This window comes from Triticum aestivum, chromosome 7B (genome assembly GCF_018294505.1).
Source record: "Triticum aestivum cultivar Chinese Spring chromosome 7B, IWGSC CS RefSeq v2.1, whole genome shotgun sequence".
NCBI lineage: Eukaryota > Viridiplantae > Streptophyta > Magnoliopsida > Poales > Poaceae > Triticum > Triticum aestivum.
In genome coordinates, this window is record NC_057813.1 from 700,648,678 (window position 1) to 700,720,766 (window position 72,089).

General features: G+C 46.0%; 2 protein-coding genes across 3 annotated transcripts; one reads left to right on the top strand and one right to left on the bottom strand.

Annotated features, from left to right (window-relative positions):
- The first annotated feature begins 34,138 nt into the window (after nucleotides 1-34,138).
- LOC123155693 (homeobox protein knotted-1-like 11) lies at nucleotides 34,139-37,986 on the top strand. Of its 2 annotated transcripts, none has more exons than XM_044573845.1 (6): nucleotides 34,139-34,615; nucleotides 35,259-35,379; nucleotides 36,730-36,914; nucleotides 37,004-37,135; nucleotides 37,244-37,380; nucleotides 37,485-37,986. In XM_044573845.1, exons 1-6 carry the CDS (start codon nucleotides 34,316-34,318, stop codon nucleotides 37,486-37,488), a joined length of 879 nt encoding a protein of 292 aa, XP_044429780.1. In that variant the 5' UTR covers nucleotides 34,139-34,315; the 3' UTR covers nucleotides 37,489-37,986. The 2 variants fall into 2 exon arrangements, with proteins under 2 accessions (XP_044429780.1, XP_044429779.1); XM_044573844.1 differs by having other exon boundaries at nucleotides 34,142-34,615; nucleotides 37,474-37,986.
- A 985-nt stretch (nucleotides 37,987-38,971) lies between these two features.
- On the bottom strand, nucleotides 38,972-44,437 carry LOC123155691 (probable LIM domain-containing serine/threonine-protein kinase DDB_G0286997). Its single transcript, XM_044573843.1, has 9 exons — nucleotides 41,928-44,437; nucleotides 41,694-41,827; nucleotides 41,541-41,609; nucleotides 41,313-41,465; nucleotides 41,072-41,235; nucleotides 40,730-40,877; nucleotides 39,962-40,084; nucleotides 39,775-39,862; nucleotides 38,972-39,685 (listed from the first exon to the last, which is right to left on the bottom strand). Exons 1-9 carry the CDS (start codon nucleotides 44,194-44,196, stop codon nucleotides 39,516-39,518), a joined length of 3,318 nt encoding a protein of 1,105 aa, XP_044429778.1. The 5' UTR covers nucleotides 44,197-44,437; the 3' UTR covers nucleotides 38,972-39,515.
- Nucleotides 44,438-72,089: the final 27,652 nt, after the last annotated feature.

The following is a 72,089-nucleotide window of genomic DNA, read 5'->3' on the forward strand; positions in this document are numbered from 1 at the left end:
GTGACTTGTGTGTTGTCTCCTACTGGATTGATACCTTGGTTCTCAAAACTGAGATAAATACTTACGCTACTTTGCTGCATCACCCTTTCCTCTTCAAGGGAAAACCAACGCAAGCTCAAGAGGTAGCAACAACCCACCTGAGAGCGCCAGGGAGCCCAGGCGCCCCCTGGTGGGTTGTGCACTCCTCGACCCACCTCCGGTGCCCATCTTCTAGTATATAAGTCATTTTGACCTAGAAAAAATCAATAGAGGACTTTCGGGATGAAGCGCCGCCGTCTCGAGACGGAACTTGGGCAGGAGCACTTTTGCCTCCGGCGGAGCAATTCCGTCGAGGGAACTTCCCTCCCGGAGGGGGAAACCCTCGTCATCATCATCACCAACAACTCTCTCATCTTCAGGAGGGCAATCTTTATCAACATATTCAACAACACCATCTCCTCTCAAACCCTAGTTCATCTCTTGTGTTCAATCTTTGTACCAAAACTATAGATTGGTGCTTGTGGGTGACTAGTAGTGTTGATTACATCTTGTAGTTGATTGCTATATGGTTTATTTGGTGCAAGATTATATGTTCAGATCCATTATGCTATTTAATACCCCTCTAATCATGAGCATGATTATCATTTGTGAGTAGTTACTTTTGTTCTTGAGGTCATGGGAGAAATCTTGTTGCAAGTAATCATCCATGTGAACTTGATATGTGTTCGATACTTTGATGGTATGTATGTTGTGATTCCCTTAGTGGTGTCATGTGAACGTCAACTACATGACACTTCACCATACTTGTGTTGGAAATATGCCCTAGAGGCAATAATAAATTAGTTATTTTTATTATATTTCCTTGTTCATGATAATCGTTTATTATCCATGCTATAATTGTATTGATAGGACACTCAGATACATGTGTGGGTGCATAGACAACACCATGTCCCTAGTAATCCTCTAGTTGACTAGCTCGTTGATCAATAGATGGTTACGGTTTCCTGACCATGGACATTGGATGTCATTGATAACGGGATCACATCATTAGGAGAATGATGTGATGGACAAGACCCAATCCTAAGCCTAGCACAAAGATTGTGTAGTTCGTATGCTAAAGCTTTTCTAATGTCAAGTATCATTTCCTTAGACCATGAGATTGTGCAACTCCCGGATACCGTAGGAATGCTTTGGGTGCACCAAACGTCACAACATAACTGGGTGGCTATAAAGGTGCACTATGGGTATCTCCGAAAGTGTCTGTTGGGTTGGCACGAATCGAGACTGGGATTTGTCACTCCGTGTAACGGAGAGGTATCTCTGGGCCCACTCGGTAGGACATCATCATAATGTGCACAATGTGACCAAGGGGTTGATCACGGGATGATGTGTTACGGAACGAGTAAAGAGACTTGCCGGTAACGAGATTGAATAAGGTATCAGGATACCGACGATCGAATCTCGGGCAAGTACAATACCACTAGACAAAGGGAATTGAATACGGGATTGATTGAATCCTCGACATCGTGGTTCATCCGATGAGATCATCATGGAACATGTGGGAGCCAACATGGGTATCTAGATCCCGCTCTTGGTTATTGGCCGAAGAATTGTCTCGCTCATGTCTGCATGGTTCCCGAACCCATAGGATTTACACACTTAAGGTTCGGTGACGCTAGGGTTATAGGGAATAGATATACGTGGTTACCTAATTTTGTTCGGAGTTCCGGATGAGATCTCGGACGTCACGAGGAGTTCCGGAATGGTCCGGAGGTAAAGATTTATATATGGGAAGTCCTGTTTTGGTCACCGGAAAAGTTTCGGGTGTTATCAGTAATGTACCAGGACCACCGGGAGGGTCCCGGGGGTGCACCAAGTGGGGCCACCGGCACCAGAGGGCTGCATGGGCCAAGTGTGGGAGGGGACCAGCCCCAGGTGGGCTGGTGTGCCCCTCCACCAGGGCCCAAGGCGCCTAGGGTTTGGGGAGGGGGCGCCTCCACCTTACTTGGGGGGCAAGTTTCCCCCTCTCCCCCCTTGGCCGCCACCCTAGATGGGTTTTGGGGCTGCCGCACCCCTTGGGGTGGGAACCCTAGAGGGGGCTCAGCCCCCTCCCTCTCCCCTATATATTGTTGAGGTCTTTGGGTCTGCAAACATAAGAGTTTCCACCTCTCCCTGGCGCAGCCCTACCTCTCTCCCTCCTCGTCTCTCGCGGTGCTTGGCGAAGCCCTGCTGGAATACCACGCTCCTCCATCACCACCACGCTGTTGTGCTGCTGCTGGACAGAGTCTTCCCCAACCTCTCCCTCTCTCCTTGCTGGATCAAGGCATGGGAGACGTCACTGGGCTGCATGTGTGTTGAACGCGGAGGTGTCGTCCGTTCGGCACTAGGATCTCCGGTGATTTGGATCACGACGAGTACGACTCCTTCAACCCCGTTCTCTTGAACGCTTCCGCTTAGCGATCTACAAGGGTATGTAGATGCACTCCCCTCTCTCTCGTTGCTAGTCTCTCCATAGATAGATCTTGGTGACTCGTAGGAAAATTTTGAATTTCTGCTACGTTCCCCAACAGTGGCATCATGAGCTAGGTCTATTGCGTAGGTTCTATGCACGAGTAGAACACAAGTTGTTGTGGGCGTTGATTTTGTTCAATATGCTTACCGTTACTAGTCCTATCTTGTTTCGACGGTATTGTGGGATGAAGCGGCCCGGACCGACCTTACACGTACACTTACGTGAGACAGGTTCCACCGACTGACATGCACTTGTTGCATAAGGTGGCTAGCGGGTACCAGTCTCTCCCACTTTAGTCGGATCGGATTCGATGAAAAGGGTCCTTATGAAGGGTAAATAGCAATTGGCATATCACGTTGTGGCTTTTGCGTAGGTAAGAAAATGTTCTTGCTACAAACCCATAGCAGCCACGTAAAACATGCAAACAACAATTAGAGGATGTCTAACTTGTTTTTGCAGGGTATGCTATGTGATGTGATATGGCCAAGAAGGATGTGATGAATGAAATATATGTGATGTATGAGATTGATCATATTCTTGTAATAGGAATCATGACTTGCATGTCAATGAGTATGACAACCGACAGGAGCCATAGGAGTTGTCTTTATTTATTGTATGACATGCATGTCACTGAATAACGCCATGTAATTACTTCACTTTATAGCTAAACCGTTAGCCATAGTAGTAGAAGTAATAGTTGGCGAGACAACTTCATGGAGACACGATGATGGAGATCATGGTGTCATGCCGGTGACAATGATGATCATGGAGCCCCGAAGATGGAGATCAAAAGGAGCAAAATGATATTGGCCATATCATGTATCTTTTTGATTGCATGTGATGTTTATCATGTTTATGCATCCTATTTTCTTAGAATGACGGTAGTAAATAAGATGATCCCTCATTAAAATTTCAAGAAAGTGTTCCCCTAATTGTGCACCATTGCGAAAGTTCGTTGTTTCGAAGCACCACGTGATGATCGGGTGTGATAGATTCTAACGTTCACATACAACGGGTGTAAGCCAGATTTACACACGCGAAACACTTAGGTTGACTTGATGAGCCTAGCATGTACAGACATGGCCTCGGAACACAAGAGACCGAAAGGTCGAGCATGAGTCGTATAGTAGATACGATCAACATGAAGATGTTCACCGATGATGACTAGTCCGTCTCATGTGATGATCGGACACGGCCTAGTTGACTCGGATCATGTAATAACTTAGATGACTAGAGGGATGTCTATCTGAGTGGGAGTTCATTAGATGAACCTAATTATCCTGAACATAGTCAAAAGCCCTTTGCAAATTATGTCGTAGCTCGCGCTTTAGTTCTACTGTTTTAGATATGTTCCTAGAGAAAAAAAATTGAAAGTTGATAGTAGCAATTATGCGGACTGGGTCCGTAAACTGAGGATTGTCCTCATTGCTGCGTAGAAAGCTTGTGTCCTTAATGCACCGCTCAGTGTGCTGAACCCCGAACGTCGTCTGTGGACGTTGCGAACATCGGACATACACGTTTTGACAACTACGTGATAGTTCAGTTAAACGGTTTAGAGTTGAGGCACCAAAGACGTTTTTGAAACGTCGCGGAACATATGAGATGTTTCAAGGGCTAAAATTGGGATTTCAGGCTCGTGCCCACGTCAAGAGGTATAAGACCTCCGGCGAGTTTCAAACTAAGGGAGAAAAGCTCAATCGTTGAGCTTGTGCTCAGATTGTCTGAGTACAAAAATTACTTGAATCGAGTGGGAGTTGATCTTCCAGATGAGATAGTGATGTTTCTCCAAAGTCATTGCCACCAAGCTGCTAGAGCTTCGTGATGAACTATAACATATCAGGGATAGATATGATGATCCTTGAAATATTCGCAGTGTTTGACACCGCGAAAGTAGAAATCAAGAAGGAGCATCAATTGTTGATGGTTAGTAAAACCACTAGTTTAAAGAAGGGCAAGGGCAAGAAGGGATACTTCATGAAACAGCAAAACAGTTGCTTCTCTAGTGAAAACCCAAGGTTGAACCCAAACCCGAGACTAAGTGCTTCTGTAATGAGAGGAACGGACACTGAAGCAGAACCACCCTAGATACTTGGTAGATAAGAAGGCAGGCAAGGTCGATAGAAGTATATTGGATATACATTATGTTAATGTGTACTTTACTAGTACTCCTAGTAGCACCAGGGTATTAGATACTGGTTCGGTTGCTAAGTGTTAGTAACTCGAAATAAAAGCTACGGAATAAACGGAGACTAGCTAAAGGTGAGCTGACGATATGTGTTGGAAGTGTTTCCAAGGTTGATGTGATCAAGCATCGCACGCTCCCTCTACCATCGAGATTTGGTGTTTGCGTTGAGCATAGACATGATTGGATTATGTCTATCGCAATACAGTTATTCATTTAAGGAGAATAATGGTTACTCTGTTTATTTGAATAATACCTTCAATGGTCTTGCACCTAAAATGAATGGTTTATTGAATCTCGATCATAGTGATACACATGTTCATGCCAAAAGATATAAGATAGTACTACCTACTTGTGGCACTGCCATGTAAGTCATATTGGTATAAAACGCATGAAGAAGCTCCATGTTGATGGATCTTTGGACTCACTCGTTTTTGAAAAGTTTGGGACATGCGAACCATGTCTATTGGTATATACGCATGGAGAAACTCCATGCAGATGGATCGTTTGGACTCACTTGATTTTGAATCACTTGAGACATGCAAATCATACCACATGGGCAAGATGACTGAAAATCCTCGTTTCCAGTAAGATGGAACATGAAAGCAACTTGTTGGAAGTAATACATTTTGATGTGTGCAGTCCAATGAATGCTGAGGCACGCAGTGGATATCATTATGTTCTTACTTCACAGATGATTTGAGTAGATGTTGAGTATATTTACTTGATGAGACACAAGTCTGAATTATTGAAAGGTTCAAGTAATTTCAGAGTGAAGTTGAAGATCTTCGTGACAAGAGGATAAAATGTCTATGATATGATCATAGAGATGAATATCTGAGTTGCGAGTTTGGTACACAATTGAGACATTCTGGAAACTGTTCCACAACTAACACCGCCTGGAACACCATAGTGTGATGGTGTGTCCGAACATCATAGATGCACCCTATTGGATATGGGGCATACCATGATGTCTCTTATCGAATTACCATATCGTTCATGGGTTAGGCATTAGAGACAACCGCATTCACTTTAAATAGGGCACCACGTATTTCCGTTGAGATGACACCGTATGAACTATGGTTTAGAGAAACCTAAGCTGTCGTTTCTTGAAAGTTTGGGGCTGCGACGCTTATGTGAAAAAATTTCATCGTGATAAGCTCGAACCCAAAATGGATAAATACATCTTCATAGGATACCCAAAATGGTTGGGTATACCTCCTATCTCAGATCCGGAAGCAAGAGTAATTGTTTCTAGAAACGGGTCCTTTCTCGAGGAAAAGTTTCTCTCGAAAGAATTGAGTGGGAGGATGGTGGAAACTTGATGAGGTTACTGAACCATCACTTCAACTAGTGTGTAGCAGGGCATAGGAAGTTGTTCCTGTGGCACCTACACCAATTGAAGTGGAAGCTGATGATAGTGATCATGAAACTTCGGATCAAGTCACTACCGAACCTCATAGGACGACAAGGACGCGTACTGTTTCAGAGTGGTACGGTAATCCTGTCTTGGAGGTCATGTTGCTAGACAACAATGAACCTACGAGCTATGGAGAAGCGATGGTGGGCCCGGATTCCAACAAATGGCTCGAGGCCATAAAAATCCGAGAGAGGATCCATGTATGAGAACAAAGTGTGGACTTTGGAAGAACTACTTGATGGTCGTAAGGTTGTTGGGTACAGATGGATTTTAAAAGGAAGACAGACAATGATGGTAAGTATCACCATTAAGAAAGCTCGACTTGTCGTTAAGATGTTTTCCGACAAGTTCAAGGAGTTGACTACGATGAGACTTTCTCACTCGTAGCGATGCTAAGAGTCTGTTGGAATTGGATTAGCAGTTACTGCATTATTTATGAAATCTTGCAGATAGGATGTCAAAACATTATTTCCTCGACTATTTTCTTGAGGAAAGGTTGTATGTGATACAACCAGAAGGTTTTGACAATCCTGAAAGACGCTAACAAGTATGCAAAGCTCCAGCAATCCTTCTAAGGACTAGAGTAAGCATCTCGGAGTTGGAATGTACGCTTTGATGAGATGATCAAAGATTTTGGGTTTATACAAAGTTTATGAGAAACTTGTATTTCCAAAGAAGTGAGTGGGAGCACTATAGAATTTCTGATGAGTATATGTTGTTGACATATTGTTGATCAGAAATGATGTAGAATTTCTAGAAAGCATATAGGGTTATTTGAAAAGTGTTTTTCAATAGAAAACCTGGATTAAGCTGCTTGAACATTGAGCATCAAGATCTATGAGGATAGATCAAAAACGCTAAATGGTACTTTCAAATGAGCACATACCTTGACATGATCTTGAAGGTGTTCAAGATGGATCAGTCAAAGGAGTTCTTGCCTGAGTTGTAAGGTATGAAGTTAAGACTTAAAGCTCTACCACGGCAGAAGAAAGAGGAAGGATGAAGGTCGTCCCCTATGCTTTTGACATAGGCTCTATACGGTATGCCATGCTGAGTACCGCACCTGATGTGTGCCTTGCCACATGTCTGGCAAGAGGGTACAAAGGTGATCCAGGAGTGGATCACTAGATAGCGGTCAAAATTATCCTTAGAGGAATAAGGAAATGTTTCTCGATTATGGAGGTGATAAAGAGTTCGGCGTAAAGGGTTACGTCGATGCAAGCTTTAACACCTATCCGAATGACTCTGAGTAGCAAACCGGATACGTATAGTGGAGCGACCATTTGGAATAGCTCCAAGTGGAGCGTGGAAGCAGCATTTACAATATGACCTATAGATTTGCGAAATACATACGGATCTGAATGTTGCAGACCCGTTGACTAAAACCTCTCTCACAAGCAAAACATGATCAAACCCCAGAACTCATTGAGTCTTAATCACATGATGATGTGAACTAGTTTAGTGACACTAGTAAACTCTTTGGATGTTGGTCACATGGCGATGTGACATGTCAGTGTTAATCACATGGCGATGTGAACTATATTATTGACTCTAGTACAAGTGGGGGACTGTTGGAAATTATGCCCTAGAGGCAATAATAAATTAGTTATTATTATTATATTTCCTTGTTCATGATAATCGTTTATTATCCATGCTATAATTGTATTGATAGGAAACTCAGATACATGTGTGGGTACATAGACAACACCATGTCCCTAGTAAGCCTCTAGTTGACTAGCTCGTTAATCAATAGATGGTTACCGTTTCCTGACCATGGACTTTGGATGTCGTTGATAACGGGATCACATCATTAGGAGAATGATGTGATGGACAAGACCCAATCCTAAGCCTAGCACAAAGATCGTGTAGTTCGTATGCTAAAGCTTTTCTAATGTCAAGTATCATTTCCTTAGACCATGAGATTGTGCAACTCCCGGATACCGTAGGAATGCTTTGGGTGCACCAAATGTCACAACGTAACTGGGTGGATATAAAGGTGCACTACGGGTATCTCCGAAAGTGTCTGTTGGGTTGGCATGAACCGAGACTGGGATTTGTCACTCCGTGTAATGGAGAGGTATCTCTGGGCCCACTCGGTAGGACATCATCATAATGTGCATAATGTGACCAAGGGGTTGATCACGGGATGATGTGTTAAAGAACGAGTAAAGAGACTTGCCGGTAACGAGATTGAACAAGGTATCGGGATACCGACAATCGAATCTCGGGCAAGTACAATACCGCTAGACAAAGGGAATTGAATACGGGATTGATTGAATCCTCGACATCGTGGTTCATCCGATGAGATCGTCGTGGAACATGTGGGAGCCAACATGGGTATCCAGATCCCGCTGTTGGTTATTGGCCGGAGAGTTGTCTCGGTCATGTCTACATGGTTCCCGAACCCGTAGGGTCTACACACTTAAGGTTCGGTGACGCTAGGGTTATAGGGAATAGATATACGTGGTTACCGAATGTTGTTCGGAGTCCCGGATGAGATCCCGGACGTCACGAGGAGTTCCGGAATGGTCCGGAGGTAAATATTTATATATGGGAAGTCCTGTTTTGGTCACCGAAAAAGTTTCGGGTGTTATCGGTAATGTATCGGGACCATCGGGAGGGTCCCGGGGGTCCACCAAGTGGGGCCACCGGCCCCAGAGGACTGCATGGGACAAGTGTGGGAGGGGACCAGCCCCAGGTGGGCTGGTGCCCCCCCCCCACCCCACCAGGGCCCAAGGCGCCTAGGGTTTGGGGAGGGGGCGCCTCCACCTTACTTGGGGGGCAAGTTTCCCCCTCTCCCCCCTTGGCCGCCACCCTAGATGGGTTTTGGGGCTGCCGCACCCCTTGGGGTGGGAACCCTAGAGGGGGCGCAGCCCCCTCCCTCTCCCCTATATATAGTTGAGGTCTTTGGGGCTGCAAACACAAGAGTTTCCACCTCTCCCTGGCGCAGCCCTACCTCTCTCCCTCCTCGTCTCTCGCGGTGCTTGGCGAAGCCCTGCTGGAATACCACGCTCCTCCATCACCACCACACGGTTGTGCTGCTGCTGTATGGAGTCTTCCCCAACCTCTCCCTCTCTCCTTGCTGGATCAAGGCATGGGAGACGTCACCGGGTTGCACGTGTGTTGAACGCGGAGGTGCCGTCCGTTCGGCACTAGGATCTCCGGTGATTTAGATCATGACGAGTACGACTCCTTCAACCCCGTTCTCTTGAACGCTTCCGCTTAGCGATCTACAAGGGTATGTAGATGCACTTCCCTCTCTCTCGTTGCTAGTCTCTCCATAGATAGATCTTGGTGACTCGTAGGAAAATTTTGAATTTCTGCTACGTTCCCCAACAACTTGGGCCTAAGGGAATGCATTGTGGAGTAGTTATTAGATGATGGGTTGCGAGAGTGACAGAAGCTTAAACCCTAGTTTATGCGCTACTCTGTAAGGGGCTGATTTGGATCCAAAAGTTTAATGCTATGGTTAGATTTATTCTTAATACTTTTCTCATAGTTGCGGATGCTTGCAAGGGGGTTAATCATAAGTAGGAGGTTTGTTCAAGTAAGAACAGCACCTAAGCACCGGTCCACACACATATCAAATTATCAAAGTAGCGAACACAAATCAAACTAACATGATGAAAGTAACTAGATGAAATTCCCATGTACCCTCAAGAACACTTTGCTTATCATAAGAGATTGTTTTTGCCTGTCCTTTGCCTCAAAAGGATTGGGCTACCTTGCTTCACTTTTGTTACCGTTACCGTTACTTGTCTGTTACAAATTACCTTGCTATCAAACTACTCATTACTTATAATTTCAGTACTTGCAGAGAATACCTTGCTGAAAACTACTTGTCATTGATCCCCTATACTAGTGGGTCATCAAGGCTATTTTCTGGCGCCGTTGCCGGGGAGTGAAGCGCTCTTGGTAAGTGGAAATCGGTAAGGAAAAATTATTACTACGCGCTGAAATTTATTGTCACTTGTTACTATGGAGAACAATTCTTTGAGGGGTTTGTTCGGGGTATCTTCACCTCAATCGGAACCACGATTAGTTACCCCTGAACCTACTACACCTACTGAAAATATTGGTTATGAAATTCCTTCGGGTATGATAGAACAACTGCTAGCTAATCCATATGCAGGAGATGAGACCGAACATCCTGATGTGCACTTGATATATGTGGATGAAATGTGCGGATTATAAGCTTGCAGGTTTACCCGGAGATGGAGCTAAGAAGAAGGCTTTCCCTTTATCTTTGAAGGGAAATGCATTGGCATGGTATAGGCTATGCAATGACATTGGATCTTGGAATTGAAATCGATTGAAATTGGAATTTCACCAAAAAAATTTATCCTATGCATCTAGTTCATCGTGATCGGAATAATATATATAATTTTTGGCCTCGTGAAGGAGAAAGTATCGCTCTAGCTTGGGGGAGGCTTAAGTCAATGTTATATTCATGCCCCAATCATGAGCTCTCAAGATAAATTATTATTCAGAATTATCATGCTCGACTTTCTCGTGATGATCAATCCATGCTTGATACTTCTTGTACCGGTTCCTTTATGAAGAAGACTATTGAATTCGGGTGTGATCTTTTAGAAAGAATTAAATGCAACTCTAAAGATTGGGAACTCGACGAAGGTAAGGAGTCAGGTATTAAGCTTCAATATGATTGTGTTAAATCTTTTATAAATACCATTGCTTTTCAAAAGTTTAGCACTAAATATGGACTTGACTGTGAAATAGTAGCCTCCTTTTGTGAATCATTTGCTACTCATGTTGATATCCCTAAGGAGAAGTAGTTTAAATGTCACCCATCTATTAAAGAAGAAACTAAAGAACCGGTAATAGTTAAAGATGAAACTATTATCTATAATGTTGAAGTAGTTGTTCCTACTGCTTATATTGAAAATCCACCTTTCCCTATTAGGATTAAGGAACATGCTAGAGTTTCAGCTGTGGTCAATAAAAGATATATTAAAACATCCAAGCCTGCTAAACAAATCAAGGTAGAACCTAGTGTTGCTATGGTTAAAGATCTCCTGGTAGAAAATATAGATGGGCATGTTATTTACTTCTGTGATGAAGCTGCTAGAATTGCCAAACCCGATGAAAAATATAAACATAGACCCGTTGTTGGCATGCCTGTTGTCTCGGTCAAAATAGGAGATCACTGTTATCATGGTTTATGTGACTTAGGTGCTAGAGTGAGTGCTATTCCTTTTACCTTATATCAAGAAATTATGAATGATATAGCACCCGCTGAAATAAAAGACATAGATGTTACTATTAAACTTGATAATAGAGACACCATCACACCACTTGGGATTGTTAGAGATGTTGAAGTCTTGTGTGGGAAAATAAAATATCCTACTGATTTTCTTGTTCTTGGTTCGCCACAAGATGACTTTTGTCCCATTATCTTTGGTAGACCTTTCTTGAACACCATTAATGCTAAAATAGATTGTGAGACACAAAATGTCGCTGTAAGTTTTGGTGATAGTCTCATGAGTTTAATTTTTCTAAGTTTAATAGAAAGCACCATAAGAAAGAGTTGCCTAGTAAGGATGAAATAATTGGTCTTGCTTCTATTGTTGTTCCTCCTACCGATCCACTAGAACAATATTTGCTAGACCATGAAAATGATATGCATCTGCATGAAAGAAATGAAATAGATAAAATTTTGTTTGAACAACGACCTCTGCTTAAACACAATTTGCCTATTGAAACTCTAGGAGGTCCTCCTCCACCTAAAGGGGATCCTATGTTTGAATTAAAACAATTGCCAGACACTTTGAAATATGTTTATCTTGATGAGAAAAAGATATATCATGTTATTATTAGTGCTAACCTTTCATAACATGAAGAAGAAATATTATTGAAGGTTCTAAAGAAGCATCGAGCTGCCATTGGATATACTCTTGATGATTTAAAGGGCATTAGCCCCACTCTCGGTCAGCACAAAATTAATATGGAACCTGATGCTAAACCCATTGTTGATCACCAACGATGTTTAAATCCTAAAATGAAAGAAGTGGTAAGAACAGAAATGCTAAAGCTTCTGGAAGCAGGTATAATATATCCCATGGCTGATAGTAGATGGGTAAGTCCCGTTCATTGTGTTCCTAAAAAGGGAGGTATTACAGTTGTTCTTAATAATAAGAATGAACTTACTCCACAAAGAATTGTTACTGGTTATAGAATGGTAATCGATTTTAGAAAATTAAATAAAACAACTAGAAAAGATCATTACCCTTTGCCTTTTATTGATCAAATGCTAGAAAGATTGTCAAAGAACACATATTTTAGTTTCCTTGATGGATATTATGTTTTTTCTCAAATACATGTCTCATAACCTGATCAAGAGAAAACCACCTTTACTTGTCCTTTTGGAACTTATGCTTATAGATGTATGCCTTTTGGTTTATACAATGCACCTGCTACCTTTCAAAGATGTATGACTGCTATATTCTCTTATTTTTGTGAAAATATTGTTGAGGTTTTCATATATGATTTTTCCATTTACGAAATTTCTTTTGATGATTGCTTAAGCAAACTTGATCGAGTTTTGCAGAGATGTGAGGAAACTAATCTTGTCTTGAAGTGGGAGAAGTGCCACTTTATGCTTAATGAAGGTATTGTCTTGGGACATAAATTTTCTGCACGAGGTATTGAGGTGGATAAAGCTAAAGTCGATGCAATTGAGAAAATGCCATGTAGTAAAGATATCAAAGGTATTTGTAGTTTCCTCGGTCATGTTGGTGTCTATAGGAGGGTTATTAAGTTGGAGAATATATTTTTTGTACAACTCTCATTTTAGATTCTTTGCAGGCAAACTTCTGTCCAAATGGGAAGGACCATATGTTATCGAGGAGGTTTATCGATCTGGAGCCATCAAAATAAATAATGCCGAAGGTACTAACCTGAAGGTTGTCAACAGGCAAAGAATAAAACATTATATCTCAGGTACGCCCATTAATGTTGAAAGCAATATTATCCAAACTATGACACCGGAAGAACACATAAAGGAAACCTTCCGGAATACTCTGGAATCGTGGAAAAAGAGGAGGTACATGATACAGTAAGTAAACAGGCTCCGAAAAATCCGCAAAAATGTTTTCCGTCAGTTTTGGAATATATTAAAAATTAGGAAAATAAGAAACAGCCAGGAAGGTAACCCTGGTGGGCACAAGACACCAGGGCGCACCTTGCAAGGCACGCCCACGTGGGTTGTGCCCGCCTCGGGTACCTTCCAGACTCCGTTTTTCTTCCATTTGCTTGTTTCCCAAGATAAAAAATCTTTATATACCCCCCGAACCTATTGACCACCGTATCGCAGAGAAATCTTCTATTTTCCTTTCCTTGCTGTTTTCTGACAGATCTAATTCACCATGGCCGCTTCGAGCTCCTCCAAGGACAAGTTCTTCGAGAACGTCATCAACCCACATCCGTGGGAGGTGATGCAGCACCCTCAAGCTATCGAGATGCGTGAGGGGGTGCTTCACATCAGCGATGTGCAAGGCCCCAAGGGTACGGGGTCCATGGAGGCTAGCTAGGCTTGAAGCTATGGATCAGGAGGTCTTTCGGTGCAAGGGGATGGTGGAACATGGACTCAATGCCAATCACCTCATGATCGCGGATTACGCCCGTGATCTCAAGGTGGATGGAAAGTCCATGAAGGACATCCTCTTCACCTTCAACGAGCAAATCAACTTCTCCAAAACCAAGTCTTTGAATATGAGGCAAGGTTTAAAGGCATGAGTTTGGCTGCCAGTTGCAGGATCTGCGAGACTAAATCCTCCTCTTATGATGGTGAGCCCCTGCCATGGAAACCCGAGGGTAAGATTGCTACCACTTCATCACCACCGCCTCCATCTTCATCACCAAAGGAGACTTGAGTATCGAGTATGGGCACCCCCCTTGGCTTGTGCCAAGCTTGGGGAAGCTGCCCTGGTATCGTATCACCTCCACTATGTTTTACCTTTACTTATCTTAGTTCAATCCATAGTTATCTTTTGCTTTAGATGAATAAAAGTTTAGTTCGATCCTTTCTTTTTGAGTGTTTGCTTAGTGATCTATCCTTGTAATCGTGTGTGAGATATATAATAAATTTTAGTTTGAGTTTTGTTTTCTTTACTTACATGTTCAATAAAAAGAAAGGAAATAAATGAAAAATATCATATGCCAATCTTACAGTAAGTAATGACATCACATAAGGAATAGTATAAGTAGAAAATTTTGTCAGAGATTGGCAAACATAGCATTGGTCAATGATGAAATTCATGAAAAAATTAATAAGGGAAGAGAAGATTCACATGCAAATACACTATCTTGGACATCTTTTGTGATTGTGAGCCCCCATCAAAATATTATATGCCAAAATTGTTAACATTGGACAAGGAAGACAATGTAATGATTTACGTTTGTTCATATTCACATAGAAGTTATGTTGTCATAGATCCTTTAACATGTGGTGCTTACCCCTCCATCTTTGCTAGCCAAAAATTCCGCACTAAGTAGAGATACTACTTGTGCATCAAAAAACCCTTAAACCCACATCTTATTTTGAGAGTCCACCATACCTACCTATGGATTGAGTAAGATCCTTCAAGTAAGTTGGCATCGGTGCAATAAGGCAACAAAAATTGCTTCTAAAAGTGTTGGATCATTTAGTGTAAGAGAAAACTGAGCGTTGTACGAACTTGTGATGGCAAAGAATAAAAGCGACAGACTACATAATAAAGGTTGCTATCATAAGGGGCAATATAATGTGACATTATTTTGCACTAACAGATTTAGCGTACAAACAAAAAGCGCATGGCAACCTCTGCTTCCCTCTGTGAAGGGCCTATCTTTTACGTTTATGTATTTACTTTTATGCAAGAGTCAAAGTATTTCCCTCTATTCCTTTTTATTTTCCCTTTTGGCAAGCACCATGTGGTGAGGAAAGATCTAGGCACATATATCCAGTTGGATATGGGTGGCATGAGTTATTATTGTTGACATCACCCTTGAGGAGAATATGTTGGGAGGCGAAATTATAAGCCCCTGTCTTTCTATGTGTACAATTGAAACTTTTTGCTCATGTGTATCCAATGAGTGTTAGCAATCATAGAAGACTATATGATGGTTGAGTATGTGGACTTGCCAAAAGGTTCCGATACGTGACCCTTCCCTGAAAAGATGATGAATTGTAGTTGCAAAGTTGACTGAGAACATAGTTTGTTAGTTTTCAATAGAGTTTATGCTTTATACTTCGATGTTGTGATGAACTGTTACTTATTCATGAGAAGTTATATGATAGAAGTTTTATGATAAAAGTTCTATAATAAAGTTTTATGTTAAAGCTTGTTGCTACTATAATAATATACATGATGCTTCTATGTTCGTATTTTGTTTTTATCGACACCTCTCTCTCTAAGCATATGGACATGTTTTTTGATTTTGGTTTTCGCTTGAGGACAAGCAAGGTCTAAGCTTGGGGGAGTTGATACGTCCATTTTGCATCATGTTTTCCTACTATTATTTATAATGTTTTTATGCAGAATAATGCTTTTTGGAGTAATTCTAATGCCGTTTATCTCATAATATGCAAGGTTCACACAAAGAGGGAGAATACCAGCAGCTGGAATTCTGGACCTGAAAAAACTACGGCAGGCCACCTATTCTGCACAACTCCAAATGAGCTGAAACTTCACGGGATTTTTTAATGGATAAATAAGAATTGTTGGAGCAAATAACCACCAGAGGGGGCCCACCAGGTGGGTACAACCCACCTAGGCACGCCAGGGAGCCCAGGCGCCCCCTGGTGGGTTGTGCCCTCCTCGGCCCACCTCCGGTGCCCATCTTCTAGTATATGTCATTTTGACCTAGAACAAAAATCAGGAGAGTACTTTCGGGATGAAGCGCCGCCGTCTCGAGGCGAAACTTGGACAGGAGCACTTTTGTCCTTGGGCGGAGCGATTCCGCCGGGGAACTTCCCTTCCGGAGAGGGGAAATCATCGTCATCATCATCACCAACAACTCTCCCATCTTGGGGAGGGCACCATCAACATCTTCAAAAGCACCAGCTCCTCTTAAACCCTAGTTCATCTCTTGTGTTCAATCTTTGCACCGGAACTCTAGATTGGTGCTTGTGGGTGACTAGTAGTGTTGATTACATCTTGTAGTTGATTACTATATGGTTTATTTGGTGGAAGATTATATGGTCAGATCCATTATGCTATTTAATACCCCTCTAATCATGAGCATGATTATCATTTTTGAGTAGTTACTTTTGTTCTTGAGGTCATGGGAGAACTCTTGTTGCAAGTAATCATGTGAACTTGATATGTGTTCGATATTTTGATGGTATGTATGTTGTGATTTCCTTAGTGGTGTCATGTGAACGTCGACTACATGACACTTCACCATACTTGGGCCTAAGTGAATGCATTGTGGAATAGTTATTAGATTATGGGTTGCGAGAGTGACAGAAGCTTAAACTCTAGTTTATGCGCTACTCCGTAAGGGGTTGATTTGGATCCAAAAGTTTAATGCTATGTGTCGTGGAATTATCACGTCAGATGTCCTAGTGAGACGACTTAGTCGTGGAACCATCGTGACTAGGTTAGCTTAGAGGGGTTAAACCGGACAAAGGACACGGGGAGTTTATACTGGTTCGGCCCCTTGCAGTGAAGGTAAAAGCTTACGATCCAGTTGTGGTGGAATTGATGGGGTCTCGATAACCAGGGAGCGAATCCGCTTTGCCTAGTTCTCGAGTTGTTGTTTCTTGTCCCTGAACCGCCACCGGGTCGTCCATTTATATAAACAGGTTGATGCCCGGCGGTTTACAGAATCCCGAGGCCGGCTCATACATGTGTCCGGCTCGGTTTCTTCCTTTCTCTATCTTACAATACAAGTTACAAATCTCATGGCGGTTTATGTCTATGGGCCCTAATCTGCCCTTGGGCTCTGGGCCTTTTAGTCTCTGTAGTAAAGAGCCATACTCTTTGTCTTCATGGGCTTCAATACGGATGATTCCTTGTGAGTATAATCCGGCCCCTCCTGGGCGGTTTATACTCAGTAGTTATATCCCCAACATTAGGCCCCAGATTGGTTTGAACTTGTTCATGTCAATCTTCAATTTAGAAAAATTCTATCTTGAACATCTTCGTGTTATCCTTGTAAACCGCCATGATATCATCTTCACGTGAACCTTCAAACCGCCGTGACATCATCTTCTGAAATCGTAATAAATCGCCATGACGTCATCTGCTTATAAAAAAACATGTAAATACTTCCCTTTATTAATTAACCTCCGAAGACTGAGGCGACAACTGTATCACATCCATTTTTGGGGTTCCTCGATTCCCGCGCCTGTCACTTACCCCTTCGCCTTATAAATAGGGCTGAGGTCCTTTTCTTTTTTTTCCTTGCCTCTTCGTCTTTCTTCCACCTCACATCGCCTCAGAGCTTGAGCACAGCCGCCGCCGTCAACCTTCACCTCTACTCCAACCACGGCCACTGCATCAACCTGGTTAGATCAGAGAAACGCGGCGCCTCTCCGCTACTCCTTCAACCTCTGTAAGTTCTCTCTCCCTCTTCCCCAGATCTGTTGCTAGGGTTTCAGTGTTCTTCAGTGTTCGTCCGTGTTATTCACTTTGTCCCTTGCTGCCACATTGAAGCTTGATAAAACTTGATATTCTTCTTGTGTGGCCGTAGTTTAAAGTCCATTTTTTCTTATCATAACATCCCTTCTTCAGTCAATAGATCCCATCTGGTTTTTCACTGTTCCGCTGTCACCTCTTAGGGCTCTGAAATTTTCTCCTTTTTAGCACCGCGGTAGATCTGAAATTATAATGTCCACTTGCAGAACCTGTTTGTACAATTAATTAGCAATTTCTCAAATCTGTAACTTTTTGCACTATTGTCGTCGGTTTAACCTCTAGAAACTGATAATCCGCCAGGTACCATTAGCCCTCTCTTAAACCGCCAACTCATCCTTAATATCAGAGCCCAGTTTATCATGCCCATATGTTTCGATATCTCCTTCCCCTGGTATGATGACGGTTTATACCTATCAATTATGAACCGTAAACCGGCTTCAATCCTTTTTTACAGCTTGTCATCAAAATGGCCAAACAGTTCTATGCCTGCAATTGGGTCCGTTCCCTGGTTACTGAAGAGCAACTCACTGGGTATGTTGTGACCGGTGGTTTACCAAGCAAAGAAAACATCCATTGGCGAGTCCCGGGTACTGAAAATCCTCCTGAACCCCAAGATGGAGAAGTGATTGTATTTGTTGATCATCTGAATCGAGGGTTCAGCCCTCCCGGATCAAAATTCTTCCGTGATGTACTTGCTAGCTTCCATCTCCACCCTCAATATATTGGACCGAACTCCGTGTCCAATATTTGCAATTTTCAAGTATTTTGCGAAGTCTATCTGCAAGAAGAACCCACTGTGGAGCTATTCCGGGATTTCTTTTACTTAAACTGTCGTACTGGATTTACGAACGGGCCCAACACTGAACTTGGCGGAGTATCAATTCAGAAAAGGAAAGATGTAAATTTTCCTCACGCCAAACACCACAGTCACCCCAAGGACTGGAATCAGACTTGGTTTTACTGCCGAAACACTGCCCCTGATGATGAAAATCCTCTGCCGGGTTATCGTGCTCACCGGTTTACTAGTGAACATCCATTCCCCCAATGACTTACTGCCAAGGAACGATCCAAATACGCACCACAGCTTTCCAAGCTCTGAGCCTTTATGGCGAACAGTTTAACCGGCATTGACCTTGTCCGTTGCTGGGTTTCTTGGAGCATCTTACCTTTAAGCCGTCGCACCGGTTTAATGTGCGAGTATACTTGGGATGTCAAAGACCCTCAGCGGCACATTGATATTCAGCTATCTGACGACGAAATTACTGAAGCTGTCAAAAGGACGCTGGATGAACCGATGTCTGAATGCAGCAAGACAGGGCTTAGTCCCTTTTATGTCTCCAATAAACCGCCAGCTATAAGAATTACATCCTTCTTGCTTTAATCTGCCCCCTTTTAAATGCTTTCTTATAACCTTCTGTTCATATTTGGAGGGTAATGATCCGTTCTGGAAGAGGAAACCACAGGACAAACCGGCAAAAACGCAGGATAAACCGGTGAAAGCGCCTCACCAAAAAACCAAGGTCACAAAGAAACCTGCGAAGAAGAGAATCACCGAGTCCCATGGGCCGGCCAATAATGAAGATCTTGATGACTCGGAGTCAGAGGTAGAACTTGATTCCCTTGGTTCATTTTTCATGCACCTTATTGACAATGATCATTATCAAGATGATGCGGAAGCCAGCCGTGCTGACGATGTAGATGTAATTACCCTTTCTTCCGATTCAGATCCTCTGCCAACACCAAAAATCCATCGAACAGTCCGGAAAGTAAAATTTTCACCCCTTCTAGCTCATTCGGATCCACACTTTCTTTTGAAGACACGGCAGCATGAAGCTCGCCGCACAACCCGGCATAGCGGCCAAGTAGTTACCTCCTCCGGTTTACCGGACACTCCGGCTCGAAAACACCGTCCAGAGGTCTCTTGTACTTCTAACACATTTTATCCCAAGGCTGGTTACTTCCGATACCCTCTTAATCCGTCTGATTCAAATTATCAGGGAACCTCCAATTCATCCTCCGGTGAGTCATCAGCCACACAAATGCCTCCCCTCAAGACTCTTCCTGGGTGAGCACATTATATTTTAACCTTTCATGCCTTGAACTAGTTTATTCTACTAACTTCTGCATGTGTTTTCTTCAGCGTCAAAGCCAGACTTAGCAAGAAAGCTAAGTTAAGTAAACCAACTGATGATAATCAGGCCACTGAACCGGAGAAGACCTCAAAGGCTCATGATCCGAATGTTGATATTGTCCTGGATGATCCGGTACCCCAAGTTCAGGACACTTTTGCCGAACTGGGTGAGATAAATATGACGAGCCAGCCTTCTGATCTGCCAAATCCATCTGTCGATCCACCAAGCCCAATAAGAACATCTGCTAAACCGCCAAGCCCAGCAAAAACTGTTGATGGCACCACAGATGATGTTGTGATTACCAGTTTTGGTCATACTGCTCCTGGCAACCCCGTCGCTTTGTCAAAGCATAGTGCCAAAGAAGAATTTTCTGCTGTAAACAAGGGCAAGTGTAAGACAGACTTGTCAAGCTATGCTCACCTCAACGCCCCAGATTTGCATTCTGGATATTTAAACCGCCTATACACAAGCCGCAACTATGAAGCCGGTTTAGTCAACCTGATGAAGGAGCGCTATGAGGTAATTCCTGTTCCAACTTTCCATAAATTTTCCTTCCTTTTGCTTTATTGATAATATCAACTCCAGTAGCCCCCAAGGGCTGGTTTTATCTCTTGTAAATGAACCGGGACTTTGATAAAATAAGAAATAGACTTCATCTGTGTAGCCCCCAAGGGCCGGTTTATCTCTTCAAGATGAACCGGGACTTCCTGTTGTAAGGCTTACCCTTCTTGTTGAATCCATTAAAATCTAGTTTATCTGATCAATTAAGCATTAGCCCCCAAGTGCCAAGATTAATACTTGTATTGAGCCTTGGGACTTGACCATACTGTTGATGAGAAACGATAGGCATTAGCCCCCAAGTGCCAAGTGTATAACTTGTTATGTGCTTGGGACTTCCAAGGTGTGCTACCAATTTATTAATTGTCCTTTGCGGGATGATCTGAAGAAGAAAGAATCCCAACTCACCGATCTTCAAGAAAACATCAAATCCCAGCAAGTATAGGCATCCAAGGCAAAAGATGAGCTGACTAGCACCTTAGCCGCCATGGAGAAATTGAAGGAGGACTTCAAAAATGAACGGGCAAAGTGGGATGCTGAGAAAGCAACTCTGGTAAAGCGGGCAGAAGATGTTGAAATGGCCCTTAAACAGGTGACCGAAGAACTGACTGGCCTGAAGCGGCAAATCGACGCTATGACCTCTGCTGTCTTTGGTAAATACCCTCTTCATGATCTGTACTTAAACATCCTTGAAACTACCGGCTTAATAACAATACTTTAATCATTGCAGGTAGTCGCATTGCTCATCTTCGCTCAGATATGCGCAAGAAACTGAAAGCTGCCTATACTTTGATAGAACAGTTACATACCCGCGCTCAACGGGTCATCTACATGGCCTCATATAATAAACCGCCCCCAACTTTGATCAAGGAAACATTGGCAAAGCTATCCATGGCACCTGCCCATCTCGAGGAAGTGAAGAGATCAGCTGCGAGAGCCAATGCTCTGTCTGCATTAACCCGAGCCAAAGCCTGGATAGCTGATCTTGATCCGGAAGATATTGGAAACGGCTATCCGAGCCAAAAAGAAGATGGTTCAGACTTTGACAATGACGCCCTCAGGGCTTTGACAAAGGAAATGCATCCACTTGCAAGCAAACTGGCTGAAGAGACTGATTTGTCTTTCCACCGATCAATTTATGATGCAGACAACAAACGGATTGATGCATCTGTTTATGAAGTGCAGAATCTTATCCCGCCAATCCGTAAGCACACTTATGCCCCTGATGTTGAACCGTCCACCCTTATAAGCGATGAAGCTGTCTTCCGAGCCTTAACTGGGATTGATTGGGCAACCATTGACTTCCAGCCACTGGGTGGAGAGGAGGAGGGTGAACCGGCGCAAGACGATCCACAATCTTCACGTCAGCCTGGTGATGAATCATAATCCGGCAGCCAGCTTAGCTTCTGCACACTGCGATCTGTGCGACAAACAATTATTCTTTTGGGCATCAAAGCGCCTTGTAATAGGCTAGTTGAAATACTTCTTTAATCTGTTGCCATCATGCACTACTTCATAACACTGTTTAATCCGTCATGATGGTTGATGTGTCTGTTTATGTGTCTTGGCAACTTTATGCAATCATGTTTCTGCATATAATTGACTGAAAAATTTGTCCTGGCAGTTTACCGTCGGACGGGTCATAATGCCCAATATAAAGCCAGGGTTCGTCACCAAGGCTGTAATGATAACTAAATATGAAATATATCATACCTGTGGTATTGAATCATATTGTTGGTTTACCAACTTTCTTGTAGTAAGGGTGATAACCCAAACCTGGAGTGCTGAAAATTCCCACCATGCTTTGCTGGTTTATAATTAAGCCATTTCGGGTTATAATAAACACCGGATGATCTTCCTGGTGACTTATAGTCAGATCTAGGCCGGTTTAACAAACACCTGTTTATAATTAAATGTGGACTAACAACTTATAGCTGAAAGCCAAGCCGGGTTAATAAACACTGGGTTAGATTGATGACTTATAGTCGGGTCGGGTCAATAGACGCCGGTTTTATCATAAAACCTTATCAAAAGAGAAAAGACTTTGACAAATAAAGGCAAATAAAATCTTGTAGTCGAGGCTTTTCAAGGGCTGCCAGGCCCAAATTCGAGGCTTTTCATGGGCTGCCAGGCCGCTGAGTTAAACCATTTCACAAAGCCTTTTAAGATGGACCTCACATTAACCAATCGTCATTCTAACTTTGACAAGTTCAGGGTCTGTATTAGATTGACTTGTCAAACGTTCGGCGGGTCATACCAGGATTACCTGGACGGAGTGGCTTACTTGATGAAGGCAGGTTAACCCAGGGTTTTAGGTGAATACACTTGGCTTCCAAGCCTGGCTTGATAGCCTATTACAAGGGTCCTTTAAAACTCTTTGTTGCTTTGCACAAAGAGCCCCCAAGTAACATTTTGAGCTATGCTCAGTGGGTGCCTTTGTTTGAGCTGTGCTTGGCAACAAACTCTCTTTGGCCCCCTGGGTATGAAGCTCTAAAGCTTTGTTGTGGCTTTATAAGCCGGTTTAATGGACAAGCAGGACTCCGCTTTATAAGCAGAAGCCCCCATGTAACCAAGAAATATTTGAAAAACGGCAGAGGCCCCGCTTTTAGCAAGGATGCTGGTTTATATATTGATCATAATATATACATTGTTAAAATATGTACATAATAGGAGCCTATGGCTCAGGTGTAGTAAGGCCGAAGATGAGCAATATTCCACGGCCGATGGGTCTCCTCCTCCGATTTGCGTGAGTCTTTGTGATCTCGAACGTCGATAAGATAGTATGACCCGTTGTTAAGATTCTTGCTGACCACAAAGGGCCCTTCCCAAGGTGGGGATAACTTGTGCATATCAGTCTGATCCTGGATGAGCCGGAGCACTAAGTCGCCTTCTTGAAAAGTTCTGGTCTTAACCCGGCGGCTGTGATAACGCTGCAGGTCTTGCTGATAAATCACCGGACGAGCTGCCGCCATGTCCCGTTTTTCATCTAAAAGGTCTAGTGCTTCTTGGTGTGCTTGTTCATTGTCCGCTTCAACATAATTAGTCACCCGGGGCAAGTCATGACGAATATCACTGGGGAGCACTGCCTCTGCCCCGTAAACCATGAAGAAAGGTGTATAACTCGTAGATCGATTGGGGTGGTGTTAATGCTCCATAACACAGAAGGCAATTCCTCCACCCAACAACTCGGCATCCTTTTCAAAGGAACCATAAGTCGAGGCTTGATACCCTTCAAAATTTCCTGATTAGCTCTCTCAGCTTGACCATTGGACTGGGGGTGAGCCACCGATGACACATCAAGCCGGATGTGCTCTCATTGACAAAAGTCCTCCATAGCCCCTTTGGAGAGGTTCGTGCCATTATCTGTTATGATGTTGTGTGGAAAACCAAAGCGGAAGATCACCTTCTTCATGAATTGAACTGTCGTGGCTGCATCACACTTGGTAACTGGCTCCACCTCAACCCATTTAGTGAACTTATCAACAGCCACCAAAAGGTGGGTCTTCTTATCCTTGGACCGCTTAAAAGGCCCTACCATATCAAGCCCCCAAGTAGCAAACGGCCACCTAATTGGAATCATCCTTAGCTCTTGAGCCGGAACATGAGCTCGGCATGAAAATATCTGACAACCGTCGCACCTTTTCACCAAGTCCTCAGCATCAGCATGAGCCTCACCTGATAGAAGCCATGACAAAAAGCTTTAGCAACCAAGGATTTTGAATCGGCGTGGTGACCACAGTCGCCTTCATGGATCTCACGCAAAATCTCACGGCCTTCTTCAGGGGAAACACCCCCGAGACACTGCAATGATGTAACTCGCCATTGTGAATAGTCATGGACTTGGATCGCCGTAATATCTGTCTGGCCAAAACTTCATCTTCGGGTAACTCGCCCCGGTTCATATATGCCAAATATGGAACCGTCCAATCCAGAATAATATGCAGAGCAGCCACCAACTGAGACTCTGGATCAAGAATGGTCAGGTCCTCCTCTGTAGGTAACTTGACTAACGGGTTATGCAAAACATCCAGAAAGGTATTGGGCGGCAGCAGTTTATGCTGAGACCCCAGCCGGCTTAAAGCATCTGCCGCTTCATTTTTGCGTCGATCAATGTGCTCAACCTGATAACCCTTGAAGTGACAAGCAACAATATCCACCTCTCATCGATAAGCCGCCATGAGTGGATCCTTAGAATCCCAAGTACCAAAGACTTGTTGAGCCACCAGATCAGAGTCCCCAAAGCATCATACTCGGCTTAAGTTCATTTCCTTAGCCACCCGAAGACCGTGGAGCAAAGCCTCGTACTCAGCTGCATTGTTAGTATAGGGAAACATTAAGCGGAGAACATAACGAATTTTATCACCTCGAGGGGAAGTAAGGACAACTCCAGCCCCCGATCCCTCCAATTGCCTGGACCCATCGAAGTGGATAGTCCAGTACGTGTTATCCGGTTTGTCTTCTGGTGCCTGCAACTCTGTCCAGTCAGTAATGAAGTCCACGAGCGCCTGGGACTTGATAGCCATCCGAGGCATATATTTCAACCCGTACGGTCCAAGCTCAATAGCCCACTTAGCAACCCGGACAGTTGCCTCCCTGTTCTGGATTATATCTCCCAAAGGAGCGGAACTGACCACTGTGATGGGATGGCCCTAGAAGTATTGCTTAAGCTTCCGACTCGCCATGAAACCCCCATACACAAGCTTCTGCCAATGCGGATATCTTTGCTTCGACTGAATGAGCACTTCACTGATATAATAAACCGGCTGTTGAACCGGATATTCCTTCCCAGCCTCCTTGCGCTCTACCACAATATCCACACTGACAGCCCAGGCATTAGCAGCCACATATAACAACAGTGGCTCATTATTGACCGGAGCAGCAAGGATCGATGGCTCGGCCAACTGCTTCTTCAAATCCTCAAACGCCGCATTAGCAGCATCACTCCAGAAAAAGTTGTCTGTCTTTTTCATCATCTGATACAGAGGGATCGCCTTTTCTCCCAACCGGCTGATAAACCGGCTCAGGGCCGCAATACGACCCGCCAGACATTGAACATCGCTGATACACGCCGGTTTAGCCAGGGACATAATAGCCTTGATCTTTTCCGGATTAGCCTCAATGCCCCTGTTAGACACCAGAAAACCCAAGAGTTTGCCTGCCGGAACACCGAAGACGCACTTGGCCAGATTAAGCATCATCTTATAAACCCGGAGATTGTCAAAAGTTTCCTTCAAGTCATCTATCAGTGTCTCCTTCTTCCTAGAGATCACCACAATATCGTCCGCATAAGCATGAACATTGTGCCCAATTTGATTATGAAGACAATTCTGCACACATTGCTGATAAGTCGCCTGAGCACTCTCGAGCCCAAAAGGCATGGACAAATAGCAGAAGGCTCCAAAGGGAGTTATAAAAGTTGTTTTCTCTTGGTCCTTAACTGCCATCTTGATCTGATGATAACCAGAATAAGCATCCAAGAAACTCAAATCCTCACAACCCGCCGTAGCATCGATTATCTGATCAATACGAGGGAGAGCAAAAGGATCAGCCGGACAAGCCTTGTTCAAGTCCGTGTAATCCACACACATACGCCAAGTGCCATTCTTCTTAAGCACCAGCACCGGATTAGCCAGCCACTCCGGATGAAAAAACTCAATGATAAACCCAGCCGCCAAAAGCCGGGCTACCTCCTCACCAATAGCCTTGCACCTTTCTTCATTGAAGCGGCAAAGAAACTGCTTGATCGGTTTAAACTTGGGATCAATATTGAGATTGTGCTCAGCGAATTCCCTCAGCACACCTGGCATGTCAGAAGGTTTCCATACAAAGATGTCCCGGTTCTCACGAATGAACTCAATGAGCGTGCTTTCCTATTTCGGATCCAGGTTAGTGCTAATACTAAACTGTTTGAATCGGCAGGAACAAAATCAACCAGCTTAGTCTCATCAGCCGGTTTAAACTTCAGGGTCGGGTCATGCTCTGTGGTGGGCTTCTTCAGAGGAGTCATATCCGCTGGATCAACATTGTCCTTGTAGAACTTCAACTCCTCTGCCGCGCAAACCGACTCAGCATAGGCTACATCACCCTCTTCGCAATCCAAAGCGATCTTACGACTCCCATGTACCGTAATGGTCCCCTTATGACCCGGCATTTTGAGCTGTAGATAGACATAACAGGGCCTTGCCATAAACCTTGCAAAAGCCAGCCGTCCAAACAGGGCGTGATATGGGCTCTGGATTTTCACCACCTCAAAGGTTAAGGTTTTTGACCTGGAATCACGATCATCTCCAAACACAACTTCCAGAGCTATCTTGCCAACGGTACGCGGATTTACCTGGTACCACACCGTGAAAAACAGTGTTTGACGGTTTAAGATTCTTATCCGTCAATCCCATGCGATGGAAGGTTTCATAATACAGGATGTTGATACTGCTCCCTCCATCCATGAGTACCTTGGTGAACTTATAACCCCCAACCTGAGGTGCCACCACCAAAGCCAGATGACCCGGATTATAACCCAGGGTGGATGATCCTCTCTGCTCCACACAATGGGCTGCTCAGACCAACGCAAGTAACGGGGTACTACCGGTTCAACAGAGTTACCTGCCCTTTTGTGAAGCTTCTGATCGCGCTTGCACAAGCTAGTGGTGAAGACATGATACTGCCCACTATTCAACTGCTTTGGGTGACTCTGATAACCCGACTGTTGCTGATTCCCCTGATTATTCTGCTGGTTGTAACCACCCTGGTTGTTCTGATTGCCCTGATTACCTTGGAATCCTGAGTTTGAACCGCCTCCGCCGTAACCCAGCCCGTGAGATCCAGGGCCTGAACCGCCAGGTGGACCCTGATCATACCGGAAAAGATTGGAGTTTTTAAACTCCTGCATAATGAAGCAATCCTTCCAGAGGTGCGTAGCTGGATTCTCTTTCGTCCCGTGCTTTGGGCAAGGCTGGTTCAACAGGCGCTCCAGATTCATACATCCACCCCGCTGGGGTGGTTTACCCTTACGACACTGAGCATTACCCTGCATGTTGGTGTTAGCCACAAAATCCAAACTGTTCTCCGCTTTACGCTTACCATTGTTCCCGTGGCGAGCCAGATTATGCTGTTGCCCCTTGGTGTTGCCGCTCTTTTTTTCCTTCCCCGGCTTTTCCTCGTCAGACTCGAGATCCTTGGTACTATCAGAGTCAGCATACTTAACCAGAGCTGCCATTAGTGTTCCCATGTCATTGCAGTGACGCTTGAGTCGTCCCAACTTCAACTTCAAAGGTTTGAATTTGCAATTTCCCTCCAATGTTATAACTGCTGAGTCGGTGTTGATGCGGTCCGAGGAATGCAAAATCTCCGAAATCGGCGCACCCAATGGGTGGTTGATTCGTTCTCCTCCTGAACACAAGCGGCCAGATCCACAATTGACATGGGTTGCTTGCACGTGTCTTTGAAATTGCTGATAAACCGGCTCTTCAACTCGTCCCATGACCTAATGGAATTAGGTGGTAAACTTTTTAACCAAGTGTGTGTTGTTCCTTCTAGCATCATAGTGAAGTATTTAGCACACGCCGCTCCATCCACATCCAGCATCTCCATGACCATCTCATAGCTTTCGACCCATGACTCAGGGTGTAAGTCTGCAGTGTAATTGGGCACCTTCCGAGGACCCTTGAAATCCTTAGGCAACCGCACGTTGCGCAGGGCCGGGATGAGACACGGTACCCCCAAAGTAGTGAAAACAACCCCTGGTTCCACTGTAGTTGTTGCACGAACCGGCATAAGTTGACGCTCCACATCTTGTGCAGCTAATCCGGCTCCTCGACGCGCTCGTCCCTAGTCCACTACATCTTGTGCATTGGTTCTCCCTCCTGTCGGGTTAGGCCTTCGTGGCGGATTATGGTTCCATTCACTGCTTGATACGGCTGGCTCTTCAACATGCCTGCTGTAACTCCGGCTTGGGCGAGGGGTAGAGTGAATCATGTCACGACTATATGAATAACCCTGTTGCTGAACCATTGCTGTTTGGAGGAGATCTCTGGCCCGTCGTGTCTCAACTGCTGCCGGAGAATCGCCTTCAATTGGAATGGCGGTCAATCTTGACGCCGCAGCAATCATATTATCCAAAGGGGTAGGAAAGTGACCCAGTGGTGCTGGCACGTACTGTGGCTGGTCATGGTTCTATCGAGGTGGGTCCATCGTGCGTGGCTGATCCGGTGCCCCGATCCCAGGTGCTTCAACCCGGTTTACCGCTGCCGGGTTACTGGTCCCCGCTCCTGGCGTATTGAAAAGATTCCTTGCTTCGTAAAACGGCGGTAGACGAGACTGGTGCCTCCTCCTCATCACCTCATTTGAAGCGTTCTGGTCCAGCATAAGCCAGTAAGACTCTGCATGAACTCGTTGAGCTTGGGCATCCAAAGCGGCCCGCTCCTCGGCCATCCTGGTCTCCTCGGCAGCCATGTCCTCCTTGGCCTGAGCTATCTGATCTCGCAACTTTCTGACCTCTGCATTATGCTCATCCCGATTATCCGGATTAACCTCAGTGGTCAACAATGTTGCTAAAGCGTCCAATGAACTAGACAACACTTGAGCTGGCAGGTGTGCGGGGCCTCCTGCCCCGGCTGTCGGTCCAGAAATCATTGCCGCCGCTGTTGAGGAGTGGGGTGCAGGCTGCATACCAGCCATGAAGATCGCAACCCAGTTCGGCGGTTTAAAGGGGTCCAGAATACTATCGCCATCAGAACAGCCCCCGAACTGGCCATCCTGTACTTGATACAATGACTCGATCTCCCCGGTGGATGACTCGCCATCGGAATAGACGGCGGTCTCACCATCGGATACCGGTTTAGATTCGGTACCATGGATGAATCCTACGAACGCACGCTTCATGGCGGGCTGAACCCGGGCAGGGCTTGCACGCTGAGCCGTCTCGACAAGGTCGATGCAGATGTCCGGCTCAGGGCCCGGTTCGCCGATCTTGCCGATGAAGACATGAATTCCTCCGAAGGGGACCCGGTACCCGTACTCGATTGAGCCGGTGTCGGGGCCCCAGCCTGCGTTGTCCATGTAGAGCTTGCCACGACGACTCTTGGTCATCTGGCCCACTGCATATCCCTTGAGTCCTTCGAATTTGCCTTCCAAGAACTTGAAACCATCGTGCGATAGCCCCACGGTGGGCGCCAATTGTCGTGGAATTATCACGTCAGATGTCCTAGTGAGAGGACTTAGTCGTGGAGCCATCGCGACTAGGTTAGCTTAGAGGGGTTAAACCGGACAAATGACACGGTGAGTTTATACTGGTTCGGCCCCTTGTAGTGAAGGTAAAAGCCTATGATCCGGTTGTGGTGGAATTGATGGGGTCTCGATAACCAGGGAGCGAATCCGCTTTGCCTAGTTCTCGAGTTGTTGTTTCTTGTCCCTGAACCGCCGCCGAGTCGTCCCTTTATATACACAGGTTGACGCCCGGCGGTTTACAAAATCCCGAGGCCGGCTCATACATGTGTCCGGCTCGGTTTCTTCCTTTCTCTATCTTACAATACAAGTTACAAATCTCATGGCAGTTTATGTCTATGGGCCCTAATCCGCCCTTTGGCTCTGGGCCTTTTAGTCTCTGTAGTAAAGCACCATACTCTTTGTCTTCATGGGCTTCAATACGGATGATTCCTTGTGAGTATAATCCGGCCCCTCCTGGGCGGTTTATACTCAGTAGTTATATCCCCAACACTATGGTTCGATTTATTCTTGATACTTTTCTCATAGTTGCAAATGCTTGTGAGGGGGTTAATCATAAGTAGGAGGTTTGTTCAAGTAAGAACAGCACCTAAGCACCGGTCCACACACATATCAAATTATCAAAGTAGCGAACACAAATCAAACCAACATGATGAAAGTGACTACATGAAATTCCCATGTACCCTCAAGAACACCTTGCTTATCATAAGAGATTGTTTTGGCCTGTCCTTTGCCTCAAAAGGATTGGGCTACCTTGCTGCAATTTTGTTACCGTTACCGTTACTTGTCCATTACAAATTACCTTGCTATCAAACTACTCATTACTTATAATTTCAGTGCTTGCAGAGAATACCTTGCTGAAAACTACTTGTCATTTCCTTCTACTCCTTGTTGGGTTTGACACTCTTACTTATAGAAAGGACTACGATTGATCCCCTATACTTGTGGGTCATCACCGTACACGGGACCCCAGAGGTTTGGGTGACTCGGATGGCGTGCCGGCGGTGCGGCTTGGACGGCACATCGGCGGCCTTTGAGCACCTCGACTAGGAGAAGCTGACGAGAGAGGAGCTGGGAGGGGAAGCATGGCGGAGATCAGGGAAGTCAATGGTAGCAGGAGATAGGAGGAAGGCATGGGAGAAGTGGTAGGGGAGGCGGCCGGCGGCTGTGGGGTAGGGGAGAGAGAAGAGAGGGATATGGATTGTGTGCCACCCGTTGGATCTCGGGAAATCGAACGATTGGGAGCTCGATCTGTGGGCGGGTTGATTTGACCAATCAGAATGCATACTTCTCCTCACGTAGGATCGCTCTCTGCTCCACCCAGCATGCCACGTCAGCATGAGCCATCTATGATGGTCCAGCTGGTCGATCCATGACGTTTTTGGTGATGGTTCCTCTATGGCCGTCATAAAGGGGCTACCGTTCCGCGGGCCAGTCTTTTTTTGCTGAATCATGACGATTTCTGTGACGAACTAGAGAACGTCACCAAAAATCCGTCATGAATTAACAGGTTTCTTGTAGTGTGTAGCACAGAACGACAACGCCATCGAGTATGAAGAGTTGTATTCCAACTCTAATTGTGGAGCTAAAGAGGACGGACTAGCGAGTTTATCCTGAACAAGCAAGACCACAATGATGGGGCGTTAGGCTCCCAGACTATACCACCAAGCCAGCCCGAAGACGACATGAACATCTCCTCCCACTGAGATTGACATCTTGAGATTTACAAATTCATCATATATGCCTTCGTAGTCCACGGAAACGTCTCCTCTCACTAAATGAACATCGCCAGAAGCCTGGAATAAATCAAGAAAAGTGCGAGCACCAGTGCCAAGTCTAGGACTTGAACCCTGGTGGGCTGGTTCCACCATAAGGAATCTAATCATTTAAGTTAGGCTCAGTTCGCTATTAAGGGCCTATCTGACTAAGAGGATTTTCATAGGAATAGTGGAGGCTACAAATCCTTAAGGGTCTCTTTGATTCAAAGGATTTTCATAGGATCTTTGAAGGATTAGAACCCTTAGGAATTTTTCCTACATTGATCGTTTGATTCGTAGGATTGAATCATGTAGGATTTTTTTCCTAAGGATTCATTTGTACTACATTTTACAGGAATTCTAACGTCAAATCCAACCTCTTGGAAGAAATCCTTTGTTTTCCCCGTGACACAATCAAACAAACTCAAATCCCATAGGGATCCAATGGACATGCCATTCCAATCCTACGATTTCCCTATTCCTGTGTTTTTGCAATCCTATGAATCAAAGAGGCCCTAAGAGTTTGTTCTATGTTGGTTCTTTGGTTCATACGATTGAACCCTATAGAAATTTTTCCTAAGAAATCCAGTACACTGCATTTCAAAGGAAAAACTACAGCCACTCTAACCTCATGCAAATAATCTTTGATTTTTATATGATGCAATCAAACACACTTAGGTGGGAACAACATCGTATACTATCTGGGTGAACATGCATGGCACTGATATCATAGGTTTTTTTTTGTTCTCATGTTGTGCCAATCTATCTATAAAGAAGGACTTAGAGCAACTCTAGCAGACCCCGGATCCCGCCCCAACCCATAAAATAACCGCCAAAATGCGGGTCGGGGCCGAAAAAGCATCCCGATCAGAACTCGCATCCCGCCCCGGCCCGCAAAAAGTTTTGCGGGGCACGGCAAATTCTCCGCCCCAACCAGGGAAAACGAGCCCCCCCCCCCGCGGCTACGGTGCCCTGCATATAAGCGGAAGCGGTTGGTGGGGGGCATTTCATCCCGCGCTTTCTCCCACTAACCACCTCTCCTCCCCCCTCGGGCCGCTACCGGTCGCCGCCCAAGATTCCGGTGAGAGCAGCCGGCAGGAGCACGCCAGAAGGCCTCCACGCGCATGAGGCCTCCCTTCCCTTCCTCCCTGCGTCGGTGGACCGCCGGATTTGCAGATATGCGGTGCTTCATCGCCGACCACCGGATTTGGCTTTTTACCGGCCGCCAGTTGCTGCCCCAGGCGATGGAGTGGTCGGGGAGCCTCTCCCGCAGCCCAGGAAAGGGCACATCACCACATGCAGGCGCGGGTTCGTCCGCCCGCCGCCGCCGAAGGTTTGCGGGCATGGACTCGTCCGGCCGTCCGCCGGGCTCAGTGCTCACGCAGCGTCTTTGTGGCCTACCGATGCCGCTCATACAGTGCGACGACTGCCCGCGCCAAGTGCTGCGGCTCACTTCGGGCACGCCGAAGCACACCGGATGGGTGTTCTACAAATGCGAAAACGACGGGGTACGTGCACTTGCGGTAGCTCATTCCATAGCTCATTCTTAAGTTCAAGCACCGTAGCTCACTTCGAGATTGCTCAATCTTTTGTGTAGGACGATGGATGCTCATTTTGGTTTTGGGAAGGCCAATACATTGATTTGTTGATAGAAAGAAACTTAATAAATGTTAGTGCACTCCTTAGTACAATCGAAGGCAACGACGCGGCTGCATGTGCAACTAGAGGGGAAGCAACGTCGACTTCTTCGAAGCCAAAGATGAAGAATGAAGAAAGCATCAACAATGAACAAAACAAGATCAAGAATCCACAGATCAACAATGAGTGCATGGAGAAGATATTGCTTCAACTAGTGGAAGCAGTTATGGAAGTTGGAAATCTTCTGAAATGCATTCTTGTGGTTCTTGTTTTTTTTGGTTTTACTATTCTAGCCAAGATTTGATGATATATTTTGTATCTAAAGTTGTTGCAAAAGCAAATAAAAGCATTATGATAGATCAATCTAAGTTTTACGGGTCGGGACGAGCTGTGTCAGATCAGAACATGCATAAGCCGGCCCGTAAAAAAAGTATATTCCGCGAATATGTTCTTTTATGGGTCCATTATGCGGGGTCTGCATCCGTGCCAGCCCGCGCCGGCCCCCAAAAATTGTTTTGCGCGAACTGCAAATAAGTTATACGGGTCGGCGGGATGCAGGGTCTGCTAGAGTTGCTCTTAGAGGCCAAAACACACAATGGGACAATGGTGCACATGCATCCGAATTGCAAAGGAAAAAGAAAAAATGGTCAAATATTTTTTGGAACTTCTTCGGAACACGCATTGTCCAGTGTATTACCCGCGTGTAAAGTTCCGCAACAAAACGACTCTCGTGGTGTTATGAACGGATAAAAATAAAACCGACACTATATTAAGCTTGCTATTGGTAACAATTTGCAAAATAAAAGGTTTGTAATTGTAATTTTGTCTTTTCCGCCAACAATGGCACACTTGTCCCGAACTTTACACATGAGTGATACACTAGACAACGCTTGTTCCGATAAAATTACAATTTACTAAAGGAATGAAATAAATCTGGAGTAATTTTCGTCCGTATTTATTGGTGTTACTCCAGATTTATTTTTCTTATAATTTTCGTCAGACGAGGTAAAAGCTCCCTGTAGCGACTGTCGTACGAAGCACGTGGAAACGCGAATACATATGGCTGTGGTTCCTCCTCCGCGGTCCCCTCTGCCGCTGCACCGCTCCGCCTGCTCTGCCTGCCCGCCTGACTGCTACTGCTGCCGCCCTACACCTACACCTACACCTACACCCATCCGCCCGTCCTCCCCCACTTGACCCGGTGGTACCACTCGCCTCGTCTCGGAGCTCCCGCCTCGCCTCTCCTGCGCGCGCGGCGAGGGTACGGCCGGCCATGGCGTACCAGTACCACCACCAGGACCACGCGCTGGGGATGGACCCGGCGGCGGCGGCGGGGAACCCCGGCGGCGGCTTCGCGCCAGGCCTAGGCGCGGGCGGGTGGGAGAGGGAGAAGGCGGCCATCGAGGCGCACCCGCTGTACGAGCGGCTGCTGGAGGCGCACGTCGCCTGCCTCCGCGTCGCCACCCCCGTCGACCAGCTCCCCCGCATCGACGCGCAGGTCGCCGCGCGCGCCCCGCCGCCCGTGCCCCCCGCCGCCGCGCCCGCCGGCGGCGAGGAGCTCGACCTCTTCATGGTGAGCTGCTACCACCACCAGGCCTCCTCGCCTCACGCTCACGCCGCGTACGGACGCCCCGCGCCGGCTGGGCCGGGCTGCCCCGCGCGTGCTCTATGTTATGTGTAGTAGATTGACGCGGCGTGCGTGCGTGTGTGGTTCGAAAATTTGGGGATTGGATGGGATTTGGCGATGAAATTGCCCCGCTCGTGTTGGGACTGGGATTGGGATTTCAAACAGGCTAAGCCAGGTTACCTTTTTCTTCCAACGCACACAACATGTTTGATTGGTTGCGCACGAGCTCACATGGGATTATTAGCACTCGCTAACCTCCGCCGGTGGATTTGGTTAAAGTTAGCTTCTTCAACTATGAGTATTATGCTAGTTCATCCCTTGATTGCTACCCATCCCACCTCCAAATAATTTACTGCGTGCTCTAGGCTCTAGCTGTGAGCAACTTTGTTTCCTCAACCACAAGCGCCTCACCTCTGCGATAGAGACAAAAACAAACCCCAAAAAACAACTACAAGTGTCCCTTTGCTAGGCAAGCAGGGGCTCCTTCCTTTGCCTGGAAATGGCAATTCTCCTTGTGTAAAGGTTATTATCGACCACCTGCCTTTTTCTCTATATATGTGTTCTAAAGGTTCTGTTTTCCTTGTTGCAGACACACTATGTGCTGCTCCTCTGTTCCTTCAAGGAACAGCTCCAGCAGCATGTGCGCGTCCACGCCATGGAGGCGGTGATGGCCTGCTGGGAGCTCGAGCAAACTCTGCAGAGTCTTACAGGTACCATACATCATCTTAACTTCATCAGTTCAGCAGCAAGATATGTGCTTCTTAAATTCTCTAGGAAGAGGGTTTTACAATCTCTACACTACATGCTTATTAAGAGGTTGATAGTCACAGTAAGTACCATGCTACATGAGGGGCGCCGTTTCATAGGATCTCAACCACAGGGGAATTCTTTTTTAAAAGAAGGGATCCATTGCTTCTGCTCTCTGCATCCAGCGAGTACAAACATAACACAAATACTACCTCTGTACCAGAATATAAGAACTGCAAAAACGTCTTATATTTTGTTTTTCAACTCAACTAGAAAGAGCTCAATGACTGGCCATTTTCCTGTATTATTGCGCGTCGTGACAGAAAATATAGGTCATAATTCACACCCTTGTAGGTCCTATGAGATACTAGGTCCACCTTTATAGTAGTACCGGTTCCTTCTTATATATTATTATTAGTTACAAGAGTTGCAGACTTTGAGCTGTTGGACCTGGCTTCAAAGCTGTACCTTTTGAGATTTCAGTTCGGTGTATGTGGCAGTTATTCATGAACCTTGTGTTGCACCAACCATGCAACTGAACTGACAGTACCTTGCGTTCATAATCTTAGCTAAGCTGTCCTGATAAAGTCTCTCTTAATATGTCTACTGCAATTAGCTTCCACACGGAACAGTCACGGACTATATAATCGGGAACCATCACACAAGGGTTACCCTTTCAGATACTTTATGTTGCTTGTCAAAATGACATATAATCCATATAGGAAAAGAAGCCCCTTGCGTAGTGCAAAAAAAGTGTTGCATATTGAATAATGCTTCATCGTCAAAATGAACTGACATGGCTACAAAATTTCTAGTGGAATTGTACTTTACTTGAATTTAATTCATGGATATTGATTGTCTGCATATAGTACTGTTTTTAGTTCCTTTTGCTACGTCACATTTTCCACCATTCTGCCTATAGGCATCACGAGGCACACACCTATGAGAAAACCATGCCAATATCCAGTCACACTGGAAACTGGTGTCGCTGTGAAAACCAAAGGGAGTGATTTTTTTTTTTTTGTTGACAATAGAACTTTGCATAATCTGTTTGTATGTGTAATCATCAATCAGTTTACGATGAGAGGCATATGCTTGAACATGGAAGTTTGCCTTCAGATAATAATGAGAATTGTGTCAGAAAAAAAAATAGAGCAAGATTAAGCCTGGATAGGCTTAGTTATATATTGTACTGAAAAAAAAAACTAGAGCAAGAATAAGTACCTGCCAAGGCAAGACGCAATATAAATATGACCAGGATAAGTTGGAGATTGGCCAGTTCTGAGTTTTGCTAATATCGATTCTTCCTATAGGGGCATCTCCTGGTGAAGGCACCGGGGCAACTATGTCCGATGACGAAGACAATCCGGTCGACAGTGAGAGCAACATGTTTGACGGGAACGATGTGTCAGATGGCATGGGCTTCGGAATGCTAACCGAGGGTGAGAGATCCTTGGTCGAGCGCGTGAGGCAAGAGCTGAAGCATGAGCTTAAACAGGTAAAACTCGCTGCCTTCCATTCTGTCAGCTGCCACTATGTTGGTGTCCAAACTGAACTGTAAACAAAATTATTTTCCTGACTTTGCAGGGGTATAGAGAAAAGCTTGTGGACATCAGGGAGGAGATACTGCGGAAGCGAAGAGCCGGAAAGCTCCCAGGGGACACGGCGTCTACCCTGAAAGCTTGGTGGCAAGCCCACGCCAAATGGCCGTACCCAACTGTATGTGACAGACATCCCGCATATACCGTCATCGCCAGCAACTTTGTCACCATTTTACATGCAATTCTTGTTGTGCTACTGATGAGCATCGCTGGTGGGTATTGCTAGGAGGAGGACAAGGCGCGGCTGGTGCAGGAGACGGGGCTGCAGCTGAAGCAGATCAACAACTGGTTCATCAACCAGCGCAAGCGGAACTGGCACAGCAACCCTACCTCGTCCTCGTCAGACAAGAGCAAGAGAAAAAGGTACGGCGATCGGCCCAAAAACAATCCTTTCATCACATGCTTGAAATCGCTCAGGTTTTCATTCCCTCTCTTTCATTCTCAAAAAAAAAAAAGGAACAATGCAGGTGAGGGCAACGCCGAGCAGTCCTGGTAGGGCGGGTGCGGTCGGTCGGAGAGCGAAGAACGAAGAACGAATGCCCCCATATATGTACATAGCGCTTCCATCTTGGAGAAGGCTTTGATACTGCTATTTATTGCTCGGGAGACGACGTCGGCCGCTATTCGCGCGCGGCGTCTCCCCGAGGACCCAACCATCTGTGTTCCCCAAAAAGAAAAAAAAAACATGGTAGTAGTAATGTAATGCTGTAATGGAATTACCCGAGATGTGTACTAGCTGTTTTGTGGCGCGCCGCGGCGTCGCTGTGAGCGAGTGTGTACGGGCTGTTCCGTGGTGTGTGTGTCTGTGGATGATTGTGTGTTGCGTTGCCGTGGGACTGGTGCAAGTGTCGTGTGATGTGGTATGTGTTGTGTGTGGGTGGGTGCTGTATATTTGCGTACCTCTATGTGTACTGACCGTGATGCGTTGTTTGTCCGTTTTATCTCTCTATATATTGTCCGTTGTTTGTCCGTTCGGCATCCCAGCTGGTGCGTCCCAGCCGAGAGATTTGGCACGCGGAGAGGAGGAAGATCCGCGATGGACATGGGGATGCACGAACCGGACAAGGCTTGGTTTGCGGCGCTACCGGTACGACGATATCTCCGGCCGGATCCTCTCGCGCAGATCGAAAATACTAGACAGACGACACTCCATGCACGATGCATGCACGATTTACAATCAGATGGATGTGAAGCACTTTATTCCCTGATTCAATGGCTGGATGTGGAGCGTCGTTCATGCATCGTCCAAAAACGTCGTGTGTATAGCAGCTCTCCGCGCAGATCCCGGGAAGTTAACAAACGGAACCATCACATGCGCATCGTCCTCGTCGTCCCCCCGTCGTGGCACCCCCGCATGTGCCCCGGGCATGGGCGCCCCGGACTTCACTCGGCCGTGCAAAGTCAGCAGCATCCGAGATGGCATCGGCATGGGTGAGCCACGAGACCCAGGCCACAGAATCAGCAGAAAACCAAGGATGGACACGAGTAACAAGGGCCATAATAAGATTCTGAAAATGCAGGAATAGGAAAAGTACTTGATTCCTATATAGGATTAGTAAAGAGTGTTTGATGCCACATGAAAGACAAAGAAACTCTAATAGAAGGTTAGAGTGGATGTTTACATTTCCTACGAAATGTAGTAAGTACTCTATAATATTTCATATGAAAAACCCCTATGGAATTCAATCCTATTACGAACCCAAGGGACGACATAAGAAAAATTCCCAAGGACTTCCAAGGAGCCCTAAGAAAAATACCCTATAGGATTTCTTTGAATCAAAGGAGCCCCAAGTAGAGCAGCCGCAGCTCTTTCAGGCAGAAAACAGAGGGAACAACATGTTTTTTCCTCACAGGATAATAAAACAAAACAACTGGACCCTTTTTACAGAGACACCGAACCATTTCGGCATACATCACAAACACACGAAAAACACAAGCATATACAAGCAACATAGGACCTCAACTGACAGTTCCCAAAACTTGTATTACCACCACCCACATTACACAACCAGTTCATCACCACATTCTTCAGACTGACCCGACCAACAGACCGACCGAACCGACGACTTCCAAACAACTCGATTATTACCCACAAGAAAAGGAAGGGAAGAAAATAAATAAAATATCGGACTCTCTATAACTGACAATAAGACTGGCTTACTCAGCGCGCCTCTAAGCCAAAGCCAAAGGGGAAGGGTATAAATGAATGAATACGGATCTGGGACGACGACCGACCGACACTTCTAGACACGGGGAGGCTGGGAGGGAGGGCTCATGATTTTATGATTACAAGATATGAAACAATGAAGGGGTATGAACAGATAGATAGACACCCTAGGGACCGACCGACGCAACGAAAGAACGAAACCAACCATATATATAATATTTATATATATCAGCACCGGATTTCCTAAAATACGCAATATGCGAAGGAGAACTTGTCCAAGACGGATGGATGGATGGCCCCAGAAGTTTTCTCAAGACCGCTGCTGGCGCTACTAGGATTGCACCTTCTGGGACGCGGCCATGGCACGCAGCCTCACGGCGATCTGGGTGAAGCTTGGCCGTTCCGACGGTTCCGTCGCCCAGCATTGCTCCATCAGCGACCTCCACTCCGGGTCGCATGAGTCAGGCACCTGCGGCCGCAGAGTGTTGCTCACAATGCCACCTGACAGTTAAAACAACAGCTTACATCAGACTCTGACCATCCACTGCACAAGTAATTTCTACCGAGGGTATGGCTGATTGTGCACCCACCAATGATAACACCATAGTGCAAATCTGCATATGGTTCCTCTCCTGTGAGGAGTTCCCACAGGACAATCCCAAAGGAGAAGACATCAACCTGAGGGGAACATATCAACATTAGTGTGCAAGTTATATGTAAACCTGGATATAGCTATCTGAATTCGGACACGGAAGCAATATGAAGGGATTAGCAAACCTTTTCAGAGACCAGGCTGCTGCTTCCATTCAGAAGCTCTGGGGCCATCCATGGAAGCGTTCCCCTCACACCACCAGAGATGAGCGTCTGACACTTGACTTTTGAAAGCCCAAGATCACCAACCTGCATCATCCAAGAAAAATCAATGCAGATATATATAGAAAGAGAAATGGGTGCTTAACTTAAATCATAAAAGATGCAAAATTGTTCGCATTCGCCGGTCGATCCAGTTTGATGACAGTTCACATGAGCAATATTTCATTCGCATGTGACAGCGCAAGAACTAAAAGGGAAGCCTTAGTTATCTATAGACTACAGATAATGTGGCATGGATGTTTAGTAGATCAGTAAAGATAACAAAATTCAGATGGCAAACAAATGATTCTTTGGTATACAAGGAGTTTATTGTTAGTAGCCATGCATTATTATACCACATGTTCCTTCCAGTGTCGACGGAATATGCCTTAAGTTTAGCTAAAATGATACCCGGACTAATCTAAATCAATTGTGTCTATTTTAAGGTGCAACACATCAATTGCACAAGCAACAGTCCATATGATTATCACAACAAAGCGCTGTGTATTCCAAGTATGAGGGGAGATTGATGCTAAAAATTATCAATAATACCTAATAATTTGAAAAGTCAATATAGACAGATTACCCAATATCAAACATGCAAAATATGATACAGAGGAGAAGAATCAATAGTCTAGCAATGAAGTGCAACAAGCCAGCAGTAGTACAAAACAGAATAATTGCAGTTCTTACCTTGCATATTGGACGCTGAGGATCCCTTAAATTAACAAGTAAATTGTCACTTTTGAGGTCAAAGTGCACAATGTTTTTGTTATGCAGATACTCCATTCCAAAAGCTGTGTCCATGGCAATAATTAGCCGTTTGCGTCGATCCAGGCTCCTGCACATGAAGAGAATATTAATCGGCTCAGCTTCATGTTGGATTATAAGTTCCAAGTTTTTAAGATGTGGCAGTTGATACATGAGAATTACTTCTAAAACATATGCTAGAATGCAGACATTTTTTTGTTTTGAGAAAAGGCCTGAGGCCCGGCTTTATTCAAAGCTTTGCAGACATATAAATAGTGGACGTACTTGGAATTCTTCAGCAAAGCCGTCCTAAGTGAGCCATTAACCATGTATTCTGTAACCGTTGCAATGGATCCCCCAGGCCCATCTAGAACAACGCCATAAAAGGCCACAACATTGGGGTGGTGCAGATCAGCAAGGTTAGATGCTTCATTCCAGAAGTCATTCCGCTGCAAACATTCAGGACATATCAGTACAAGGACAGGTATAAGCAAATAAAAGGAAATCTAAAATGTTATAATTATACCATTTTTTCTTGCTCAGATGGCTTCCCAGCAAAACATCTGTCATTGATTCTTTTTATTGCAACATCAGAGCCCCTCCATTTCCCATGATATACAGTTCCAAAAGTTCCAGAACCGAGTTCTTGGAGCTCTTCGAGGTCATCATTCTTTATAATCTGAAAACATGAACATGTGGTTGGTAAAAGAACATTACTTTGTAGTATTAAAGATAAAGAGTTCCTGACTGTAACCTGAAGGCGTCCATGCTCATCTGTGACTGGTTGTCCTGAAACCCAATCTAGTGGTTTGCCCTTGCTAACCTGCACATTCCTCGTGTTAGGTTATTAAGTACTGAAGATGACATAAAACAGAACATATATGAACTTCTAAGGAATTCATCTAACCTCATTGGTGTGAGCTTGCCCGTCTACTTTATTAGTGACATTCCCAAGCCCTTCATTCAGCACAGGAGGTGGAGGCTCAAATGCGGCTAGACCATCCTCCATACCCAGCAAGTCTGGATTAGTGATACCATCACCTGCATTCATGAAAGACGGTAATAAGCATTCACAACTTATGACTCATAAAGCACATATACTGGCACAAGGTGTAATTGGAAGTATTGTTAATGATTGAACCTTTGACAAACTGAGCTTGTTCTGCATGTGTGTCTTTGTGATATGGTTGCTCCTCAGCCGGGATGTTCAAATCTGGCCCTTTGCAATTCAACAGAGAGTTTTGGGAATGGGGATCCTTTGAGCTGATGTTCTCCCTGCTTGCTACCCTCTTAGGTCTTGGTGGCAGCGCATGTACATTGCTGAACTGTTGACCAGGTAAACCAGACTCCTGGAGTTGCTCGACTGGAGCATGATTTGTCAGTGCTGGTGTCGGTAGTGGTACCTGAGCATTAGCGTTCGGAGGAGGAATGGATTCATGTGGAGCTTCCTTGTGATAAACTTCAGGCATAACATCCTTCTGCTCGCTCATTGGGTTAATAGTGGCTTTTGTATACGCAGGATCAACACCATAAGCCGATGGGGGCACACCCACATGCCCAATAGTGGCGGCAACATAACTGGGGTATGGTCCCCCAATGCTCACCATTTGCGGCGGCATATGGTTAACGTTGGCATGCTGGACATTATGCATATAAGGACTGGCCACCGAAGGCGGTGGCATTGATTCAGTTGGATGGGCCATCTTTGGCTCGCTGACATCAAAAAAGGTGTTGGTGTTGCTCTGAGAGTATTGTGACGTTGCATTCTGGGGTAAACCATTCTCAGCATACATCCTTTGTTCGGGATAGCGGGGCTCGTTAGGGTTTACCCGTAGTGAATCCATCATCCTGTCCACATTGGCCATATAGGTTGGCACAGCAGCAGGTGCCACTGAAGGCACATTATCACGGAGCACTTGTCCATCCTCCCGATGCCTAGAATTGCCACTTAAACTACCTTCGCCTTCAAGCGGATTATTGGGATTAGTTTGCCTTACTGGGTACTGAGCCATTCCATGGGGTGAAGGCATTTGATGCAGTATAGCTTGTTGATGAGAGCTATCAGAATGAACGGAATTTGGAGAGACCATCTCAGTAGGCATCATGGGGATATGGTTAAATCCATAAGTCGCCGGCACCTGCTGCGGTGGCAATTGCTGCTGCTGGTGCTGCTGCTGCTGCTGCTGCACATAGACATGCTGATGAAAGCTCGCTGGATCGACGGGCATTGGGTTTGCAACGCCTTCCATCTTTGGTGCATACATCCTTTCCCTGTCAGGCTGCACTGGATGCATATGTGTGTACCCATAAGCCCCCATTTGAGAAGGTATTTGCCGCTCTCCCATCATGATCCTTGCCACATCTTCAGGCCGCAGGCTCATGAACACTGGTATTGGCTCAACCGGCGCCCCTCCACGCACATCGTTGGCATAGTCATTCATGACTGGATCGGAGTGGGCGTGAGGCAGAGCCTTGACACACATATTGCAGTCCTGAAACCAGGTCGCATTTTCTGGTGGCTGCTGATTCAGACCCTGCATAGCCTCTCTATGATCGTTCATGAACACTGGTGGCAGTGGTGGTAGCTGTGAGAGTGGCTGACGGTACCTTGCTGCCTCCGGATGTGGATGCGGATGCGGGTGTGGATGTGGATGGGGGCTTGGCTGAGGGGGCGCAGCACTCTCCTGCGGCTTCACCGGGACAGGGGCGGGAGCAGCATTGGTGAAGACATCAACAAGCAGCTGCTGAGGTTGCGGCGGAGCAGCAAAAGCCGATCTGGCGGCGTCGTAGGAGCAGGTGGAGGTGGGGGAGACAGCAGTCGGGGAGCCCCCGCCGCCGCCGCCGCCCCCTCCCCCTCCCCCTCCCCCTCCTCCAGAGGAAGGCACGGCCGGGGTAGGAGGGGGAGGCCCGCCGTCGGAGCACTGGGTGGACGACAGGCTGGCGATGCTGTCCTTGCGCACAATGCCGTTGACGGCCTCGAGGTACCTGAGGCCGGCGTCGAAGCCGGCGGCGCCCTCGCCTCCCTCGTCCCCGGGCGCGGCCGCCTCCGAGACGGGGAAGATGAAGACCCGCAGCTTGGGGCTGGCGACGGCCAGCTTGTCGTACTCCTCCACCATGTTGTCGAGATCCTCGGGCGAGGAGACCGAGATGAGCGCGTCGAGGCCCTCGTCGGGGAGCTGGTACTTGACCGCGAAGTGCGGGCCCGTGGCGCCGCCGTAGGCGTCGGCGAGGCGGGCCAGCAGGTCCTGCAGCGCCACCCCGCGCGGCACGGACACGATCCGGGTGTCGCCGCCGGCGTACCGCAGCGTCCCGTCCCCGGGCCGCGGCAGGATGCGCCCGCCGAGGCTGCACAGCAGCTTCATCCGCTCCCCTCCTCCTCCCCCGCCCCCGCCGCCGCCGTCCTCGGCCATCCCGCCGCGGCGGCGCGGGTCCGCCCCCACTCCCCTCCCCCCTCCCCTCCTTCCCCGGATCTAACCCCGCAGGGCTCGGGCCGGGCCACAAACCAAACCCCCTCACCTCCACACCACCAGGAACCCTACCGCCGGCCGGATTCGGGGACTCCGGCGGCGGCGGGCGGCTCAATGCTCAGTCAATTGAAATTTTTTTCCGGGGGAGGGGAGTGGGGAGCGGGGGCGGGGGGTGGGGGGTGGGAGGGGTGCGTTCTACTCAAAAACCCTTGGCTCGCTCGCTCGCTCGCTCTCCCCGGCTGCTGCCTGCCTGGCTGGCTCGGCGTTGGTGTTGGCGTTGGTGTCCCCCTCGCCCCGGTTTTATATATTTTCCGGGCCTTGGATTTTCCCGTGCCGGAATTTGGAGCCTTCCCTTTGGTTTTCCGTGTGGTTCTCCCCCCCGCCCCCTTTCTGTTTGCCTTTGGGCTTTGGAGCATTGGCAAAACCTTGGGTTTGGGTTTTGAATCTGTGGGTCTGTTGCGGAAGAGGCCATTCGTGTTGGTGGAATTCGGCCGGGCGCCCCACCTTCCGGTTTGTTAGAAAAGGGGGGGCGTTCTAGAGGGGGTCGGAAGTTCACCTGCGTCGCCACCGCTCGATCCATCACAAATTTATGGTATTAACTAAGTGTAATTACTATAAAATTGTTTTGTTGATGTGGAACGTGATGGCAAGTGTATTGAAGGAATCCAATGATGATTTAAATTTAATTGCACACGATAAGGTAGTTGGTTGGTGCTGAACAGGCGTCGAGAAACAAAATTTGTACACCTACATCAATAGGATCATAGTGACATCATGTGTACATGCAAATGATTTCCCGTGGTGCATGGGCTATTTTTTTAATTCATGTTCATTTATATTTATTTCTTTTGATTATAAAATGTATGATGCAATTATATGTATCCTAATTAGGTTGCATGCAATAAAATAAGTCAAGAAAACTCACAACTTTGGGGGGTCATGCTCCGCTTTATTTTTCCAGCGATGAATTCAGGTAAGTTAGGGGACATGATTTGTGTGGAAACTCGTGACCTGAGTAGAGGGGAAACAAAGAAACGACGATGTGACAAGGCGGCGGTGTTTGTGCCTTGTTTGGGTGGGGGGGGGGGGGGGGGTAGTGGCCAGTGATGGGGGGTGGTTGCAGATCAGCTCGAGAAGAATCATGGCGGGGTGGCGGGTGGTCATCGTTGATCGGGCCAACATGTGTCAACAATAATAGGGCGAGGGAGACCTATGGAGGCGGAGTTTGGAGAATATCACCTTGGGATCGACATCGAAATATCTTGATGGAGTGAGAGCTCGGAGGTGGAAGGGGCGGCGGCGAGGGGGGGGGGAGGTTATTAGGTCTTGATGGCCGGGTCCGTGAGAGGTTGTATTTATATAGCGATCGAGCAAGTTTTTTTTAATCTATATCTAGAGGCTCGATGAGGTTTTCTTACCATAAATATCTCCTTGTTTTATAACAATGTGCATGAAAGGAATAAATGTATATATGACATGTTTGAAGCGGAAATATCGTTTGGAGCCCAGGCCCAATGGAGCCCATTGTTTTTGAAAAGTTACAAAATTGTTGAAGTTCCAAAAGAATCTAGAAAAAATCCACCTTATATATAGTTGTATTCTAGGTGCTTGTAAAATATTATCAGGAAATAATGGAATTCAAAGTAGAAAAAATACATGCATTGTTTGTTTAAATTCCCAAAAAAATTGCTCAGATGTTAAAGTACCTCCTAATTAATTTTAAAACACATGTAGAATACATCTATAGTATGCATGTGGACATTTTTCTAGATTTTCATTAGAAAAAACTCAAAAAAATTGGGCTCCATGGAGCCCACGCTCCAAAAAACATTGCTCATGTTTGAAGAACTTTTTTCTTTTGCTTAATTTCTAGTCATCTTTTAAAGCCAAGAAACCACTTTTCTTAATTGCAGGTTACGTCTAGAAGAGTTGTTTTAGTTCATCTTAGTTGCTATTTATATTTAAAAAATCATGACCGAAAGGTAAGATATTTTTCCAAACAAGGAACACATTTTTTTTCTTATGTTTTTATAATAACAAAAAAGATACATGCATGCATGTATAACAAGGATTTTTTTCTGTTATTTACTCTTCTATTTGGAATGAAGGTTGAAGATTTGCTAAGAAGACATGGCCAATTTTAAATATGAAAAATAAAATGGTGTATGCTCGTACAAGAAAGAAACATGTACCTAATGTGCTTGAAATAGTTTGTTTTGTTATATATATATTTGTTTCTGAAATCAAGTGTAAGGCCTCCTTTGGTTCATAGGATAGGAATAGCGTAGGGACAAGAAATTCATAGGATGGGATGACATGTATCTCATTTCCTATAAGGAAAAAAATGTCATTTGATGCATAGGATAATTTTTTCATTGAGTTTATGCTAAAAAATTTCCTTTGAAATGTGAAGGATTGGTTCCTATCTTACGTAGGAACATGAATCCATTCTTACAAACCAAAGGGCTTTAAAAGAATTTTTCCTATAAAAATTATATCCTTTAGAATTTCTATAAAATCGTGTAAACCAAAGGAGGCCTAAAGGGTTGTTGATAAATCCCATTTTAAAAAATCAAGGACAAAATGTTGACTATCTTCGTAGCAACAAAAAACGAAAACATACATACATCAGATATGTGTAAAATATGTTGCTTCATTTATTGTCTTATTTGCTCTTTCCTTTTGAATCAAGCCTAATAGGATTGCATGAAAGTTTGATTGTCACAATAAAAACACATGAATCTTCACAATGAGTATGGCGTGGATGAAAAATTCTTATAAAATCTAGTGCTATTTAATCATATGTAGTACAATCTTGCATTGGAAAATACTAATATTAAAATCCCCCAAAAGTCTTTAGTATAGTAAGGGATCTTTTGTTTCACAATAGAAAGGGGCAGCTCGGTGCACGTAACTCTCCCTTGCGCATGGTCCTGGGAACCTATGGCACGTAGCCTTCTTCTTTCTTTTTACTTATCATATGTGTTGGCTATGTTTGCCAATAAAAAGTATTATATAATACAGAAGAAACAAAGTTTGTTTTGTTTTATCTTACTTGTCCATCTTGCTTGCAATAAGAACAATAGTTTAGGTACACTGCAAGATAAAGAAACGTATATGAGGCATCTCTAACAATCTTTGTTCCATTTAGTCTTGTTTGTTCTTCTTTTTAGATTGAGCCAAAGGACAGCTACATGGTAAGAAAAAGGAGCGTACACTACACATACCTAACAATATATGTTTGATTTCGCATTCTTTGTTCTTCTTTTTTAGACAGTCTTTGCTCCTTTGGTAAGAAAAAAGAGCATACACGACACATCTTCTTGCTTTTACAAAACAGTTGTATTGGCTATGCTTGCCAACCAAAAAGCAATTTATATAAGATCCATCAAACAAAAAATGTTTTACTTGATCTTTCATGTATTAATAAGAGCAAATGTTTAGCCACATTGCAAGAAAAGAAACATATACAACATCCCAACAAATTTTGTTCCATCTTTCTTGTCTGGTATTCTTTTTTCAAACCGTGACGAAAAGGATAGCTACACTGCAGAAAAATGGTGTATATTTGATTGCACATTGTCTGGTCTTCTTTTTCTATAACAAAATCAAAAGCATTGTTACGTGCGCACTTGTTATTATATTAGATCAAGACCAAAAGTTGGTTGAAAAGATAAGCACCCACGTCCTCTTTTATGAAATTGCAAAATTATATAAGAAAAACTAAGGGCTCTTTGCGAAGCTTTTCCAATCACTGAATTCCCACCATTCTCACGCCCATGATATGACCACGAATTAAGCGACCACACCGTTTTTTACAACACGGCTAATTAATCGGCACACCAAACATAAATGTAAATCAGGGGCTCCTCTGATTCGCTGAAAAATATAGAGAAAATACTTATGACACATAAGCATGCACTTACTTTTATTCATACCAGTTGTATTGGACCTGTTTGCCAACTAAAATTAATGTGTATAAAATACATCAAACGAAGTTTGTTTTATTTGGTCATCTATCTTGGAACGAGACCAAAGTTTAGGCACATTGCAAGAAGAAAGAAATGTACGTAGAACACCGGAACCAAATTCGTTCCATTTATTCCCGAAAAAAGTGATAATTACTGTTTGTTTGGCCTTCGATCATTATTTTGTTTGATTTCACATTATTTGGTCTCCCCTTTTTGTGTGTGGAATTTGTCTCATATTTTTTTGAAGATTATTATGTGTGGTCTTCTTTCATACACAGAGACCAAAAGTTTATTAAAAAAACAGTAAGTCCCTATCAAGCGAAAACATAACAATTTGGCGTCATCAATGTAACAATGACAGTGGAAGATGTAGAAAAGGTCAAGCATGCCAATCAACGTCCCAGCTTGATCTCCATAGCGACGGGCCATCACCTCGTGAAGTTACAATTAACTAATTGAACAATGTGGAAATGCATAAAAAGAGAGGTAAACATCAAACATTTCCATCAAAAATAATGCAATGGAATCATACTAATCTGCACCCACTAGATTAACCGCTAACCTCGGCGCTGCACGTGAGACCCTCACACGTTAAGACTTCAGGTGCTCTCAATTAAAGAACTGTCACTACTAAAATCACCCCTCTGCCAGGAAGACTTTAATTTGCCTGTGTATAATTTTTTAAACATTTATGGGGCCAAGAAACGACAGATCTCGCGTTGCAGTGACACGAGCAGAGAAATTGAAGAGCCTTGACCCTAGGTGGTGGCAATGCATTTACAGAGCACCACCCATTAAACAAGCACAGCAGAGCTTGCAGGATCTTAAATCGGCTAAGTTCATTAGGATGATGCCTTGGTGTGCAATTGAATGGATGGCTTCATCTTTTCAGATGTGGCGTGAGATGATGCAGTGAAGTAGTGATGGAGGCCTTTGGGAGGCATCGATCCTAATAATATACAAGTGTAGTTTCGGCTTTCCAGGCTGATTTGGTAGGTCACCCATGCTTCAAGCTTCATTGCTTCCTGTACTGCCAAGACAAAGCGAACGCCGGTACAGCCGATTACATTATTTTTCTGTGGGGATGTACATTTTTTCCTCCGTGAAAAGGTGCATTTGGTTACTTAGAGTGTACAATACAATATAGAGCATTGCAGGAATACAAGACTTAGGGTTTTTCAAATGCTTGACGACCGGACTTTTTGATCAGGATTTTTTCCCCGAGAGTACAAAGAAGATGAACATGATCCACGCGCACCACATTTACACCATCACACGCATGTTTTACCGACTGAACCCCGGTGAGTAAGAACGAATAACCTCGATCCCACTTCCATAAAAAATGGACCTCGCTCCCACCATTGATCCACGGGATTCACGATCCTACCTCGTGGTATTGAACTTCTACATTTCTTAATATACTTATACTATCTATGCACGACTCAATTGACCGGGAATACTTATTTCTTATGTGGCATTGCAATTTTTTTCATACATGATCAGGAAATATCTGCGTCTGCTAGTTTGTTCAATAATTATATATTAAAAATGTGAATCTATTGCATTGTTTCACGGTTGACTTAACAATTTTGTTCATACTCATTTTGAAAAGGTTGTCCACAGAGTTGTGGTAGTCCTTTTTTCTTCACCCGAGTGGAAATATATAGGTTATTGGATGAATATCTCAACACTGGATCAACGGTGCTTAGTGTAGACTCGCGCGACCGAGGTACGACAAAAAATGATAGTGAAACCATCTCAATAGTTGCAAATGCTAAGGGATCCCTTTGATTCAAAGCGATTTCATACGATTTGTAGAGAATTTGGATTTTCATGGATTTTTTTACTCCTAGTTCGTTTAGTCATTTGTTTCACACAATGGAATCCTTGCTATCTTTTCGTAAGAATTCCTTTGCACTCTATTCCATCCATGTGAACCTCTTGCTATATTTATGTTTCTGTTTTGCCCTTGGTGACAAATATTTGATCGATATACTTGTAGTTCTATGTTTTGATAGGACTGAAAATTACATGCCACTTAAAGTATGTTTTTTTCTTCTCTATTTCCTGTGTTTTCGAGAATCAGGGCACCTCAATGATTGGCTTTTACCATGTTATGATAGGCAAAATGCCATGTGACATTGTAATTAAAGAAGAAAGAGATTGGGGTCGTACGTTAGCGAAGATATGGCTCTTTCTTCGTTTTTTCGGTGCAATGTAGTTTGCTCTGATCCTTTGTGGCTTATCTCCTTTTTTTGCAGTCGAAAAAATATCTTTAAATTAATTAGGTGCAATAATATTGGGATGCAGAAAAATATCTTTAAAGTAATTAGGTGCAATATCATTTAGATACAACCCATAAGATATTTAATATCTTTAAAGTAATTAGGTGCAATAATATTGGGATGCAAAAAAAATATCTTTAAAGTAACTATGTGCAATATCATTTAGATACAACCCATAAGATATTTAATGCACTGGGTTGATTGTCTCTGAAGTAAAAATAATCATTATCTAGAATAATGCGTTAAGAGACATGCATTCTGAGAGCGGCTACAGCCGGACGCCCCAAACCTGCCTCAAATATCTGGGGGGACGACCCTGTCACTGACCGGTCACGAAAATACAATCCAGACGGGCGCCACATACGTGCCTCAGACGCCCGGGCTGACCGGCACCCCTCATATCCAGCCCAAATATGGGGTGGATATGGGGCACCCAGGCACGTCCGCCACGTCGGACTGACGTGGGGTCCAACACGAAAACAGTCTGAAACTCGGCGGTCCGAAGCTTGTTTCCTCCGTCGGACCGATGTCGCTGCGTGGCGCCGCTCCGGCAGGCCGTGTAGTGCCTAGCCCGGCGATTTAAGCCGATCGCCGGCACCGAAACCGTAACCCATCCATATTTTCCTCCTCCCGTTCGTCGCCGCCGCCACTTTCCACTGCCCGTCCGCCACCACTAGTAGCCATGCCCCCAGGCCGCCGGGTGAGGAGCTATCCATTTTTAACACTAGAGCGCCGGCTGGAACTCCTTGAGCAGATCCGGGCAAGGCGCGTAGCCCGGATCGCCGGGGGGCTACCTTCGGATGCAGTGGATCCGGAGGAGGAGTTGGAGGAGGAGGAGGTGGTGGGGGATGCTGGGGACATGGATCTGCAGGCTGAGCAACATGCCATCCTCGATTCCCTCCGCTCGGAGTCGGATGCAGAGGTCAGACGCCGTCGTCGACAGGAGATGGAGGCGAAGCACGCCACAGAGGATGATGAGATGCTCGCCTACATGAATGATGTCGAGGAGGAGCAGGAGGAGTCGGAGCCCTCCTACGCGCCTGTCCACCCGGTGCCTGGCACCGGCGTCATGGACATCTCCGACGACGAAGATTAACTAGGGTAGTACATACTATGTAGTCCGTAGGATTTATTTTACATGCTTTGCATGGATTTAGGAGTTGAAATACGAGAGACTCGGATGCAGAGTAGCAAATTTGAGATGTGAACAATCACTGTCCGTAGACGCACCCGGCCGCATCCACGGACGTTTGAGGGACATGATTTGCCATTGTAGATGCTGTGATCGCGTCCATGCCAATAAAAGATGACCATTGGAGCCGTACCAAACTGACATCTATTTACGGAAACGCAACGCACACTAATTCTGCCCACTTCAAGCAAGAAAAGAGAATGAGGAAAGGCCACAGCTGTGAGCGGAAACGATGGTGGCTGATGTTGATGCGGTGGTGGTGGTAGGCCCGACAGAAAGATGGAACCTCGAACTATCCGATTAGCACGGCGTCGAGCAGGATCATCAGGAGCAAAAATGCATGCACGCTGGGCCCACACGCAGGGAGGGAGGGGGCTGGTGGTGTTGCCGTTCGTCCCAACATCTCCATTGGAGCGGAGGAGATCCCCCCCTTTATCTTTGCTTTGCCAGCTTCCTCACAGGTGGCGCCATCATCGCCTACCATGGATCACCTTTTTTCCTGTAACGACCGCTTGCGCCCGGAGCAGTAGTATATTCGGGATGACGCCGCGCCGGCGATATAGTAATGAGCAGTGTACGATGTTGCCGGCGGCTCAGAGCTCGTATTGTATTCTTCTTCTTGGCTTTTGGATTTGCCTATGAATTGGTAGAATCTCGCCCAGAGATTGAGCTTCTTTTCTTTGCTAATAATAACAAGTTGACAAGGTGATAAGGGCATCTTCAAGCCGAAACCTTCCGCAAGACCGTGCTATTCAGACAGCGGAAGCTATCTAGCGACGACCTGCATCGGTCCGGAGCGGTTCAAATGCATTTCTCCCGCATCGGGACAAAAGTGGAGGAGGTTTGCAGGAGTCTGGACCGATCCCAAGCCCGCTCTAACTGCCCTGGCCCACAAAACCCCCTCCTGCTCCTACGCGCGCATCCCACCCAACGCTAGTTGCCTACATTCATGCCGTTGTAGAGCGTGCCGCTCCGCATTGAAGGCGGCTCAGGGCGGACGAGACATCTCACCGCCTTTGTCATTGAAGCGGCTCGCCGGCCGAGGGCGCCGCCCGCTGCACGCCCGGCTGAACACGCCTCCTTGCCGCATTCGTACGCCCCCATTAACCCCACGTTGAAGCCGAGAAACCTACCCCGGCCATACGTCCCTCATGAGGGGGCCCGACATTAAACGCAACGCCGGCCGATCTCCTCCCGTTCGTCCTTTATTTAAACGAGGCCAGATGTCGGGCAAGAATCGCACCCCGCCGTCGCTCCCCCATCTCCTCCTTCACCACTCTTCTGATGGCTTCTGAAGAGTAGTTCTCCGGCATACACGGCGGCTGGGTGGTCCGCCAAGCCCGTCGGATACGAGCGAGGCAGCTCGCTGCTCCACCACCCGCGCCTGGCCCGACGGAGCAAGTTGCAGCCCCAAGCCAGCGCGTGGTTCAGCAACTCGTCACTCAAGGCCCACTCGATGAGGAGTGATGAGTTACTCCACGACGGCACGACAACACGGCGTCATCGCTGCCATCCACGATGCCGCGTCGTACCGCGCATTCCGTGCCTACGACCGCGTCATGTAGGCAGAGACAGAAGCCGGGTGAGGAGAGTGACGAGTCAGTGGCCGGCACCTCCGCGTCCGCCGCCATCATCCAGGAGAAATAGAACACGGGAGTGCGTCGCCGCTTGGGTCCCATGAAGGCCACCGCCAAGGGGACTCCGGCGTACACAGCCGATGTCTTGCCCGGTTCTTCTCTTGCGAGGACCTCCGTCGATCGCACATGGGCTCCACGGAAACGGAGGCGTCGCCTTCCCCTCGCGTTGAAGTATCAGCCAGGGGTTCCACTCCGAGTGGTGGAGAAGCGAGCCGTCCTTTGCGCTGAAGCATACACCTCCAGGGCTCCCGGTGGTCAGGTGATTGGGCTGACAGACATGAGGGAGACAAAGGATTAGATATTATTATACCTGCAGAGCCGAACTAGTACCGTTGATGTAAATGCACTGAAGTTCGTTATGTTTATATGAAACTCCGGCATATTTATATGTAATCCGTCATATTTATATGAAATTCAGCCGTGTTCATGCGAGTTTTGTCCTGTCAATTGAAGTTGTTGTGAAACTATATGCGGCTAGGATTGAATGCGTCCTTCCGTATCCATATCGAGAGACTGGTCCCTGATTTTTACTTGTTGCTGTTGGAGATGCCCTGACCGGGCAGAGATGCGTCAACACACAAACCTTACGCCGTACATCATGGTTAAGCGGAGTTCAGCTCAGACTTCAGACCGTTGTACAAGAAGGAAAGAAAGAAAGAAAAAAAGAAAGGTGGTGTGTTTGCATGCATGCATGCAAGCAGGCAACGGTGGACGTGTCCTCTCCTGCTGCGATAGCTGACTGCTCACTCGGTCGCAATCCCACGGATCGCATGCGTCGGGTCAAAGGCATGAAGGCCAAGGAGAAGACTAGACCTGTGGTGAGGCACGCGTCTTATTATCACACCACACTCCCTTCCTTCCCTCCTCCCATGGACCATGGTATTACTGTGGAGTATAGTGCTCCTATATTCGCTAAAAATGGAGTAGTAGTACTTTAGTGAGCTAATGAAGTGATCAAAGGCAGCTTAAATCGTATAGTACCAGTACGGGCTAGCTCGGGGCGAGGGTGGCACATGGCGCGGCGGCTGACGGGGCCATGTGTGCGTGCCTCCGTGGCTCCGTGCCCCAGCCCCAGCAGGAAGGAATCCAGCGCGCAGGCAGGCAGCCTTGCCGGTACTTGCGCCACCATGCATGCTTGGAACTCCCAACCCCATCAACGGTACCACTTGTGTAGTACTCCTGCTGCTCCAGCTCGCCATTTTCTGCTTACCATACGCACTCCCTTCCTTGCTGTAGGCTCGTCCCGTCCCCAGGTCGGCATCCGCACCGCAGGTCGACGCGCGCTAGCAGTTTTTTCTCCTGTTCCAGCGTGAGCTTCTTCTGTACCTGTACCACGTCGGCGCGCGATAGCTGGGTTTCCTCGTCCCGCTCCCCATGCCGGCATGCGTCCCCACGTCGGGCCGCGCGCGCTAGCTGGGTTTTCCTTCAGTTTTTCTTAATATCCCAGCGTGCGCCCGTCTTTGGCCGAGGGAAATCTAAAGGAAAAATGCTCGCAGCTTCAGCACTCTTCAGGTTAATTGTGCGCGGATCTAGTATGTGTGCGTGTGTGTGTGCGACTCATCGTATATAGATTGGGCCCATTTCCTACATTCCACGTGCAGCAGGAATGAGGCTGCAGCTACTTGTTTACAAAGATCAGTCTTACATCGGATTCAACTGAATCTCATCTCAGTTTTATAAAGAGCGTACGTATATATGCGAATATTTATTTATTTATTTTGACAATACGAGCATACGCGAACTGGTGGCACCTTTTTCTCCATTTTTCTTTTCTCTTGACGGGCTCCATCCATGCATCTGGAGTTCTGGACCATGCACCACCTACCATAATCCTGCCTTGAATTAATAAGCAAGTGCATGCACAACTCATTCGTGCTACTGCTATAGTCGTAGCAGCCCATGACCAGGAGGCGTTCGTGATCGCCTCCAACCTAGTAGTACCAAAACGGAAAACATATCAAGACTTTTTTTAAGTAATATAATAATCTACACAGGATAGAAACCCCTCCATTCGCAATGCTCGAGAGTGTAAGCGGAGAATAAAACTCCATACTATATTTTTCTTTTCTTTTTGCGATGAACTCTATTTTTGCATGTGAACTCTTTTTGCGATGAACTCGATACTATAATTTTATTTTGAGAACTACTCGATACTATATTTTTTGTTGAGAACTACTCTATTTTTTAGACAATTTTGAGAACTACTCGATGATAATATAATTAAGATCATCTTACCGGCGACCATAAATTAGGCCATGGAGGACATATGTGGGGCCATCACATCCTTTTGACAAGGTGATAAGGGCATCTTCAACGCCGACCTGCAAACCTCCCACAACACGTTGTCTAGACCGCAAAAACTATCCAACGACGACCTGTATCGGTCCGCGGAGCGGTTCAGATGCGATTTCTCCCGCACCGGGGACAAAAGTGGGGGAGGTTTGCAGGAGTCCAGAACGATCCCAAGCCCACTTTTAACCACACTGGCCCATCAAAAACCCTCCCCCTCCCGCGCGCGCATCCTGCCCGGCACGTCCACATTCATGCCGATGTAGAGCGCGCTGCTCCGCATTGAAGGTGGCTCAGGGCGGACGTAACCTCTCACCAGCTTCGCCATTGAAGCGGCTCGCCGGCCAAGGGCGCCGCCCGGCTGAACACGCCTCCTCGCCGCATTTATATGCCCCCATTAAACCCGCGTTGAAGCCGAGAAATCTACTCCGGTCACACATCCGCTCATGAGCAGATCGACATTAAACATAGCGCCGCCCGAGCTCCTCTCGTCCGCCCTCTATTAAAACGAGGCCAGACGTCGGGCAAGAATCGCACCCCTCCGCCGCTCCCCCCATCTTCTTCTTCACAACTCTTCAGATGGCTTCTGAAGAGTAGTTCTCCGGTATACAAGGCGGGGCTGGGTGGTCTACCGAGCCCGTCGGATACGAGCGAGGCAGCTCGCTGCTCCACCACCCGCGCCTGGCCCGACGAAGCAAGTTGCAGCCCCAAGCCAGCGCATGGTTCAACAACTCGCCGCTCCAGGCCCACTCGATGAGGAGTGGCGACTTGCTCCACAACGCACGATGGCACGGGCGTCATCACTACCATCGACGACGACGCGTCGTACCGCGCATTCCGTGCCTGCGACCGCGCAATCCAGGCAGAGACAAAAGCCAGGTGCACGGAGAGTGACGAGTCAGTGGTTGGCGCCTCCGTGTCCGCCACCATCATCCATGAGAAGTAGAACACGGGAATGTGCCGCTGCTTGGGTCCCATGAAGGCCACCGCCGAGGCGATGCCAGTGTACACAGCTGGTGTCTTGCCCGGTTCTTCTCTTACGAGGACCTCCGTCGATTGCACATGGGCTCCACGGAAACGGAGACACCCCCTTCCCCTCCCACTGAAGCATCAACCGGGGGTTCCACTCTGATGATTGGTGGGGAAGCAAGCCGTCCTTTGCGCTGGCATACACCTCCAGGGCTCCCAGCGGTCCAGTGATTGGGCTGCCGGAAATGAGGAAGACAAAGGATTACATATTATTATAGCTCCAGAGTATTGAAATTCGTCATGTTTATATGAAAATCCGGCATATTTATATAAAATTCGGCCGTGTTTACACGAATTTCATCTTGTTGGTTCAAGTTGTTGTGAATATATATACGACTATGGTTGAATGCGTCCTTCCGCATCCATATGCGTGGATTGGTCCCCTTTCACAAACTAGTAAATGTGCATGTGCAACACATGTGTAATATTAATCCGGCTTGAAGATATACCTAAATCCTAATCTGCGCACATTGGTAACGAAGCTTAACGATTGTTGAATGTGTGCACACAAGGCTGCTTTTGGTTCAGTTTTACGAAGCCTGATTTGGGTTCAGTTTTTAGTGGCTGCTTTTCTGTTAAGTGAAACATGAATCAATCTTCTCCGGAAGAAATGAAGAAAGCAGAGATGAAAGACCTTTGGCCCGGCGGCTGTGTGTTTGACAGCGGCGTGTCCCTTGATGGCGACGCTGACGACCTAGGCCCGATGGAGAGGGACGGACAGGCGGTCCAGGCAGTGTCCATGATGGTCCAATGGTCTGACACCAACGGACAACCATGCGGCGTCCCTGTCATGTCCGACAGTGATGGGCGGTCCAGGTGGTGCCTCCGACGCGCCCCTGCCGGTCGACCAGGCTGTCTAGGTGGTGTCCCCGACAGCCGCCGTCCTTGAAGTTGCGATGGCATTGCTAGGGCCGAGGCCACGCAGAGGCGATGGGTAGAGGCGACCCAGAGATGTGAGGGGCGGCGTCCTTGAAGGTGCGATGGCATCGCTAGGGCCGAGGCCACGCAGAGGCGATGGGTAGAGGCGACACAGAGATGTGAGGGGCGGCGTCCTTGAAGGTGCTGCGGGTCGAGGCGATGGGGGCGGCGTGCGTCGCTGAAGCGAGATGATGGGGCGGCGCTGTGGGGCGGTTCGCTGTGGCAGTTTCCTTTCATGTGAAAGGGTACGTAAGGAAGGGGATTGCATGATGGTTCGTTGTGCCAGTTTCCTTTCGTGTGAAAGGGTACGGAAGGAAGGGGATCGCTCCGACGCTTTGCTGTAGCAGTTTCCTTTTGTGTGAAAGGATATATAAGGAAGGTGATCAGGGAGAGAAATGATTGATTAGCAGTAAACGCATTTAGTGCTAAACATGTTTAGTTGCTCACCATTAGGACAATAAGGACTGTCGGATTAACGCTAATGGATTGCCGGGATCTGTTGGATCAGCCCCATTGGTTTTTTATATTGGTATATAGATATAGATATAGATGTAGATAAATACAAGAAGATTTTTGCGGGTTGACGTTGAAGACGTCCTAACCGGGCAGAGATGCGTCAACACACAAACCTTGCGCCGTACATCATGGTTAAGCGGAGTTCTGTTCAGACTTCATACCGTTGTAGAAGAAAGAAAGAAATAAAGAAAGAAAGGTGCTGCGTTTGCATGTATGCAAGCAGGCAACGGTGGACGTGTCCTGCGCCCGAGGCTGCGATAGCTGGCTTCCTTAGGGAAGGTTTGCGGATGGCGGGCGACGTGCGCTGGCGTGTCCGGTATGCGGAAGACCTCGGGATAACGAGGCAGGTCCGGCTCGACGACGGCGGGTTGTGGCTACGCTCTGAGGCGCTCAGGATCGTTCTCCTCAACACCGCGGGGCACACGGTAGATGCGCGATTGCTTAGGGCAGGTGAGTTCATCAACATCGTCGACATCGTTTCCTTTCTGTGTCACTTTGCTAGGGTTCTGGATCGAAGTCCGGCGAACTCCATGTTTTCCGGCGAGAACGTGCAGCTGCATGGCGCGGGAGCATCGCATGCGGGACTGATCGACCCTGCGGTACACGGGAACGAACGCACGTTCCTGGGGACGAGTCACCGCCCTCCCTCCATGACAGATGGGCCGGGAGTTCTCGGGCGCGCACCGGACCACCATGACCCAGATGTGTGCCACGTGGTAGGGATCTCATCTGACCGTCGTGGAGAATGTGGACCTAGGGTTTCCGGGGGCGACACTGGTATAAAAGACGCGACCGCTACCCCTCCCCCCATTTTGGATCTGGACGAGAGCTTCGCCCACTTCTGGAGCGCTCCGCCTCTCGCCAGATCTAGGATTCGTCAATCATATACCTGGTGGAAGGAAAAATCCATGGTGATGTTCATTCCTTCGCTCAAGTAGTTACTTCTTCCCCCTCCACAAATCCACCTAATTCGCTGAGAGCTGCTGAGATGAGAGGGGAGGGCTTTGGTGCGGGTCGCCATGGCCGCGGGGCTACTCGTTTCGACCGTGGTCGTGGCCGTGGATTTGACTCCCATGTGTGGAAGCGCAAGCCGGAGGTGGTGCATTCGTCCTCAAAGATGAGCTTCTGGATCTGATGGATCTGGATTCGAGAAGTGGGAGGAAGCTGCAGGCGGACATCAAGCTGTTCACGCTCGTCAATCACGCTGGGACGAGGGCACAGAGGGTGAGCAAGAGCACGGTGAGGTGGAGGCGACGGGGAAGGCGATGGCCCCTCCTCCGCATCTTGGGAGGCAGGGTGCCCTGGGCGGCACCGACAAAGATCCGCGTGCCTCCACCAAGAACAAGACCCATTCAGGGAATCGTGAGCTCCCCACCTCCTCTGGTACAAACTGCCCACCTTATGATGTTCGCCAGATATGCAACAACCCTGGACATTTTACTGTTAGATGTCCACAAGCTCTTTGTGATCATTGTAAGAAGAGAGGTCACTTATCTGTTGTTTGCATTGAATTTTTTCCATGGGAGTGCACTCATGTGATGTGTGCTTTCCAGTCCAGAGGGCAGGGATTCTTTTATATTCCTGATTTTGGTGTTGATAGACAGTCAAGAGAGCAGGTGTACAATGTTGTGGTCACCGTTACTGAGGGTTCTGCTCAAACCAAAGATATCGAGCATGAACTGAGCGTTTACGTTGGCCAGGGGTGGCGATGCTCTGCTAGATTTTTTGCTCCTTAGAAATTTGTTATGAGAATGCCAAACCCTAGAGAAGTGGATAGAGCCCTTTTTGTTGAACATGTTAGACTCAAGAAATGTGGAGTTAGTGTTAAGTTTTCCCCCTGGTCTGAAGATATTGATTCTGAGGGGCTTCTGGAAGTTGCTTGGGTTAGAATTTGTAAAATCCCCTCCTAACAAAAGATCTGATAATATTGTTGCTTATGTGGGGAGCCTGGTTGGGATCACGCTAGAAGTTGACATGTCTACTATAAATCGCCCTTCTTCTATTAGGGCCAGAATTGGGTGCAGATCTGTGAACCAACTGCCTGCTACTGCCGAGGGAGTGTTGGGGGATCGGTTTTACAAGTTTACCTATGAGATTGAAGAAATCTTGATTAAAAATCTTGTTGAGGAAGAAACTATAGATGATGTTGCTGATGAGAAAAGTAAACCTGAGTACACTCCTAAGAGGAAACGTACTGAACAGGAGAAAAACGAGAGCCCTCCTGATACTCATCGATCTGGGAAACCTGACAGTTCTTATCGTGGGGGCAAGGCCTGTCGCCTGCTTCCTACCGACATAGATGAGAAATAGGAGGAGATCTCATCTGAGAGTGAACAAGATACATCCCTCCTTATCGAAACAATGTAGAGAGAAATTGACGAGGTCGCTTGTGGGGAGAAGCTGGACTCCTCCAAGTGGATCATTACCAGGGAGGATGTTGTTGTGGGGGCTGGTTCATGATACGTCCATTTTGTTGGAAATATGCCCTAGATGCAATAATAAATTAGTTATTATTATTATATTTCCTTGTTCATGATAATCGTTTATTATCCATGCTGTAATTGTATTGATAGGAAACTCAGATACATGTGTGGATGCATAGACAAGTAAGCCTCTAGTTGACTAGCTCGTTGATCAATAGATGGTTACGGTTTCCTGACCATGGACATTGGATGTCGTTGATAACAGGATCACATCATTAGGAGAATGATGTGATGGACAAGACCCAATCCTAAGCCTAGCACCAAGATCGTGTAGTTCGTATGCTAAAGCTTTTCTAATGTCAAGTATCATTTCCTTAGACCATGAGATTGTGCAACTCCCGGATACCGTAGGAATGCTTTGGGTGTACCAAACGTCACAACGTAACTGGGTGGCTATAAAGGTGCACTACGGGTATCTCCGAAAGTGTCTGTTGGGTTGGCATGAATCGAGACTGGGATTTGTCACTCCGGTTGACGGAGAGGTATCTTTGGGCCCACTCGGTAGGACATCATCATAATGTGCACAATGTGACCAAGGGGTTGATCACGGGATGATGTGCTACGGAACGAGTAAAGAGACTTGCCGGTAACGAGATTGAATAAGGTATCGGCATACCGATGATCGAATCTCGGGCAAGTACAATACCGCTAGACAAAGGGAATTGTATACGGGATCGATTGAGTCCTTGACATCGTGGTTCATCCGATGAGATCATTGTGGAACATGTGGGAGCCAACATGGGTATCCAGATCCTGCTGTTGGTTATTGACCGGAGAACGTCTCGGTCATGTCTGCATGGTTTTCGAACCCATAGGGTCTACACACTTAAGGTTCGGTGACACTAGGGTTGTAGAGATAATAGTATGCGGTAACCCGAATGTTGTTCGGAGTCCCAGATGAGATTCCAGACGTCATGAGGAGTTCCGGAGGCAAAGATTTATATATAGGAAGTCCAGTTTCGGCCACCGGGAAAGTTTCGGGGGTCATCGGTATTGTACCTGGACCACCGGAAGGGTCCCGGGGGTCCACCGGGTGGGGCCACCTATCCCGGAGGGCCCCATAGGCTGAGGGGGCGTGGGAACCAGCCCCTGGTGGGCTGGTGCGCCCCCCTTTGGGCCTCCCATGCGCCTAGGGTTAGAAACCCTAAGGGGTGGGGGCGCCTCCACTTGGCTTGGAGGCCAAGCCACCCCTAGGGCTGCCGCCCTCCTCCCTAGATGGGATCTACAAGGGGCCGACGCCCCCCTCTAGGCCCCTATATATAGTCGAGGGGAGGGAGGGCAGCCGCACCTGAGTCCCTGGCGCCTCCCTCCCTCCCGTGACACCTCTTCCTCCCCGTTTGCGCTTGGTGAAGCCCTGCCGGGATCCTGCTACTCCCACCACCACGTCGTCGTGCTGCTGGATCTCCATCAACCTCTCCTTCCCTTGCTGGATCAAGAAGGAGGAGATGTCTCTCCCAACCGTACGTGTGTTGAACGCGGAGGTGCCGTCCGTTCGGTGCTAGGATCTCCGGTGATTTGGATCACGACGAGTACGACTCCTTCAACCCCGTTCTCTTGAACGCTTCCGCTTAGCGATCTACAAGGTTATGTAGATGCACTCTCTTCTCTCTCGTTGCTAGTTTCTCCATAGATAGATCTTGGTGACTCGTAGGAAAATTTTGAATTTCTGCTACGTTCCCCAACAGTGGCATCATGAGCTAGGTCTACTACGTAGATTCTATGCACGAGTAGGACACAAAGTAGTTGTGGGCGTTGATTTTGTTCAATATGCTTACCGTTACTAGTCCAATCTTGTTTCGACGGTATTGTGGGATGAAGCGGCCCGGACCGACCTTACACATACACTTACGTGAGACAGGTTCCACCGACTGACATGCACTTGTTGCATAAGGTGGCTAGCAGGTGCCAGTCTCTCCCACTTTAGTCGGATCGGATTCGATGAAAAGGGTCCTTATGAAGGGTAAATAGCAATTGGCATATCACACTGTGGCTTTTTGCGTAGGTAAGAAACGTTCTTGCTAGAAACCCATAGCAGCCACGTAAAATATGCAAACAACAATTAGAGGACGTCTAACTTGTTTTTGCAGGGTATGCTATGTGATGTGATATGGCCAAGAAGAATGTGATGAATGATATGTGATGTATGAGATTGATCATATTCTTGTAATAGGAATCACGACTTGCATGTCGATGAGTATGACAACCGTCAGGAGCCATAGGAGTTGTCTTCATTTATTGTATGACCTACGTGTCATTGAACAACGCCATGTAATTACTTTACTTTATTGCTAACCGGTAGCCATAGTAGTAGAAGTAATAGTTGGCGAGACAACTTCATGAAGACACGATGATGGAGATCATGATGATGGAGATCATGGTGTCATGCCGGTGACGATGATGATCGTGGAGCCCCGAAGATGGAGATCAAAAGGAGCAAAATGATATTGGCCATATCATGTCACTTTTTGATTGCATGTGATGTTTATCATGTTTATGCATCTTATTTGCTTAGAACGACAGTAGTAAATAAGATGATCCCTCATTTAAATTTCAAGAAAGTGTTCCCCCTAACTGTGCACCGTTGCGAAAGTTCGTCGTTTCGAAGCACCACATGATGATCGGGTGTGATAGATTCTAACATTCACATACAACGGGTGTAAGCCAGATTTACACAAGCGAAACACTTAGGTTAACTTGACAAGCCTAGCATGTACAGACATGGCCTCGGAACACAAGAGACCGAAAGGTCGAGCATGAGTCGTATGGTGGATACGATCAACATGAAGATGTTCACCGATGATGACTAGTCCGTCTCACGTGATGATCGGACACGACCTAGTTGATTCGGATCATGTTATCACTTAGATGACTAGAGGGATGTCTATCTGAGTGGGAGTTCATAAGATGAACTTAATTATCTTGAACATAGTCAAAAACCCTTTGCAAATTATGTCATAGCTCGCACTTTAGTTCTACTATTTTAGATATGTTCCTAGAGAAAATATAGTTGAAAGTTGACAGTAGCAATTATGCGGACAGTAGAAGGCTTATGTCCTTAATGCACCGCTCGGTGTGCTGGACCTCGAACGTGGTCTGTGGATGTTGCGAACATCTGACACACACGTTTTGATGACTACGTGATAGTTCGGTAATGTTAAACGGTTTAGAATTGAGGCACCAAAGACGTTTTTGAAACGCTGCAGAACATATGAGATGTTCTGAGGGCTGAAATTGGGATTTCAGGCTCGTGCCCACGTCAAGAGGTATGAGACCTCCGACGAGTTTTTCTAGCCTACAAACTAAGGGAGAAGATCTCAATCGTTGAGCTTATACTCAGATTGTCTGGGTACAACAATCACTTGAATCGAGTGGGAGTTAATCTTCCAGATGAGATAGTGATGTTTCTCAAAAGACATTGCCACCAAGGTACTAGAGCTTCGTGATGAACTATAACATAACAGGGATAGATATGATGATCCTTGAGCTATTTGCAATGTTCGACACCGTGAATGTAGAAATCAAGAAGGAGCATCAATTGTTGATGGTTAGTGAAACCACTAGTTTAAAGAAGGGCAAGGGCAAGAAGGGGTACTTCATGAAACGGCAAATCAGTTGCTGATCCAGTGAAGAAACCCAGGGTTGAACCCAAACCCGAGACTAAGTGCTTCTGTAGTAAGGGGAACAGCCACTGGAGCAGAATTACCCTAGATACTTGGTAGATAAGAAGGCTGGCAAGGTCGATAGAAGTATATTGGATATACATTATGTTAATGTGTACTTTACTAGTACTCCTAGTAGCACCAGGGTATTGAGATACCGGTTCGATTGCTAAGTGTTAGTAACTCGAAGTAAAAGGCTACGGAATAAATCGTGATTAGCTAAAGGTGAGATAACGATGTGTGTTGGAAGTGTTTCCAAGGTTGATGTGATCAAACATCGCACGCTCCCTCTACCATCAAGATTAGTATTAAACCTGAATAATTGTTATTTGGTGTTTGCGTTGAGCATAGACATAATTGGATTATGTCTATCACAATACGGTTATTCATTTAAGGAGAATAATGGTTACTCTGTTTATTTGAATAATACCTTCAATGGTCTTGCACAATTTATTGAATCTCGATCATAGTGATACACATGTTCATGCCAAAAGATATAAGATAGTACCACCTACTTGTGGCACTGCCATGTAAGTCATATTGGTATAAAATGCATGAAGAAGCTCCATGTTGATGGATCTTTGGACTCACTCGTTTTTTGAAAAGTTTGAGACATGCGAACCATGTCTATTGGTGTATATGCATGAAGAAACTCCATGCAAAATGGACCATTTGGACTCACTTGATTTTGAATCACTTGAGACATGCAAATCATACCACATGGGCAAGATGACTGAAAGCCTCGTTTTCAGTAAAATGGAACAAGAAAGCAACTTGTTGGAAGTAATACATTTTGATGTGTGCAGTCCAATGAGTGCTGAGGCACGCAGTGGATATCGTTATGTTCTTACTTCACGGATGATTTGAGTAGATACTGTATATTTACTTGATGAAACACAAGTCTGAATTATTGAATGGTTCAAGTAATTTCAGAGTGAAGTTGAAGATCATCGTGACAAGAGGATAAAATGTCTATGATATGATCATAGAGATGAGTATCTGAGTTACGAGCTTTGGCACACAATTAAGACATTGTGGAAATTATTTCACAATTAATACCGCCTGGAACACCATAGTGTGATGGTGTGTCCGAACATCATAGTTGCACCCTATTGGATATGGTGCATACCATGATGTCTCTTATCGAATTACCACTATTGTTCATGGGTTAGGCATTAGAGACAACCACACTCACTTTAATAGGGCACCACGTAATTCCGTTGAGATGACACCGTGAGAACTATGGTTTAGAGAAACCTAAGCTGTCGTTTCTTGAAAGTTTTGGGCTGTGACGCTTATGTGAAAAAGTTTCATCGTGATAAGCTCGAACCTAAAACGGATAAATGCATCTTCATAGGATACCCAAAATAGTTGGGTATACCTCCTAATTCAGATCCGGAAGCAAAAGTGATTGTTTCTAGAAATGGGTCTTTTCTCGAGGAAAAGTTTCTCTCGAAAGAATTGAGTGGGAGGATGGTGGAGACTTGATGAGGTTATTGAACCATCACTTCAAGTAGTGTGTAGCAGGGCACAGGAAGTTGTTCATGTGGCACCTACACCAATTGAAGTGGAAGCTTATGATAGTGATCATGAAGCTTCGGATCAAGTCACTACCGAACCTCGTAGGACGACAAGGACGCGTACTGCTTCGAGTGGTACGGTAATCCTGTCTTGGAGGTCATGTTGCTATACAACAATGAACCTACGAGCTATGGAGAAGCGATGGTGGGCCTGGATTCCGACAAATGGCTCGAGGCCATAAAATTCGAGAGAGGATCCATGTATGAAAACAAAGTGTAGACTTTGGAAGAACTACTTGATGGTCGTAAGGCCGTTGGGTACAAATGGATTTTAAAAGGAAGACGGACAATGATGGTAAGTATGACCAATAAGAAAGCTCGACTTGTCGTTAAGATGTTTTCCGACAAGTTTAAGAAGTTGACTACGATGAGACTTTCTCACTCGTAGTGATGCTAAGAGTCCGCTGGAATTGTATTAGCAGTTACTGCATTATTTATGAAATCTTGCAGATAGGATGTCAAAACATTGTACGATATTCTTGAGGAAAGGTTGTATGTGATACAACCAGAAGGTTTTGTCAAATCCTGAAAGATGCTAACAAGTATGCAAAGCTCCAGCAATCCTTCTAAGGACTGGAGTAAGCATCTCGGAGTTGGAATGTATGCTTTGATGAGATGATCAAAGATTTTGGGTTTATACAAAGTTTATGAGAAACTTGTATTTCCAAAGAAGTGAGTGGGAGCACTATAGAATTTCTGATGAGTATATGTTGTTGACATATTGTTGATCAGAAATGATTTCTGGAAAGCATATAGGGTTATTTGAAAAGTGATTTTCAATAGAAAACCTGGATTAAGCTGCTTGAACATTGAGCATCAAGATCTATGAGGATAGATCAAAAATGCTAAATGGTACTTTCAAATGAGCACATACCTTGACATGATCTTGAAGTTGTTCAAGATGGATCGGTCAAAGAAGGAGTTCTTGCCTGAGTTGTAAGGTATGAAGTTAAGAGTTAAAGCTCGACCACGACAGAAGAGAGAGAAAGGACGAAGGTCGTCCCCTATGCTTCTGACGTAGGCTCTATAGTATGCTATGCTGTGTACCGGACCGGAAGTGTGCCTTGCCATGAGTCAGTCAAGGGGTACAAGAATGATCCATGAATGGATCATTGGACAACTGTCAAAAATTGTCCTTGGAGTAAATAAGGAAATGTTTCTCGATTATGGAGGTGATAAAGAGTTTGGCGTAAAGGGTTAGGTCAATGCAAGCTTTAACACCTATCCGAATGACTCTGAGTAGCAAACCGGATACGTATAGTGGAGCGACCATTTGGAATAGCTCCAAGTGGAGCGTGGAAGCATCATTTACAATATGACCTAGAGATTTGCGAAATACATACGGATCTGAATGTTGCAGACCCGTTGACTAAAACCTCTCTCACAAGCAAAACATGATCAAACACCAGAACTCATTGAGTCCTAATCACATGGTGATGTGAACTAGTTTAGTGACACTAGTAAACTCTTTGGATGTTGGTCACATGGCGATGTAACCTATCAGTGTTAATCACATGGTGATGTGAACTAGATTATTGACTCTAGTGCAAGTGGGAGACTGTTGGAAATATGCCCTAGAGGCAATAATAAATTAGTTATTATTATTATATTTCCTTGTTCATGATAATCGTTTATTATCCATGCTGTAATTGTATTGATAGGAAACTCAGATACATGTGTGGATACATAGACAACACCATGTCCCTAGTAAGCCTCTAGTTGACTAGCTCGTTGATCAATAGATGGTTATGGTTTCCCGACCATGGACATTGGATGTCATTGATAACGAGAATGATGTGATGGACAAGACCCAATCCTAAGCCTAGCACAAAGATCATGTAGTTCGTATGCTAAAGCTTTTCTAATGTCAAGTATCATTTCCTTAGACCATGAGATTGTGCAACTCCCGGATACCGTAGGAATGCTTTGGGTATACCAAACGTTACAACGTAACTGGGTGGCTATAAAGGTGCACTATGGGTATCTCCGAAAGTGTCTGTTGGGTTGGCACGAATCGAGACTGGGATTTGTCACTCCGGTTGACGGAGAGGTATCTCTGGGCCCACTCGGTAGGACACCATCATAATGTGCACAATGTGACTAAGGGGTTGATCACGGGATGATGTGTTACGGAACGAGTAAAGAGACTTGCCGGTAACGAGATTGAACAAGGTATCGGCATACCGACGATCGAATCTCAGGCAAGTACAATACCGCTAGACAAAGGGAATTGTATACGGGATCGATTGAGTCCTTGACATCGTGGTTCATCCGATGAGATCATCGTGGAACATGTGGGAGCCAACATGGGTATCCAGATCCCGCTGTTAGTTATTGACCGGAGAACGTCTCGGTCATGTCTGCATGGTTTCCGAACCCGTAGGGTCTACACACTTAAGGTTCGGTGACACTAGGGTTGTAGAGATAATAGTATGTGGTAACCCGAATGTTTTTCAGAGTCCCGGATGAGATTCCGGACGCCACGAGGAGTTCCGGAGTGGTCCAGAGGTAAAGATTTATATATAGAAAGTCCAGTTTCGGCCACCGGGAAAGTTTCGGGGGTCATCGGTATTGTACCGGGACCACCTGAAGGGTCCCGGGGGTCCTCTGGGTGGGGCCACCTATCCCGGAGGGCCCCATAGGCTGAGGGGGCATGGGAACCAGCCCCTGGTGGGCTGGTGCGCCCCCCTTTGGGCCTCCCATGCGCCTAGGGTTAGAAACCCTAAGGGGTGGGGGCGCCTCCACTTGGCTTGGAGGCCAAGCCACCCCTAGGGCCGCCGCCCCCCTCCCTAGATGGGATCTACAAGGGGCCGGCGCCCCCTAGGCCCCTATATATAGTGGAGGGGAGGGAGGGCTGCCGCACCTGAGTCCCTAGCGCCTACCTCCCTCCCTTGACACCTCTTCCTCCGCGCTTGCGCTTGGCGAAGCCCTGCCGGGATCCCGCTACTTCCACCACCACGCCGTCGTGCTGCTGGATCTCCATCAACCTCTCCTTCCCTTGCTGGATCAAGAACGAGGAGATGTCTCTCCCAACCGTACGTGTGTTGAACGCGGAGGTGCCGTCCATTCGGCGCTAGGATCTCCGGTGATTTGGATCACGACGAGTACGACTCCTTCAACCCCATTCTCTTGAACGCTTCCGCTTAGCGATCTACAAGGGTATGTAGATGCACTCTCCTCTCTCTCGTTGCTAGTTTCTCCATAGATAGATCTAGGTGACTCGTAGGAAATTTTTGAATTTCTGCTACGTTCCCCAACACATTTTGCATCATGCTTTTATGTCAATATTTATTGCATTATGGGCTGTTATTTCACGTTATGTCACAATACTTATGGCTATTCTCTCTTATTTTACAAGGTTCACATGAAGAGGGAGAATGCCGGCAGCTGGAATTCTGGGCTGGAAAAGGAGCAAATATTGAAGGACTATTCTGCGCAACTCCAAAAGTCCTGAAACTCCACGGAATACCTTGAAATAAATAAAGAAAAATGGTCGCCAAAGATGAAGGCCACAAGGCCCACACCCTGCTCACGAGGGTGGGGGGCGCGCCCCCCTGGGCGCGCCCCCTACCTCGTGGGCCCCCTGGTGGCTCTCCGACGCCCATCTTCTCCTATATGAAGTCTTTCGATGAGAAAAAATCGGGGAGAACCTTTCGGGACGAGACTCCGCCACCACGAGGCAGAACCTTGGCGGAACCAATCTAGGGCTCTGGCGGAGCTTTTCTGCCGGGGACACTTCCCTCCGGGAGGGGGAAATCATCACCATCGTCATCACCAACGCTCCTCTCATCAGGAGAGGGCAATCTCCAGCAACATCTTCACCAGCACCATCTCATATCCAAACCCTAGTTCATCTCTTGTATCCAATTCTTGTCTCCAAGTCCGGGATTGGTGCTAGTAGTTTGCTAGTAGTGTTGATTACTCTTTGTAGTTGATGCTAGTTGGTTTATTTGGTGGAAGATCATATGTTCAGATCCTATATGCATATTATTACCCCTCTGATTATGAACATGAATATGCTTTGTGAGTAATTACGTTTGTTCCTGAGGACAAGGGAGAAGTGTTGCTATTAGTAGTCATGTGAATTTGGTATTCGTTCGATATTTTGATAAGATGTATGTTGTCTAACCTCTAGTGGTGTTATGTGAACATCGACTATATAACACTTCACCATTATTTGGGCCTAGAGGAAGGCATTGGGAAGTAATAAGTAGATGATGGGTTGCTAGAGTGACAGAAGCTTAAACCCTAGTTTATGCATTGCTTCGTAAGGGGCTGATTCGGATCCACATGTTTCATGCTATGGTTAGGTTTACCTTAATATTTTTGTTGTAGTTGCGGATGCTTGCAATAGAGGTTAATCATAATTGGGATGCTTGTGCAAGTAAGGGCAGTACCCAAGCACTGGTCCACCCACATATCAAATTATCAAAGTTCCGAACGCGAATCTTATGAGCGTGATGAAAACTAGCTTGACGATATTCCCATGTGTCCTCGGGATCACTTTTCCTATCATAAGAGTTTGTCCAGGCTTGTCCTTTGCTACAAAAAGGATTGGGCCACCTTGCTGCACCTTATTTACTTTTATTACTTGTTGCTCGTTACCATTTATCTTATCATAAAACTTTCTGTTACCACTTATTTCAGTACTTGCAGAGAATACCTTGCTGAAAACCGCTTATCATTTCCTTCTGCTCCTCGTTGGGTTCGACACTCTTACTTATCGAAAGGACTAGATAGATCCCCTATACTTATGGGTCATCAAGACTCTTTTCTGGCGCCGTTGTCGGGGAGTGAAGCGCCTTTGGTAGGTGGAATTTGGTAAGGAAAAATTTATTTAGTGTGCTGAAATTTTCTGTCGCTTGTTACTATGGAAAGTAATTGTTTGAGGGGCTTGTTCGGGGTATCTTCACCCCATCCGGTTGAGCCAAGAGTTGCTCCTCAACCCACTGAACCTACTGAATCTATTGAAAATAAAACTCCTTTTGGAATTCCTTCGGGTATGATGGAAAAACTGCTAGCTAACACTTTCACAGGAGATGGAACAAAGCATCCTGACGAATACCTACGCTTTGTGGATGATATTTGTGGACTATTTAAGCTTGCAGGTATACCTGATGATGTTGTTAAGAAGAAGGCTTTCCCTTTATCTTTGGAGGGAGACGCATTGACATGGTATAGGCTATGTGATGATACGAGATCATGGAACTATAAAAGAGTGAAATTGGAATTTCATCAGAAGTATTACCCTATGCATCTTGTTCATCGCGATAGCAATTATATATATAATTTTTGGCCTCGTGAAGGAGAAAGCATCGCTCAAGCTTGGGGGAGGCTTAAATCAATGTTATATTCATGCCTCAATCATGAGCTCTCAAAATTGACAATTCTCCAGAATTTTTATGCTCGGCTTTCTGATAACAATCGCACCATGCTCGATACTTCTTGTGCTGGCGGAATCTATTGGATAGAATTAAGCGCAACTCTGAAGATTAGGACCTCGAGAAGGTAAGGAGTCAGGCATGACACCTAAGTTTGAGTGTTAAATCTTTTATGGATACCGATATTTTCCGTAAGTTTAGCACTAAATATGGACTCGACTCTGAGATAGTAGCTTCTTTCTATGAATCTTTTGCTACTTATGTTGATCTCCCCAAGGAGAAGTGGTTTAAATATCATCCTCCCATAGAAGTAAAAGTAGCTGCACCTATTAAAGTTGAAGAAAATATTGTCACTTATAATGATCCTATTGTTCCCACTTCTTATGTTGAGAAACCCCCTTTCCCTGTTAGAATGAAGGATCATGCTAAAGCTTCAATTGTTGTTCGCAAAAGCAATATTAGGACTTATACACCTCCTGAGCAAGTCAAAGTAGAACCCAATATTGCTATTGTTAAAGATCTCTTGTCGGATAATATTGATGGGCATGTTATTCAATTCACTGGTGAAACTGCTAGAATTGCTAAACCCTGTGATAGAGATAAACATAGACCTGTGGTAGGCGTGCCTGTTATTTCTGTTAAAATAGGAGATCATTGTTATCATGGCTTATGTGATATGGGTGCTAGTGCTAGTGTTATACCTTATGAATTATATAAAGAAATTAAGCATGAAATTGCACCGACTGAGTTAGAAGAAATTGATGTCACAATTAAACTCGCCAGTAGAGATACTATTTCACCAGTGGGAATTGTTAGAGATGTTGAAGTCTTGTGTGGGAAAACTAAATATCCCGCTGATTTTCTTGTTCTCAGTTCCCCGCAAGATAGATTTTGTC

Excerpts from the sequence above, each read along its gene's own strand:
- LOC123155693 (XM_044573844.1), top strand. The coding sequence starts at position 34,316 with ATGGCGTACCAGTACCACCACCAGGACCACGCGCTGGGGATGGACCCG. Across the intron at positions 37,136-37,243 it reads CCAAATGGCCGTACCCAACT|GAGGAGGACAAGGCGCGGCT; the intron begins GTATGTGACAGA and ends GGGTATTGCTAG. Across the intron at positions 37,381-37,473 it reads GACAAGAGCAAGAGAAAAAG|GAACAATGCAGGTGAGGGCA; the intron begins GTACGGCGATCG and ends AAAAAAAAAAAG.
- LOC123155691 (XM_044573843.1), bottom strand. The coding sequence starts at position 44,196 with ATGGCCGAGGACGGCGGCGGCGGGGGCGGGGGAGGAGGAGGGGAGCGG. Across the intron at positions 41,466-41,540 it reads ATGAGCATGGACGCCTTCAG|ATTATAAAGAATGATGACCT; the intron begins GTTACAGTCAGG and ends TCATGTTTTCAG. Across the intron at positions 40,878-41,071 it reads GCTTTGCTGAAGAATTCCAA|GAGCCTGGATCGACGCAAAC; the intron begins GTACGTCCACTA and ends CTTCATGTGCAG.